General features: G+C 43.3%; 2 long non-coding RNA genes across 4 annotated transcripts; both read left to right on the forward strand.

Moving 5' to 3' along the window:
- Positions 1-16,150: 16,150 nt before the first annotated feature.
- Positions 16,151-16,797, forward strand: LOC121681932. 3 transcript variants are annotated; one of them, XR_006022359.1, is made up of 4 exons: positions 16,151-16,286; positions 16,368-16,487; positions 16,565-16,628; positions 16,712-16,790. It is a non-coding gene; the product is annotated as an uncharacterized LOC121681932 (long non-coding RNA). The 3 variants fall into 3 exon arrangements; XR_006022357.1 differs by having other exon boundaries at positions 16,565-16,797; XR_006022358.1 differs by having other exon boundaries at positions 16,368-16,628.
- Positions 16,798-36,228: 19,431 nt separating this feature from the next.
- On the forward strand, positions 36,229-56,175 carry LOC121682073. The gene is made up of 3 exons (XR_006022416.1): positions 36,229-36,243; positions 39,787-39,789; positions 55,980-56,175. It is a non-coding gene; the product is annotated as an uncharacterized LOC121682073 (long non-coding RNA).
- Positions 56,176-72,089: the final 15,914 nt, after the last annotated feature.

The following is a 72,089-nucleotide window of genomic DNA, read 5'->3' on the forward strand; positions in this document are numbered from 1 at the left end:
TGCAAGGCTCAGCTAGACTTTCTGAACATTATGCCAGTGCCTTAAGTACTTGTGATAGATAAACATGCACAACTCTGAAAAATAGTGTGCAACGACAGCTATAAATGGAGTTATTAAATGGAATTATTGCAATTCATAAACAAATAGTTGTGGTGTGTTTGGCAACAAGTTTGTCTGGCATGTGCGGACGAGATATGGGAAGTTAACAATAGTTGAGCTTTCATCATGTTGCCAAAGTAGTTTGCATCTTGGAAGGAACGTTTCCAGCTAAATATTGTAGGTTGTAAACAACACACATCTGAAACAATTAAGCTATCTGGCGTTACCTTCTGATACAGTACCTGTCACAAAATATTGTCTCAGTGGAAACTTAGTCTTTGGGTCTTGGGTCTTTGGGTCTTGTTTTCAGAAAGTTCTTGCATTGTCCAGTCCAAATATATATAATAACCAATTATAAAACTTTGCATGTCTTCTTGCCAGTGATTTTGTCTTGTACAGATGGAGTCCTATGAGCTCCTATTGCCTGGTGAAAGTTATGAAGAAATGTCAGAAGAAGACATTTCCAACATCTCTTATGCTCTTAGTTGCCTTGCTGAAATAACAAGGATGCGGAAACTGTAAAAGGAGTTAATGTAATGTTGTTGTTGAGTCATGAACAAGGTCTTGCAATATAGCAAATGAGATGAGGAAGGCCTAGATCCTCCTGTGTGGACTGTACACATACTCACACAAATAAGCACGCTGTCCTTTGTTCCTCTAAATTGCTCTGCAACCATTTGCGGCAAACAGTAATTTCTAAACTTCATGAATAAAACAATGGATTTGTAAAAAAAAAAATGTGCATGCTTTGATTCAGACAACCCTTTTTATTCTTTCTCTCCCTCTCACACACCCCCTCAATGACAATGAATTAACCATGAAATACTGGCTTCCAGCCCTTTCTACACTGTTTACTAGAAGCATACCAATGAAATATAACCTAAGCATTTCCATACGACTGTGGAGGAACCAGACAGTTGTTGCAGAGGGGCCACACACATCCAGAGCTTCAGACTGAATAGCCAGGACAAACACTTTCTTACAGTAATGCTCTGTGTAGTCTATATGTGTCCAACATGCATATTTGATTACTTCTAGTGCAATTTAAAGTTTCTGACGTTTCTGAATTCAGTATCCTCTTCTGCTTCACTATCTCTCTCTGTTCCAGTCTTAGCTCCAAGGCACTCTGAGCAGAGAATCCTTTCCTTATATTTATTCAATCTTCAGTCTCTTGCTCATGATGCTGGTGAAGGACTGTAGAAGGACTGTAAGGGACCTGTGCACTGTCAGGTAGCTTGAGGGCAGTTGGAACATTTGGTACGTGTTGTCAATTTGACCCGAACGCCACACAAGGGTTAGGATCAACATACTTACCAGTAACTGAGTAAACCTATGTCTCTGTTAAAGTGTATCTGTAATTTGCGTTGCTAATCTAAACTGGGAAGTTTAACATACAAAGGAATATATTTGTTCAGTGTTAGAAATGCTGTTCTTGCTTTCGGACCTCTTTTAAAGCAATGACCTGGCATGTAAATTATTTTCTGACAATAACTCTTTATACTGTAGCTCTATATAGTGCAGGGATTGAATCAAGACCTTATTATATGTGAGTTTTGAAGCAGGACATTATGTTCCATTTTCACAAAATGGAGAACAAAAAATAATCTACAGATAGTTCTTTAAACAGATATTCTTTCATGAGCTGGATACCAGTGTGATCCAAAATAGATTAGACTGGGACTGCTTCTTTACACTTTACACTCTGCACAAACAGAAGATTAAGTGTGAATCCACAGAGTCATGACACTTTCTGACTTTTGCTAATTTCAGGGAGCAGGGCTTTCTGCTTCTTTATTCTTAGTAACTTCTTAATAGATCACAATGTTCTGTGGAGTTTACTCAGAGGGGGCAAGATACTGAGGATGACCAATGATTGGAACACATTATAGACCAAAATATATACAGACCGAAACACATGGACACGTATGGACAAAACCCCTGGTAGGGGGAAAGGATCAGTGTTTATATACACACGTATGGGTCAGTGGCAGGACTAAGTAATATGCTTACAGATTGATAAAAAAAAAAGCTTACATGGATTTATGTGTGTGTATGTGAGAGAGAGAGAGAAAGAGAGAGTGAAAGAGAGAGACAGAGAGAGTAAGTATGTATGGGAGAGTATGTGTGTGTGTGCATGTGTGCGGGCATACAGTATGTGCGCTTGTGTGTGTGTGTGTGTGTGTGTGTGTGTGTGTGTGTGTGCCTGCGAGCGTGTGTGCATGTGTAATTTGCATATCTAAACTGGGAAGTTTAACATACAAAGGAACTCTTTAAAGCTGTATATAGCGCAGGGATTGAATCAAGACCTTGTGCTATTATGTAGAAGCAGGCTATGGTCTACTTTCACAAAATGGAGAACAAAAAATCACTTACAGATCTAGTTCATTCAACAGATATTCTTTCATGAGCTGGATTTCAGTTGTTACTGGGATCCAATACACATTAGTCTGAGACTACCCATATCAAACAATGTATTCTCTGCACAAACAGATTATGTGTGAATCCACAAAGTCATAAAACTTTTGGATTTTCGCTAGAATTTCCAACGAGCAGGACTTCCTGCTTCTTTATTCCCAGGAACTTTGTAATAGATCACGATGAGCTGTCAACGTTACAGCCGTGGCTTACTGGTTAGGTCTTCCGGCTTGAAACCGAAGGGTTGCTGGTTTGATCCCCAACCAGTAGGAAAAATGTGGGTGGGGGATGTCGTTAAGCACTGCTCTCCCATGCCCACATCCACGGCTGAAGTGCCCTTAAGCAAGGCACCTAACCTCTCACTGTTCCACAAGTGCCGCTGTACCAAGGCAGCTCACTGCTCCGGGTTAGTGTGTGCTTCACCTCACTGTGTGCTCATTGTGTGCTTCACCTCATTGTGTGTTTACTGTGTGCCTTGTGTGTTCACTAATTCATGGATGGGATAAATGCAGAGACCAAATTCCTTGTATATGCAAGTATACCTGGCCTATAATCCTGATTTACATATAAATTTACCCTACAGTCACATTAGCTACAAGACACAGCGACAAAGCGGCAGGCTACCATTCATTTTTAATGGGAGTGGCCGTTAGCCAGCAACAAGCGACAAGCTTGCAGCTGCTACGAGCAAGGCGGGGCCAAAATAGACAATAAGTCTATTTTATGCAAATGATGAGCGATGCAACAAAGCGACTGCCAATCGGAGTGAAGGTGACGTGACATTTGTTGCTTGAAAGTTAACTCGAAAACTTTATCCAAGTTGGCGGAGCTAACTCATAAAAGGAAAGTAGAGTTCAGGGTTTCTGGCCTTATATTTTGCAATCCCTAGCGAGAAATATTAACTTTTAAATCTAAAAAGTCAGGTTTTGTAACCAAAAAATACATCTGAAGTCATGTACGAGCTATCTGTCAGCCACCTAGCACGTAGAAATCAGCAGCAATCAATCACCTGCAAGGCACAGCCTTGTTTACAGCCCACTCAACAGCAAGTGGGTGGAGTTTTCTTTTCTGTCTTTTGTAGCTAATGGGACTGTAGGGTTACTCAGAAGGGGCAACATACTGAGGATGACAATGATTGACATGTGAAGAAACACATTATAGACTCAACATACTGTAACGTCGGTGCCTTCCGGACTGAGTGCTATCCTCCTAGAATGCAATGTGTGTAAATGCTGGATTGTGTAATGTCGGTTTTAGTGAGTGTAAATGTGTTTACCTTGTCATGTATGTGTTAGCTTGTGTAGTCTTTCTTTAGGTTGTACCTCATGTGTTTACCCCATGTATTGTATGTGACTACCCTGTTTGTGTATCGTGCTTGTTTTATTGACTTCTCTTGTGTTTCCTGTGTCCTGGTGTATTTGTGATTCCTGCTTCCGCTAATAAACCTTTGATTGGACATCTGTTTGTTGCATCAATCGATACAATACTCTATGTGTGGACAAATGCGCATGGACACGTATGGACAAAAGCCCTGGGGAAAAGATTCATGTTCACATACACACTTATGGGTCAGTGGCAGGACTAATATGTTTACAGACTGATAAAAAAACGCTTACATGGATTTATGTGTGTCTGTAAATGTACAGAGAGAGAGAGTACGTATGGGTGAGTGAGTACAGTATGTGTGTGTGGACGTGTGTGGGCATAAGTACACTTTTGTGTGTGTGTGTGTGTGTGTGTGTGTGTGTGTGTGTATTTGTGTATGTATGTGCGCGTGCGTGCGTACACGTGGGTGTGGGTATGTGTGGGTGTGTGTGCCATGTTTTTCCCAGGCACCCCTTGCTTGCATTTTTCATATCGTCCTTGCATCACTTCTGTTTCATCAGTCAGGCTTAAAATGCAGGAAGCACTATTGAAATAGCTGTCATGACTATTCATGTAGTACACAGAATACGTGTACTGTAGCTGCCATAGATCAGTAACAGTACAACAACACGAAGGACTGAAATTTAAAACGAAAATGGTTAGTTAACACACCTTATCATAAAGTGCTACCCAAATATTTCATAGCAATGATATCCAGAGAGGTTTATACAAATGACGACTGGAAAGTAATTTAAAACGTATTAGAGGTCCTATCATATTGTTATGCTATTTTTAATGTGATATTAAACAACATTCAGGTAACTGGTGACTTATAGACTCTGTCTTCACATAATGAATACATGAGACATTAGGAGGATAAGACCTTGGAGAGGGGGCATGCGGTGTTGCTTAATGCAGCAAACGGAGATAAATGGCTTGGGTGGGCTGGGCAGGACCCCAGGAAAGGCTGGGGCTGAAGTCTGTTTGTGTGTGTGTGTTTGTGTGTGTGTGTGTGTGTGTGTGTTTAGAGGTCTAGAGGTCTAGTGGAAGCCCCCTGTGGTGTCCAGCTGCTGGAGCTGGAGCTGGGTGGAGAAATATGGAGCTGGTGAGGGTGCTGGAGGCTTTAGCCTGGACTAAAAGGTATAATCACTGCGTGCACAGCACATCTGAACTTGCAGGTGGACACACACACACACACCCACACACATACACACCCACACACACAAACACACTCACATACACACTCACACACACACACACACACACACACACACACAAACACACACACACCATCCATGTCCAGAGGTCATATCTCCAACAAACAGCAGTAAGTAAAATAAAAACATTCAGGCAAGATGGCTTAGTTGGCGACATCATTTCCTGTTTTCACCTGTAAAAAAAGAAAGATTGGGTGACCACTCAGTGCGACAGCTTCTCAGCGTGCTGCTCACACTGTGAGTTCCCTTCACATGTAGATAGTGCAACAGCCTGCTCCCATTAGCCTGCTCCCTCAGCCTGGCACTTAGAAGGGCGCTCTATAAAAGACATTGAATCACAGTGTTGAAGTCAGCGTTCTGATGTCATCTCCATAGCTGCGGCCTCTAGACAGCGCTAACCAGGAAATGAGACACCAGTCTGTGCTTGCCAGTGTCCCATCTGTTTTCAAGTCTGCATCAAAATCTCCTTTTCTGTCTGTGGGAGAGAAAAGTTTAATTCATGTCCACAGAGCAGTTCAAACAAGCTCCACAGTGAACCTGTGCTCGGTCATGGTAAACGGAAACAGGGTGACAGAATGAGAGGCATTTCTTTTAAATGGAGATTTTGTGGAGCTGTGTGTGTGTGTGTGTGTGTGTGTGTGTGTGTGTGTGTGCGCGCGTGTGCGTTTGTTTGTGTGTTTGTGTGTGTGTGTGTGTATGTGTGAAGTTTCTTTAGTTTGTCATGGCAGTTTGTTTTCATTTGTCCCTGCCCTTGGTGGCACCCGTCACCCTGATTGGGTTAGCCACCTGAGAAACTGGTCTCCTAGCAACAGAGATGTGAACTTTATGCATGTGTATGTGTGTGTGTTAGAGAGAGTGAGTGAGTGAGTGTGTGAGTGAGTGAGTAAGTATATGTGTGTGGAGTGCACTGTGGAGGGTGGTATATTTTTTGTTCAACAGCAGGAAAAAGGAACACTAAGGCTGGGCATTCAAAAGTCTTAAAAAGCAATAACAAATAGTAAAACTTTCTTATTATGTATACATATACTGTGTGTGTGTGTGGGTGTGTGTGTGTGTGTATGTGTGTGTGGGTGTGGGTGCTTGGAGGATTGCACAAAAAAAAAATTAAAACACTATCTGGACTATGTAAACATGAACAATGTATCATTAAAACAAGTTTATATATAATGAGTTTTTTGTAAATTGGCAAAATATAATTGTTGCCATATGGCAACAGTATGCAAATACGGACCTTTTTGTGTCCATTCAAATGAATGGTATCATAGGATTACAATAGGATTGCATTGCACTAGGATACTCTGGGAATATATACAACTTTTGACAATATTTTGAAGTAAAAAAAAAACATTATTTACACTTTTATTTGTAATTTCAGACATTTTGGAGTCTTTTAGCATATTGTAAATGTTTACCAATTTGCATCTATGGAATGAGGTTCAGACAGTATAGTGACTGGAGCGGTAAAGATGTATTTTGTGTTATTGTTCACTTCACAGTTAACTAGACATGCTGTTTTCACCATTTTTGTTTGGGATTTTGGGAAAGATAAAAGCACATTGTTGGCTCTTCTACCAAAGAACTGTCAGGATTAGCTATAATCCAGCAATGAGGAGAAAAACATTGATATGTGTAGCAGATAGAGGCTGCAGTCACCCATCCTGTCTCTTTAGCTACAGCTTTAACACTTCAGAGGCCCAAAGTTCAAGGGCAAAGGGGGTGACCCTTCTCTCCTCTCACTATAAATGGTGTAAGAAGTGGGCTGGCTTGCTGTGGAGCCATCCAAGGCATGCCCAGTGTGAGCCTGTAGTATGACCCACACCGGAGACCCCTACGTTAGGTTGACCCTTGTGTGTGTGACCCCAAATATGGATGAGACATGGCTTTACAGGGTAGGGAAAGGCTGTCAGGGGGATATGTGAAGGATACCTATGTCTCTCTGTGTGTATGGCATGGATTGGCACACTTTCTGAGGGGCAGGGCTCTGTGACTATGTGGTCTCACTACGGTTGAATATGTCCTCTGACTGCAATATGACCCTATGAATTTGGAAAATGAAAGTCATCTAAATAAAATAAAGTAATCTAAATTATATTATTTAACATAAACATAGGTTTTGATCAAAACAATTACTTTATGTCCCTACAGGAAGGCTATTTATTTTCCAAGGCGGACTACACTATGACAATATTACCATGACATTATCACTTAATTGCCCAAAATACAGTTGAATTTGTATTATGTTAGGTGTATTAGATGTATTAGAGCATAACTAATGCAAGCTTAATTTAGTTAATTTCTAAAAGATTTGTAATGAAATAAAAAATGTTTTATTAAATTATTATATTAACGTTTTTAAAGAAAAATTGGATTTGACAGCATTTTCCACGATTGCGCATTGTTGCCATATGGCAACAAATTACCAACAACCCCTTTAATTTTTTTTTTTTTGTACTTTTTTTAAAAATTTCCTTTATTTGATCCATTTTTTGATCCAAGTAAGAAAAGTACTTTAAAACATTGTTTCAAAGTATAGGTGATAATTCATGCAATAGAGGGGGTACTGTTAGACTGACTGGAGAGGGAAACTTTGCTACCGGGGCTCTGTACTCTGTCAAGATTCTCTCTCTCTCTCTCTCTCTCTCTCTCTCTCTCTCTCTCTCTCTCTCTCTCTCTCTCTCACATACACACGCACACACGCACACACACACACACACACACACACACACACACACACACACACACACACACACAGACTCAAATGCATGCTTCTGGAAGTGGTTAAAGGTGTGACTTATTCAATTCTGCTGACATCCATGTATTAGGCCACCACTCTATCTGTCACTGCTCCCCTGCCTGCTCCATTACGGAGTGGCTCTCTCTCTTTAAACCTCCTGTCATCCACACACACTGTCAAGCCATGTGCAGCTGAATGTTTGCATGTAACCTCCGCCCTCTCAGAATCTCAAAGTGCCTTCCTTTCTGTCCTGCAGTCTGAGGAGCCTCTGTATTGTGCCTTTATGCTCACAAAGGTGCAGTATGTAACATGACAGCAAAAACCTTTTCCTCCTCTAACAAAGCAGGCAAGAGAGACAGAGAGAGTCTACGTGTGTGTGTCAGGATGTGTGTGTGTGTGTGTCTGTGTGTGTGTATTAGAGAGAGAGAGAGAGAGAGAGAGAGAGAGATAGAGAGAGAAAGAGAGAAAGGAGCACGTCCTCTGATACATGTTGGCTGCACATTCTATTTCGGTCTGCAGAGAAGTCTTTGGTAAAGTGAAATAATAATAAACAGTGTGAACGTGCAGTCTACAACTGCACCAGTATAGGCAAGCTGTCTGCAAGCTGTGGTTTTACTTTAGGCAAGTATGACCCAGCCGCACTTACAAGCACTAACCAGCCACACTCACAGGATGTAGAAAGAATGAATCCTCAGCAGCTGACGCCATTGGCTTTCAACCGTGACAAGAACCAGGCAATCTCACAGAGGAAAATACTGTATGTAATGTCCCCCATATGTACAGAGGAGGGAGAACAGTCAGCTAGTCAACTGCCCCCCACTGAGCTTTAATATAGGAGGGGTGTTAAACCTCAACATTGATGATCAATTCATAAAAATCAAAGATGCACAACCCTGGTATTGATTAAAAAGTGCATCTGCATCATAAAGCTGATCATAAAGCTGAGTCTGCATCATAAACTGTTTACAGTATAGACTTAACTCTCTCCTTAGAGGCTCTCCCACATGCAACAGCAGCCACCAAACAAGCATTTGTCTGCTCTGATAGTTACCACAGATCCATCTAAAACCTGCAGAGGGTAGACTGCTACTGTGTAGCATGTATGTTATGTTAAAACCAGGCAATACATCATATCATTATTATGCATTTTTCCAATATGTTGGGTCAGTATGTCACTGTGCATACATTTTCTTGAGGGTCTGTGTGTGTGTGTGTGTGTGTGTGTGTGCGTGCGTGTGTGTGTGTGTGTGTGTGGGGGTATGTGTGTGTGTGTGTGTGTGTGGGGGGGTATGTGTGTGTGTGTGTGTGTTTGTGTGTGTGTGTGTGTGTGTTGTGTGTGTGTGTGTGTGTGTGTGTGTGTGTGTGTGTGTTGTGTGTGTGTGCTCCTCTGTGTGTATTCTCATGTGAGATTTTAGATTGATACCATCTACGGAGATGACAGCAAACAGGCACTTCTGAGCAGTGTAACCAATTGCAACCTCTCTCCTTGCACATCTAATTTCTCTATGCGTCCCATAGTTTGTCCCCGTAATTGAAAGTGCATTGAGGAATTTGATTTCTGATAAAGTTAATCTCCACGGTGATTAAGGCCCGATAATCCTCACCGATAGAGGGAATCATATGTGATATGCAGCTGATAATAGCTTGGTCTACTTAAATAAAGGTAAGTCCCTTCGCTCTCTCTCTCTCTCTCTCTCTCTCTCTCTCACACACACACACACACACACACACACACACACACACACACACACATACATTTTTAAACTCTCTCTTTGTCTCTCTCCTGTGCACACACACATAGCAGTGTGAGTCCTACTTAAAATGGATTGCAGTGTGCCTCATCTGCTAACATCTGTTCTTGTTAAATTGCAAAGGGGCTTTATTGATCTGGTGGGGGGCTCACATTCCTCCACAATTTACTACTGCAGGGAGAGAAGTCAGAGAGGCGTGCGATGAAAAAAGAAAGAAAAAGAAAAAAAGAAAGAAAGAAGACGAAGCAAGACCGTTCAGGTGGTTAATGCCCAGAGTCGTTTTCCTCAGGCTCGGGTTTAAACCCACTGGAGACACATGTGTGGGGGGAATTCAAATGAAAGCAAATGCTCGGCTCACATAAAAATGGGCTCCGTCTGTTGCTGAAGGGGCCTCACTCCTCCTGATTTAGGGAAGATACTGTAGCACCTTAATTGGCCACAGGTGAGTGTATGTGTGAGAGAGAGAAAGAGAGAGAGAAAGAGAGAAGGAGCATATACCCATGCATGTGTGTGCATATGGCATACTTGTGCAGATTAGTAAACAGTGGAAAAGTCATGTGAATGCTGTGTGTGTGGTGCCGTGCCGTATGACCACTGCTGCACGTGATACCCTGAGATTCCAATATGATCTAACTTGACCACCTCTTAGGCAACAGTTCAGCTTATTACTTCTGTTTGCAATTAAGCTGAGTGGCACCCTGGAGGACAGCATATGGCAGTAAAAAAGAGAAGAAAAAGATTCCTGCTCCACTATAGCAATGCACGTCTTCTATAAGCACATCAACTCACCACAAGCCTCTCTCTGTTTCTCCGTCTCTCACGGAGGCCTTTGTGAATAATCAGACCATCTGAATTTCATTTTGTATTTCAAACCCATATGAGAGGCTTGGTCTGTGGAGCAGGAGCGTTCCATTCTCTCGGATTCTGCAGCCAGTGTAAATACTATAGAGGGTTTGGAGGGGTTTTATCTTGTTTCCAGAGTTTCCCAACAATGTGTTTCCTCCCTTATAACAGTGAACTGAGGAGATAAGTGCTAGTGCTACACTCTTCAGAGTTACCCTAACAGAATGGTACGGCATTCAGTCTGCCAGCGTGAGTGAGTGACTCGCTGGAGTTAATCTGTCGCTAATGTGCGCAAAGTGGTGAAAACCTATTTTAGGATTGTTCATTTAATGTTTTCCCAACATTTAGTCTCTCTCACTGTCAGGGGATGATGTATGTCAGGGTTGTTAACACCCTCCCTTCAGACAGGCATTCTCCGCTCATTTACTGTGTGCTTTTCAAGTTGTCTGGGATTTTCATATTGCATTTTTCTCACACAGTTTTCTGCAGTTAAACCTATAGAAGAGGATGCAGAGATGTGGTATAAATTGCTGACCCAAACACTGACATCCACGTATTGTGAGTCCTAGACTTTCACTCACAAGTACCTCAGGAAAGGATGGGGACCTCATTTGTTCCCATATAATCCATATCTATCAATCTCTGTGACTGTGCCAACTGTAGTCCGTCCGGAAAACTCAACATCCTTCCATAATGCCTAGTGGAAACTCATGCCCACCCTGCTGATCGACCTTTTCAAACAGGAAACACTTGCTTCCTGTCATTCTACAATTGTGGAAATTTTTGGGGAGGAAATCTCCTCGTTATTGAGATGAATCTCTGAACAGCCCTGACGTGCAATAACAACCTTGTGGACGCTCGCGTGGCGCCCAGAGTTCGAGGTGTCTGACAACATCCGAGAGGAACGCTGGCGCCCAGTGTTCGGTAGTCTGACGGCATCCGAGAGGAACGCTGCCATGGTTCATTACAGACATCAGGGTAGATTAGCTTGATATAAGCATACGAACAGACTCGTTAATTAGCGTAGCTGGCAGAACCTAATTCAATGTGACTGGAGGCTAGCAAAGGCTACACTCAGATTTACAAATAGACAACCCTGTGTTCCTAACATGATTATTTTTACGGGGCTATCCTTCCAATGGAGCAGGTATTCATCTTAAAAGATATATTTGAGTACTTTTGAGCACTCAAAAGCCTCTTTGAGTGCTGATGGCGAGGTTTGCAGGAAATGTCTACCACTCCTTGGGTATGAGTGTCCGAGGGAGAATTCTCAGCCCATGCATGTTTCAGCAGGACGCAGGGATTCATCTGGGGAGGATTCACATACAGTAGAGAGGAACTGAGGATAGAGGCAATAACAGTGGAATTTTAGGTTGCCCAGACAAATGTGCAGTCTGAGTGAAGAGCTCTGACATAAGTTATTTCTAGTCACCTCACAGAATCTCACAGTGCACGTTTGACTAAAGAGTAAATTCAGTTATTCAGTAGGCCTATTGCTCTTCTCCTGCCATACTTCTCCCATTTTGTAATTCAATAATATGCTGCTGCTCTGACACCCTGATATTCAATGCAGTATTATTTCCAGTTAGGAGCTCACCCACCAGACCCACTGCTATGTGGGGAATGCTTGATCACTGTGGCAGAAAAACTACCCATGATGCACTGGGGTTGGGGATTCAGCCAAAAGCTACCGTTGCCAGATATTTAAAAAACTCCTCACAATCCCCACAGCTAGATATCACCAATGCAGGGTAGTCAGCTGCTTTACTGTTATTACCCGACAAATCCCTGAGTCTCTTTGTCTGGCTTCAAGCTTCATCATAACTTGGCACAGTAGGACTGTGACAAACATCCTCATGTCTTATTTTGATTTTTTTTTTCAATTCCAGCAAGCTCTCAATAGACTAATTTACGAAGTGTTTGTCTAATTTTCTCATTTCCAAAAACAACTTGTTCATTACCTATTGCTATCGCCAACTGGGTTATATATTTTGCCAAAGGCAGAACACGCTATCAGTGATTATGCCTGAATGAAAATGCTAATGATAGCCTTTGATATAATGCCACCAAATCATAAATGTAACATGCACTTCAGAACATAGTGATATTGCCTGAAAACCCCTGTGATATATTTTCAAAACTGTAAAAAAAAGACGTGTCAATGCCGCAAATATGATGTTTTCCTCTACTATGCTGCAGGTGCTGCATGGCTGGGTTTGAAATTACTTTGTGAGGGTTTCTGCCCCACAATTAATTGTGTGTAAGCCTATAATATTTCCTTTTTTAATCAAATATTGATCTGCTTCATTACATGCTATTCCCCAGGACAGCCATAGCTTTTCTTTAACCTGTATTCTGACGCATGTTGGACGTTTAATCTTAGGCATACAGGCCCATGGTGAGAGCAATTACTGTGGCTTTCACAGAAAATGTCTGAGCAAGACATGACAGCCTAAGTGGAAAAATTGCAAATTCGACTGTGATGAGAATTGACTGGACTGACGGTTATTACTGTAGTCTGAGGAAGCCAATAGGAAATAAGAGAGCAATGGCGGGCACTCAGAGAAGGGGAGACCAGGCCAGGAGCTAAAATGAAAGTGTAATATTCTCTCAGAGACACACACGCACACACACACACACACACACACACATGAATGTGCGCACTCACACAGAGACACATACACACACACACACACACACACACACACACACACACACACACTCTCTCTCTCTCACACACACACACACACACACACACACACACACACACACACACACACACACATAATGTGATGCCTTTCTCCTTCTAGTGGGTTGAGAAATTCATATGAACTGTGCAGGCCCTTAACCATACATGCCAGAGGTGTGATAATTAGGAAAGGTTATTAAAAGGTTTTTAATAGTTATTAAAAAGATTAGTTATTAAAAGGTTACTGTCTGTCCTTGGAGAGGCGGTATATTTAAGTGTCCGAAAAAAGAAAAAAAAAGAAAATAAGATTCTCAAGTGAGAAGAGTTGGCGAGCCAGCCTGGTAAATCTATTTGACATGACAGCCAATCACCATCAATGTTGCTGGCGTAATCAGTGTCTGATTAAACAATAGGCTCTGACCATCGATCTGACGTTCCCTGAGGTTTGACCGTGCTGCAGTGGGCAGACAGGAGACATTCGATCTGTCAGAGCTGAGAGAGAAATCGTCTGAAATGTCTGAGGGGCGGGTGGCCCAGGGCAGCAGAGCTGGATAAGAGCAACCACGCAGGAGTAAGAGCTCTGAGTGACGGCTCTTGGGGTTGGTAGAGAAGGAATTGCAACACCTGGTTATCGTTAGACTCGAGTTTTGTGGGGGAGTTCTTTAATTTCATCAACGGAGCAGAACTAAAGGCAAATAGTAACAAGTAAGAGAAAAGTCTGCTACAACCAGATTTTTCTCCAATAGTTCAATTTAATTCTGTGACGTTTCGGGCCTTTCAACCCTTCCTCAGATGTGCCATACTGTGTGAAAAAGACACCCATATATACATATCCAAGGTGGTCACATGACCACACTTGATTGAAGGTTGAAGTAGTAATTGAAGGCTCACAGCCATGCCGTCGCATGCAAACAGTACATGCACATGATGGATATAGTACAATACAAAGATATATAGAAATAATAAATAGACTATTTACTAGCATACTGTCAGTCACTTAGTGACACTCAGTTCAGGATTTTCAGAGACATTAGAAAAGACATTTTGAAAAAAAAATGAACAAATATTCTGGAAAAGAATTTGAACAGACACATCTAGTCCACACGACGGATCCCACATTATTAGTTTTACATGTTATTACACCTTTAATGTAAAAGAGTTTTACTGTGAGGGGGTGATGAGAAAGGTCTTTAGTTTTAGTGATGAAGTTGCACTGGGTACAATGGCCACATCAATGTCCCAGTAGCTCAAGACATCACACACAACATACACTACAACATAAACAGGATGATAAAAAAAATAACAAATTCACTAATAAGGACAGTAAAAGACACTAAATCAAATTCCTCAAATTCTTCTATAATGCGACTGAATTGTAAGATCGGTAAACTTTTTTCAGAGGCACTGGATGATGAATTCCTTTGTAAAATTGAGTTCCTGTCTGTTTTTTTACGATAAAGTGTGTTTTCCAGTTTGTTGCCATCCCTATAGATGAGAATGTCAAGGAAGCTCATTTGTTGTTTGCTAAATTCCATAGTGAATCTGAGGTTAAAGCTGCTCGTTCATGTACTCGTGGAATGCTTTAAGTTGACTTTCAAATAAAGAACATGTCGTCTATGTACCTATTCCAGCTGGTGATGTATTGTAGGTAGGGGTTGCATTCATTCCAGATGTGTTCCTGTTCAAAATATCCACAGAATAGAGAGGCGAAGATAGGGGCCATCTTCGACCCCATCTGGTGCCAGAGATCTGCAGGATAAAAGTCCGACCCAAAGAGGAAATAGTTAAACTTGAGTGCAGTCTCAATCAAATCCACAATGCATTGTGCGCTGGGAATACAGCTAGGGTGTAGGTTGAAGAAATATGCTGGTTGCCGGTTCGAACCCTGACCAGTAGAAAGCGGCTGAAGTGCCCTTGAGCAAGGCATCTAACCCCTCACTGCTCCCCGAGCGCCGCTGTTGTTGCAGGCAGCTCACTGCGCCGGGATTAGTGTGTGCTTCACCTCACTGTGTGCTGAGTGTGTTTCACTAATTCACGGATTGGGATAAATGCAGAGACCAAATTTCCCTCAAGGGATCAAAAGAATATATATACTTATACTTATGGGTGTCTTTTTCACATAGTATGGCACGTCTGAGGAAAGGCCCGTAACGTCACAGAATTAAACTGAACTATTGGGAGCAAAATCTGGTTGTAGCAGACTTTTCTCTTACATTTACCTCATTCTCAGTTAACACTCTTACATCTCCCTGTGGCACTCTGCCAGTATACCATGTTTGGATAACTGCATTCTTACACTAAAGGAAAGCAACTTTGTTCCTGAAGAGTGACATAACAGTGTGTTGAGTCCTCCAAGGCCCTTCCTATCTCTGTCTTTGGAGACGCATGCACTAACCATTCCAGAGATTTTGATCAGTGCCCTCGGTGCAAACACTTCTGGCCAAGTCTATCAACTACAGAGACAAAGCCCGGAAGCCGACTGCTCCCTCATGCAAGTAAATTGTTCCTGACTTGACAAGTCTGAGGACCAATACTAGTGCCAGCTATTGCCAGACTATAGTGCCAATCTGTCGGCCCTCCACCCATGGGCAGCAAAAAGGAGAGATCAAAAGGAAAGAAAAAAAAATCACTTTTAATTTGTTTCTGGATTGCAGCCATTTTGGGTCAAGTCCCTTGAAAGTTAGCGCTGTGTGGTTGCTTTCACTATGGCGCATGTGATGCCAAAATCGTTGGGGCTCTCTGGAAGAATCCGAATTGAATGCTGTGAGATAAGGGACCATGCGGGCGCTGTCATGGAACAGAAGAGCAGACTGGCTGCAGCCCTGCGGGATTCTGGGAGACGTAGTCCAAAGTGGGGTCAGGTTGGTCAGCGGACTCAGTTTTGCTGGCTTTTAACTGGACACAAGGGCATAAGGCTAACTTCTTGTAGTGGATGGGAGTTGAGGCGTCTGTGCCTTTAAGACACAGTGGCCGTATTGTCACACCTGACTGACGTCACTAGATGCGACACTCAGTGTACCAATTAAGGGCTCCGGTGTTTCTTTAAAAAGTATGGCGCTGGTACTGCCACTGCAGCGGCGGAGTTTTGTTGGATTGTTTACCGTGTGTCGGTGTTCAATGCGGGTTTCTTCGGCGAGCTGGAGCCTGTGGATATTCGTCTCTTGACTGCAAAGGTATGTTTATTGTTGTTGCTTGTTTTGCTCCGGTTTAGTCAGATCACATGATTAGATGGTCTAAAGTTTGCCTCACCCTAGGGTGCAGTTGTTGGCGTTGTGCTTAATAGCATCATTGGCGGTGCTTTTGCTGTCCTTCCCCTTGAGAGCAACCGGAGTGTTGCAGGCCGGAGGCTAGGAGGTTTCTGCCTTCTCATATTGGTACGTAGCAGTCTTTTATATTGATTGTATCGCCCGTAGCATGATCACATTTGACCCGCTGTAACTGCCCTCATTAGGCTGCTTAGGTTGACTGTACGCCCCTCCCCGTTGCGAGGAAGTCCCTGTGAATCCCCGGTTGCGGTATGTTGCTGTCTCAACTTTTAATGATTCTATTTTACTATTACATATGTGCTTATATGTCTTCATTAACCTCTGTTGCACAGGTGGCCTGCGCACTGCAAGTAACTGAGGCTTCCTTCTCCCACTGACTGCTGTTTTGTTTACAGTGAGCTACAATACAACTACCTTTTTATCTGCGTCCTTCCTGCGTGCCCAGATCCTCAGCGTGGTAAAGGGTCTGCATGCGTGATTGTGTGGTGCCATTGGTTGACTGGGTGTGTGTGTGTGCATGCGTAATTGTGGGGTGCATGTGTATGTGTATGTGGTCGTGTGTGCATGTGGTTATTTGGTTAGTTTTGTTTGGGTTTGTGTAGTTTCCTCATCTTGTGTGTGTCATATAGTTAGCTTTGTTTTGTCTCTGTATTTTCTTTGTCCTTTTTGTGAAACCCCATTGGTGGCATGTTCCTCCCCATGTCGTGGCGCCTAACACCGTTTCGTCTGCCTGGGTAATTGTAGTGCTTTCTTTCTAAACGTGCCTTGCTGTGCCTGTTTGAGGGTGTATTGGCTTGCTGTGCTGAGTATATCTGTCTGTGTAAATCCCACTTTTGTTTTATAACCGCCTAATCAGACAGAAGGGGACATCTATCGGCCATAGAGGCCTGGGCCATATGCTGTACAACCGGTGTGGGTTTTGCTGTGTCTTACCCCTTTTCTTTTGTTTCAGGAGTGGAGGCTCGCGGCAGGGAGGCTGGGCCCCTGGTGGTGGGGAATCTGTGTGTCTCACCGTCAGTGCAGTGTAGTGTCACCTTGGTGTGCCGTGTTCACGTGTGGTCTCTTTGACCCCTCTTCCAGATCGCCTCCCTGCGGTAAGCTCTCCCTCCTAGTTTATGTGTTTTTCTATATCCAAAGAACCAGTAGGCCTTCTCTAACCAAACCAGTTCTGAGTGTGTGTGGCTGCCCCATTTCCATCTGAGTGCTTTGCACGCTTTTACTGTATTGTAACTTGCCTTTGAGAGGAAAAATAAAGAAAATATTTATTATTGTCCTAGAATCCGGTCTCTGCTTCATCCTTGCACGAACCTGTGTGCTTTATGTTCTGGTATCCTTAGTTTAGGCTATCCAGTTCATTTATCCATCTTTTCCTAAGGGTGACCTATGTCCCCTGGGTGGCGTAGTCGACACTTCAAATTCTAATTGGTAACCTGGTCCCGCTACATTCTCTTCCCTTGTTTTTGTATGACATTCTGGCTTTCGGCTCATATGCATATTAGATTATTAGATATTACTGACAAATACAACACAGTGTAGACAAGGTGACAAAAATATAACTGCCAGTGATTATTGGGGTCCAAGAAGAAATTCTCCAAATCGGAGAAAAAAACTAGATGTACCGCAGAGCGGTATAAAAAAATATGACCGCCGCCCAGTCCAGCATATTTTTTCCACAAAAAGAAATCACGCTGAAAGGCCTATATGATTCTAACTGTCTCACTAAATTGCATTATCCACACTCAATTCTCACTGGTATCTGCTAGACAACAAGTACCAAAACATGATTAGTTCATAGATTTCACATGTAAAATTAATTTTATACAACCCCACCTCCATCTTGCCTGTTCATAATTCTGAGAAATTCTTGATTGTTTGTGTTATGTTTATGTTATGTGTGTGGGTGTGTGTGTGTGTGAGTGTGTGTGTGTGCGTGTTTGTGTGTGTGCCTGCGTATGTGCCTGTGCATGCAAGCGTACATATGTCTACTGTGTGAGTATGTGTCATACGTATGATTACTGTGAATGTATGTGTGTGCGTGTGTGTATCTGTTAGTGCACATGTGTGCACATGAAATGGGTTAACATGACCCCTGGAGGCAAACATACGGAAAAAAATGGTCATCCTAGGCCCTACAGTTCTCAAGATATTCACAGAGAACTGTGTCTGCCCTACCCTCCTTTCGGGGGGTCCAGTCCAGCGGGGGGGCTACAGATCAAAACGAAAAATGACGGTTCCATGCTATCCATGTGGGGGTACATGCCCACCAAGTTTTGTGTACCCCGGTCTTTCAGTGTCCCGGGAATCCTTGTTGGTGTACGTCACTAAATGTACACATAAATTATTTTATTGTAAGGCCCCCCATGAACGAAAGTACACAAAACGTGGCATGCATTCGAAGGGTGTCATAATGATCCTACACTTTTAATTTCGTGCAGTTTTGACCTTGTCAGCCAGAGATATTGTGATGAAAACACCTAATTTTTTGCTTTTGAATTTTTAACTAGGTGGCACTATACATGAAATAAGTGGTAATGGGATGGGTTGACATGCCCCCTTAAGACCAACATACATAAAAAAGGTGGAACTCCTAGGCCCTACGGTTCTCGAGATATTCACAGAAAACTGTCTCCGGCCACCTACAGGCCAGTTGGTGTATAGTAACATAAATTAATTTATTGTGTGGCCTCCCATGAACGGAATTCCACAAAACTTGGTGTGCATACAGAGGGTGTCATAATAATCCTACACTTCCAATTTCGTGCAGTTTTGACTATGTTAGGTCACAGATACCTTCAATTACAACACCTCATTTTTACTTTTTTGTATTTAACTAGGTGGTGTCCTCCTAAACCCTATGGTTTTCGAGATATTCACAGAAAACTGTGTCTGTCCTACCCTCCTTTCGGGGGGTCCAGTCCAGCGGGGGGGCTACAGATCAAAACGAAAAACGATGGTTCCATGCTATCCATGTGGGGTTACATGCCCACCAAGTTTCGTGTACCCCGGTCTTTCAGTGTCCCGGGAATCATTGACGGAAATTTGGGCATGCGAAAAAAATCAAAATAAATAAATAAAAATCTGACTAAACCTATATGACCGCCGGAGGATGAAAATGTGCAGTGGTCTCTTAATTTTTTCCAGAGCTGTATACAGTATATAGTTTCACAAATGTGCTGTGGTGTTGTGTGTACCAAGTTAGGATATGACTGAACCTTTGGTTATTATTGGCTACGAAAAGAATCAGTATGGGCCACACCCCTGAAATTTGAATGATGTGTCACATCCTTTTAGCAAAGGAGCAACAACTAAAAAATCTGAAAAAGTAATTTATACTGACATGGTGCGTATAGTAATTGCCGTGGCATTTGGATGAATAACCTCTGAGGAGTTTCAATTTTGAGGTTTTTGAAAATGGCAGCAAAATTTTTGTGGTGGAAATGATAGCATTAGTCATACTTTGACGTCGGCTGTCTTTAGAGGTTTAGCACTGCATTTATCAGAGTATCAGAATCACAGAAGGTCCAGAAAGAGAGATATAATTCTGCAACAACTGTAATTAGCCTACCTTTCATTACCACACGCACACACACACACACACACACACACACACACACACACACACACAAACACAAACACAAACACACGCACAAAGGCATGCAAACACACACACACACACACACACATCCTCTTCTGAAATAACACATGTTGTGTAGTCCCACTTGAGTTCCTGTACTTTTGCTTTTAAATAAATTGATGTATTGATCTAGTTTTAATCGGGCTCACTGTAGTTCATTTTTACTGCTTCTGTATGGGTTTAATAATCTTAGGAACACTTTGGACTCCTCACAGCACAGACAGACTCTATTAAAAAAAACGTAGCTCTCATTATTATTACCCTCTTGTAACTCATAAAAGAAGAACTGATCACCTAATCGCTGCGCTGACTAACACTAGTGATTAAAGCACAACATAACCCTTCGTAAGGACAGAAGAGGATCCACGATACTGTTGAGTGTGCGGCGGCGAGAAAGTCCCCAGGCGTTAACCAGGTGTGACACAACAGGTGGAGACCTAAAGAAGATAGAGGAGTAATGCCAGGTCAGGTCCTCTTGTGTGTCTGCGTGGACATTATCGGCTGTTTTGACGTGTGCGACTGCAGAGGAGTGATAGATCATGTGTAATGACGATGAGCAGATGTGCTGGTGCCGTTTGACTCATCCAGGGGGAGATCGTCTTTATTCATTAGGACAGAGGTATCGTTTGGGAGGACCAGCTGGATCTGTCGCCCTCAGGGGCCGGCGGTGTCTTCATTCGGTTTGATTTCTCCGGGCCTCGTCGTTTTTCTCATTTATGACGCTCCTGTCTGGAGGGTGGGTGGGGAGGTGGGAGCTTAAATCAAGCTTTTATAAATGATCAGCTTGTGCAGCCATGTGCTAAAGCCATCACAGGCAGGTTTCCCACCTGGAGTTTCATAGGGGCCTCTGTGTGTGTGTGTGTGTGTGTGTGTGTGTGTGTGTGTGTGTGTGTGTGTGCACAACATGTTTACGATCCTCCTTGTTATTCTTGGTGATTAAGTCACTATGGGCCCATAAATGTTAATGGCTCTAAAATAATTGCACACTGTTATCACATTATATCACCTTTCCAAAAACCTCCTGCATTTGATGTGGCCTACTGATTTTCTTTTTTTCTTTTTGATATTTCACGATGAGCTATTTTAGGCACCAAACACAGCGGAAAGTGATCCTAAACTCAAGTATTTGCAGTTTATACTAAATCGTTGATGATGTAATCAATGATACAATCGACATATTCCTTCTTTTTTGAAGCATCACAAATTAATTAAGCCTAATTAATATAAGTACAGTAGTTGTGCATTCAATCACTAGAAATTCCTCAACCAGAACATTTACGCCTATAGTTACTGATTATTAAATGTAATGTATGCTGTGGGAGTCCTGGGTGGACTAGGCACTGTTCTTGTTTCTCACAGGAGCACACATGTGAGACATTTTAGGTTCTGTGATGTTGCCAAGGTAGCCAAGAATCAGGCTAAAGATCTCCTAATCCGCATCAGATCAAATGCTGGACTGGATCAAACACTTAAGTGACTGTAATGCTATGTCTTGTTCTACCATAAAGCTGTGGCTAACTGCCATTGATGAGTCTGCAGACATCGCTTAGCTTTTATAAGGGAATTCATGCAGTGATATAGGTGGGTGTCAACATTTTCTGCAGAGTTCGAATTACACTACTACAATCTGGGGGGTCGACTGTGCGTATTAAACGTTTTTTTTCTTTTAATACACTTGTGTGTGTTAAATGTAGCGAACACCATCTAGTTTAGTAACTAAGGTAGGCTGCAAATTTTTTAATTCTGGCTGCTAAACACACAATTTTAACGCAGTTTGGGAGTACAATTTACATTACATAAGAATAGTGCAATACCCCCAGACTGTTGTTGACTGCTGCCCCCCCCCATGATTTGAACTATGATTGTCTACATGGACTTGTTCACCTTTCAAAACCTCAAATCAAATTTGTCCTCAGAAAGTAACATCATGGCTGTGATCTGGTTGCATGTGAGGAAGAGTAATCCTGTAGGTCATCACAGTTCTGAGGCTGTTCCTGATAAGTTAGTAACTGAGGGATTAACAGATATTATTTTGTTCAGCTGAAAATAATTGGTCCACCCGTTGGCAACAAATATTACTGTAACAGTGAACAAATACGTACAAAGGAAACACTGTGCTGTTATGGGCAAATCATCATGATCAGACACAATGCGGACGTTTAGTTGCACAATCCTTTGTTTTTGCTCAGAAAAATATATAATATTGCATGAGCAGATAATTAATGCCAGAGACAATAACAGCTGGGCGTGTGTGTGTGTGTGTGTGTGTGTGCTTTGTGTCCAGTGACAGTTGTCTACTTTCCCTCCGGGCAGTTTGCGTGTTTGTTTTCGGCCCTGACCTCACACACCCACATGGGTGGCACATGGTCATCCCGAGCGTGTCATGCCACGTAAGGGCACTGGTGAGGAAAAAAGCCACATGTTTTGGGGCGTTGGTGGCCCCTGTCAGGCTCAGCGTCCGTGTTAACTGACCCCTTTTGCCCCCCCCCCCCCCCCCCCCCACACACACACACCACACACACACACACACACACACACGTGCTTCCTGCTGTAATGGCCCCAAGGACTTGCCCGACCTAAACAAGAGCATAAAAACAGAAACAGTGAAACCATCTGTTGCCTTTCTCTGTAAAAACGAGCTGAAGAGCTCCCAAAAAGAATAAAAGCATCAATAATTAAATAGTTCTCTGCCGGGAAGCCTGCAAGAGGCATATTATTTATTTTTGAAATGTATATTCCACAGTATATACAAGAAAGTACAAAAGAAAATATATTAAAGTGAGTAGCAGCCTATCTCCCTCCTGTTCAAAGAAGACAAATTAAAAATCCCTCCTTGGCTCAGTGACTACCATCTGCCATTATTCACAGTGAAACTCTGATGTGGGGCCCTCAACAGCAATGCCAGACACCAAAAAAGTATGTAGCACAAGTCATTGGCACAACACATGACCACTCACATGAACAACACATGACCACTCAAATAAACAGATAAAGCAGAAAGAAGTCAATCATTTATTTCCATGAAACTTGGCGGAGGGATGGGACATTGGCCAAGGTGCCAGACTTTTTGATTTGAGCATTACTCTCTGGGAAATCGCTTTAAAATGACAAAATCCCAATATAATGCTAAACAAAATAAAAAAAATCCTGGATTTGCCCATTTAGCCAGATCCGCACCAAAATGTAACTGGGATATTCGGCCAATGTTCTATTCCTGCACCAAGTTTAGTGGAAATTACCCTGGAAATCCAGAGTTCTTGCGAGAGCACAATGGAATTGTCTCTGCGACACTCTGGCAATGAGCAATGATGCACGTTACTTTTACCCCTTGCATCCCGGGGAACCAGCTAAACTGATGAAGACAGCGCTGCAACGTTGGAGGACAGTAAATATTGGTCGTAGTGTTATCCGATTGCGTCAAAGTCCGAAATCATTCAGAGTAAACATGGTCTAGTGTTATTCAATTGTGTGCAGTGAGATTTTTAAATGCAAGCTTGTTGCCGCCCCTCGAGTTGGGCCATTACATTGTTCGTGGCCAGACCCTTAATCTTTCTAGATTACCAGGGTCTGGATTTTCCAGGCTAAGTGGAAATCCTTACAGATGTTTGTGCAACAATCACGGGTGTGGGTGAAAACACACCCTTTTTGGTGGAGCTAATCAATACACAGCCGCCTCATCAGTGAACAGAATTGTGTCTGACTAACTGTTACAAGTCACCTCTTCATTTCCTGTGATTCATCCAAAGGAATTCTGAAGATGGTGAAGTTTCAACACCTATTGTAATTTATTGCAATTGGTCTCCTGTGACAGTGTGTGAATAAGTGCTCTGGGTGTATACATGATTACCTTTTGTTTGAGACCTCTAACAGAACACTTTTCACAATACCGTTTTGAAGTCGATTAATGAATGATAACTGAAGAGTAGGCTACTTTTTCTCTTAAAACTCTGTTCTCATCAAAGGCAATTCAAGGTAATTTGCTATCTTTGAATACTTTAACAATCCAATAACTGCAGTCTGTTGGTGTCAACCCTCACCTGAACTGAGAATAAAGAAATTATATTTGCACATCAGATTTAAAAATGCATTAGAACAATCAATGCTTGGATGGAGCCCTCCAGAATTCCAAATGAATGCTTCCTCTTCCATCTATTCATGCAGTCACTGTGGGATCTATTGTCTGTGTACAGTTTGGCCAACAGTTTGTCACAACATAGACCTTCAACAAGGAATAGGGAACTATAATGCAGCTTCCTTCCTGACACAAACTCCCAAGTGGCATCAGCATTGTTTTGTTCACTTACATTCATGGTGACAAGAGCAAGAACAATAGCCTTCCTAGGCATTTACTTAAATCAAGGTATCAGGGAAGTGACCAGGGGTTTACCTAAAATAAGGTATCAGGGAAGTTGATGACTGTACGCTTCTAAGTAGCGATGAGTGATAGTTCCAGGATCTATGTTGTATTTACAGCCACTTAGATTATTTTTAACGCTACCAATAGAATGTGTATCATTTCATACAGACAAAACTAATGATTCAGAGAACTCTGTTACCTCAGCCTCTATCTGAGTCCAGCCTGGTAAATCTATCACTGCAGTGGATGTCAGACACCCCAGGAGGGGCTCTCACGCATTCCCAACACAGCGTCACATAACCTCCATTCCCTGCCTTCCCCAAACTGTAACGGCTTCTAACCACCCTAACTCAATCTTCATTTCTTTATCTCAGTGCGCCGGCCTGGCCTGTTATTACAGGCCCTGTCTACATCCAGGCGTTCTCTATTAGCAGGCCTCCCACTAGTCCTCTCCACACAACTATTGGCTTTTCTGCAGACACCATGGTGCCATTTATCAGCACGCCACTACGAGGCCAGCCCTCAATTTCATTACCAGCCTCCTCCTCATCCACCATTTTTATCAACTAGCCGACGTCTGCTACCTCTGTCTCCTCAGGGCTCTGTCTTGGACTAACACCCATAAACCCTTCTCCCTCTCTTTGTCTGTGTCTCTCTCTCTCTCTTTCTCTCGTTCCGTCTCTCTCCCTCTCTCTCCCTCTGTCTGTTCCTCTCTCTCTCTCTCTATTTCCTTCTTCATCATTCTACATTCCCACCAACCATGAACCGATGTCTCTCTTACTCTGTCTCTTTTATGGGTGTTAGAGCTGATGACTGTATACTCTTCTACTAATGCACACACACACACACACACACACACACACAGACACAGAGAGACAGAGAGAGAAAGAGAGAGAGATAGTGAGAGAGATACACACACATGGGCGGACTGGCTGGCCATCTGGCATACCGGGCATTTTCCCGGTGGGCCGACGCACCTTTTGGGCCGATAGAATAGGCTATATATATATAATTTAATCCTTTTGGCCAACGATCGGCCCAAAGGAAGGACAATCAGCGGCCACTGGTTACATTTCCATATTGACACTCGACTGATCCAATAACAGCTCACGTCAGGCCCCACCCCTCGCATTTTGGCCCACAGCCAGGATTTTGTGAGCCATCAGAAGTTAATCGAAGTTGCCTACACGAAATTGCGGTGGGTGCCGGTAGTAACAATATACTGCAAAAGTAACACCAATGCAGAAGCTTCAAAAATACAAGTTCGTTGAGTTTGAACGAGGATATAAGCAAGCATACAGAGGGACAGTGAGCAGGTGGTGGAGCCTAGTTGAGGCTACATGATAAGAACTCAGTGGTGGAGCAGGTATAGGCTATATGTGATATGCCATGCTGACGATGATGATTATAATGACTTATTAATTGCGATAATGTAATGATGTGGTTATGATAACGTAAGGCCGTGCTGTGATTATAATAACAAATAGTGCAACTTAAATGTTCTAAATGAATGAATTGCCACCCCGGACAGCAAAAGAGTGTCAAATCGATGGTAATTGTTGGTCAGATTGATCAGTTTCCATCAGATGCCCAAAATTCAACATCGATGGCACGAGTGGTTAGCCTGACGAGCCAGACCCACATTAAAATGTAGGGTCTGGGCACTCACCGTTAGCAGTGCTCAGTCCGAGGGGCGGGATAATCGGTTGTCTTTCAAATTCCCTCTGCACGCAATAGGACAGCGCTGAGTCCCATGCGTTTTCCCACTAGCGGAGCTAGTTGGCTAGTTCAAACTTTTGCCAACTTAAAACAAGCTTAACTAGTGTCACACTGTTGGCCAACAGCAACATCCATCTTCTTTGTTTTCAAGTAGCAGGGAATTCAAGCCAAACCGTTGCAACTCTGCCATCAATCATTATGTTAAGCCCGCCTAACGATACACGATTTGATTGGCCTGATAGAAGTTTAATTTTTCGAGCTCACAAGCCAACGGAGAGTTGCTAGACTAGCCCTGGAAGCAAATGTAATTTGCTGCAGCTAGGGTGTGTCTAGATTTCTAGGCTAATGAGTGGTGGTTGGTCTCTCAAAGTAGAGCGTCGAAAGTGTTCTATCTTGGAAGGGTTAATTATCATGGTAAAGATGGGCTAAAAGACGGAAATGTAGGCTACAAAACATCAAGTCATATTCATGCACAAGCCAACTAATATACAGTAACCTATACGATAGGCTACTGAAAGACATTAAAGATAATTAGTTAATGTAGCTATAATGTTCCAAAATGTACCAGCAATGTAGTATAGCCTACAGGAATAAAATATTTCCAGCAACAGCCCTGTTTATTTTGTGTTGTTTCAGTTGTCCTACAGTGATTAACGTCTACGACAATCTAGGTAATTTAGCTCTTTACACATAGGCTTCAGTAACTGTTTGGTGCTGCTGTCAGTTGAGCATTGTATAGTTTAAATGTAGCCTATTGAATAATTTGAAATGATACTTTGAATTCAAGCAGAAACTCTTCTTTAACTAGATGTACCGCAGAGCGGTACAAAATATGACCGCCGCCCAGTCCAGCACATGTTTTCCACAAAAATAAGTCACGCTGAAAGGCATCTGGTATCTGCTAGACAACAAGTACCAAAACATAATTAGTTCATAGATTTCACATGTAATATACATTTTATACAACCCCACCCCCATCTTGCCTGTTCATAATTCTGAGAAATTCTTGAATTGTGTGCATGTGTGCGTGTACATGTTTATGTTTATGTGTGTGTTGGTGGGTGTGTGTGCGTGCATGTGCATGTGCTTGTGTGTTTGCCTGTTTATGTGCCTGTGTGTGTGCATGTGCATGCATGCGTATATATGTCTACTGTGTGAGTATGTATCATACATAGGATTACTGTGAATGTATGTGTGTGCGTGTGTATCTGTTTATGCACATGTGTGCATATGCAATGGGTTTACATGACCCCTGGAGGCAAACATACACAAAAGATTGGTCATCCTAGGCCCTACGGTTCTCAAGATTCGCAGAAAACTGTGTCTGCCCTACCCTCCTTTCGGGGGGTCCAGTCCAGCAGGGGGGGCTACAGATCAAAACGAAAAGCGATGGTTCCATGCTATCCATGTGGGGTTACATGCCCACAAGTTTCGTGTACACCGGTCTTTCAGTGTCCCAGGAATCCTTGTTGGTGTACGGTCACTAAATGTACACATACATTATTTTATTGTAAGGCCCCCCATGAACGAAAGTCCACGAAACTTGGCATGCATTCGGAGGGTGTCATAATGATCCTACACTTTCAATTTCGTGCAGTTTTGACCATGTCAGCCAGAGATATTGTGATGAAAACAATGATGTTTTGCTTTTTAATTTTTAACTAGGTGGCGCTATACATGAAATAAGTGGTAATGGGATAGGTTGACATGCCCCCTTAAGACCAACATACAAAAAAAAGGTGGTCCTCCTAGGCCCTATGGTTCTCGAGATATTCACAGAAAACTGTCTCCGGCCACCTACAGGCCAGTTGGTGTATAGTAACATAAATTAATTTATTGTGTGGCCCCCCATGAACGGAATTCCACGAAACTTAGCGTGCATTCAGAGGGTGTCATAATGATCCTACACTTCCAATTTCGTGCAGTTTTGACTATGTTAGGTCACAGATACCTGCGATTACAACACCTCATTTTTACTTTTTTGTGTTTAACTAGGTGGCGCTATACATGAAATGAGTGGTTATGGAATGGGTTGACATGGCCCTTTGAGATCAACATACAAAAAAAATGGTCCTCCTAAACCCTACGGTTCTCGAGATATTCACAGAAAACTGTGTCTGCCCTACCCTCCTTTCCAGGGGACCAGTCCAGCGGGGGATCTACAGATCAAAACGAAAACAGGAGGTTCCATGCTATCCATGTGGGGTTACATGGCCACCAAGTTTCGTGTACCCCGGTCTTACAGTGTCCCGGGAATCCTTGACAGAAATTTGGACATGCGAAAAAGAAAAAAAAGAAAAAGAAAAAAAAAAGAAAATCTGACTAAACCAGCTTCGCTGCGCGGCGGTCATAATAATTGCTTGTATATTCTGGGCTAATATGGAGATCATGTACTCCATGGCTACCTCTGATCAGAGTAATAGCCAATGAGGCCTAGGCCTATCACTTTCAGTGCTCCATGACAGTTGAAAATATATGCATATTTAAGGGTAATGCAAAGATTTTGTATTTAATTAGGTGCGCCCGACCGATTTGAGGGCCGCTTGGGCCAAATATGCCAGGGCCGATTTATGGTCCCAGTCCGCTCCTGCACACACACACACACATTTTAACCATTTATTTATGTGCACATGAAGAAAATGGTACAGCGACACAGATATTAAGAACGCAGTACACTATATATGCAAACCCATGGACCAGTTGCATGCACCAGGTCTTCACAATATCACTTAGCTTAAGTGATATATAACTTAACAAACACAATACTCAGTAGTTCTTAAGGGTATAAGTAGCAACGTCTCCACCATATGTGGCGGCTGCCAATAATAGCAGAGATGGCACACACACACACGCATGCATGTGCACATGCATTTGCACACACATGCATGCACGCCAAACACACACACACACAATTGGTCATGTGCCGACCATTGTCATTGTCTTTGTCACCCTAACGTCTGCATCTGTGAAGGGTCAAACTGGAGGCATTTAATGAGAGCCTAGGCTAGATGGGCTTAGCATGTCGCCTGAGCTCTACCCCCTTCTGTTAATTAGTAGCCCACGGTTAAGTCAAGGTGGGTGTAAATGGAGGAAAGAGTGGCCTGGTTTAAAATAGCGCACTAACAAGCCTCCTCCGCTCTGTTCTGTTTCCTCCTAATGACTGGCATCCAAGGGCCACGGGCTAGGGGGAGGGGGAGTCAATGATCTAATGAGATTCTTAAAAGGCCATTTTAATGAAGTTGTTCACGCTCTTGAAACAAATACCTTTTTTTCTGTGATGATTTTTCATGAGCCGCGGTGCTTTGATCCGAACGAAAAGAGGATAGGGGACAGAGCGCTTCTTTTCACGGAGGAGGAAGGGAATTCAGCGTGGCATTTAGTCACCAGCCAGCAGCGAGCCTCCCCTTGCAGGGCGTTAATTGCCCATGCTACTTGACTGCAGGTCAACTGAAACGATATGATGATACACAAATAGCCTCCATATTATGCTGGTGTGGTGTGCAAGATTTCAGTGTCCTCCAGCACACTATAGAGATGGATAGCATGCACACAAAATGTGGATCTGAAAGTAAAGATTTTTTGTTTGAAGCCTGTCCTCCAGCACACTATAGAGATGGATAGCATGCACACAAAATGTGGATCTGAAAGTAAAGATTTTTTGTTTGAAGCCTGCATAATAACACTGACATCACAATATCATGGCAGATGTCCTGTCCTGTGACAGATGATTCTGACAGTGCCCTTTTTACATCATAAGTAATTGTCATGACTACCATGACAAGATTTGAGAATTTAAGATGTAGTTGTTCATAGCGTCATACATTTATAGACCCTTTCAACAAGGTAAACAAAAACAGTGCTTGAACATTCTATTTGGGCCCCAATCTACTTCCTCTGCATTAAGATAACATATGGAATGTTAAAAAGGAAGTCTTGTGGGGCCAACTATGATGCTGATAATGGAACTCTCTTGAAAGGGTCCATAATGAGATTGATTATGGTGATACTGTCACATCACTGGATAGTGACTCCTTATGACAGTGTTACCAGATCCTCTGGGTGCCAGAAGCTTTGCATCCTCTGTGGGAACAACTGGACTGGCATGCTGTAGTTTTAAAACTAATGTTTTATACCGCAGAACCTATATATTTATATACACAGCACATTGTCATTTTTCACAAGGTTATGTAATGTGGACACCAATACATTATCATGACAAGTGTGTCTGTGACTTATTCATCATAAAGCCATACAGACTTTATGACAGGTGGTGTCAAATAAAACTGGACTGAAATTAATCGAGGAAGATGAAAAAGTCCCCAAAAACTGCTTACATCTGGAAATGTTGTGGAGCAGACTCAGGGATCTGGAAAGTTTACAGTGTGCCAACAGCTTCTCTCCTTCTCTCTCTCTCTCTCTCTCTCTCTCTCTCTTCCTCTCCCTCTCTTTCTTTCTCTGTCTCTCTCTCACTCCCTCTCTTTCTCCTCTCTCTTGCTTTCTCTCTCTGTCCCTTCTCCCTCTGTCTCCATATCTCTCTCTCTCTTTGCTTTGGAGAAGTTGGCACCTCGTCTTAGAATGTTCTTCGACAGAGTGACAGTTCCATCTGGCTCCTCTCCACCCGAGGATGTGCTCAATGTGAACACCTACAGTATACTGCTTAGCTTCCTTGTATTAATAACAATTTTGTTGCAGTGCTGTATATGCAGGAACACACACACACACACACACCCACACCCACACACACACACACACACACACAGTACACACACACTCTCTCTCTCACACAACACACACACACACACACACACACACACACACACACACACACACAAACACACACACACACACACACACACACACACACACAAACACACACACACACACACACACACACACACACACACACACACTATTAAACATTGTAAAACATTACATCTTAATTCATCTAATGAATTCCTAACTATCTAAATAGTCTAGTCTAAAATATCTAAATAGTCTAGTCTAAAAGATTGTACCTATGATTGTATATGGTTTGTTAACAGTCTGTTAACATTTATAATTATGCCCCCATTACGGTGTTCATTTTAGGACATCCTCAGACTCAGGTGTCAGACTCAGAAAAACATCGGTCATCTTCAGACAAAACAGCCTCAGCGTCAGAAAAACCTCTGTCATCTTCAGACAAAACTGCATCAGCGTCAGAAAAACTTCTGTCATCTTCAGACAAAACTGCCTCAGCGTCAGAAAAACCAGACTCAGGTGTCAGACTCAGAAAAACATCTGTCATTTTCAGACAAAACTCCCTCAGCTTCAGAAAAACTTCTGTCATCTTCAGACAAAACTGCCTCAGCGTAAGAAAAACCTCTGTCATCCTCAGATAAAACTGCTTCAAACCAAACTGCCTCAGAAAAAGTGGAGTCAGGTCTCAGAAAAAACGCTGTCAGAAAAAGTGGAGTCAGGTCTCAGAAAATCAGGTCTCAGAAAAAACGCTGTCAGAAAAAACAGAGTCAGACGAAAAAGTCTCAAATGAAAAGTTATTGTGGGGACAGAAGAAGACGACGGATACAGAACAGTGAGTTTAATATTATGCTTAATACGTTATTCTGTCACTGGCAGGGTAGGAATTTCACGGCGGCCACGACGGCCGTGGTAGCCCCTTGCGTTGGCCGTGAAGCCCCTTTGAAAATCATAGGTTTACAGGCCACGGTGGCCTTGGTGCCCCCTTCTTTCAATATTCTGCTTTGTGTCCTACTAATAGCGATTTTTATTTAGCCTGCGGCCTGTCAAAATAATCTTAGCATTCACAGCGCAAATTAATGTAGTCTTTTACGCAGTGGAGAAAGTGACATCGCAAGAAAGTGCGTCCAAATTCACCCATTCTTCTCAGTTGAACTACAGTAGCCTATTCATCACACAGACATCACAAGTGATGTCACATGAAAGAGCTTTTTCTCAGCTTTTAAACGATGTTAGCCGATAATTGCTGTGTTGAACGGTTCGCGAGAAAAGTAAATAATATAATTCAATTTAATCATACATTCTACTGAAGGTTTTGCGTCCATGATCTCCCTACCCATTCATCTCGGTGGAATACTTTACGAACCCTTCTTTTAACACATGACAAACCACATATCAGAATAAACAGTAGACCTTACCGAACATAAAGGTGTAAAGCAGTCCCCTGTACAGTTAGCCGTTCCAGAGTAATCCAGTTTTGAATTTGCAGTAAATTTAGACATGCATTGATGTCTCCAAATTTGGGCTTTAAGTTTTACAATGTGTTTAAATTGTTCCACACGATTTCATAATGGGCCAAATACAAAATAAATGTTACAAATATCGCCTAGATATTGGTAAATCAGAGGACAGCTGACTAAGAGTTTATGAAAGTAGCCTGATCACAAAATGCTAAGCATGCATCTAGGCTATTTGAATTTCTTAAAGATGAGCTGTGCTTAAATTTAAATTGTTCAACACATGATTTCATAGCAGGCCAAATATAAAATAAATGTTATTAGATGATCAGATGATTTACAGTTATATGTAATATGTCATGTTTCATGTTTTTGTTATGTTTCATACAATGATGCAGGTCTACTGCAGTGAATAGGCTAAATACAACTTTGATCATTTTTATAGCCTACTACTGTATAGTTAACTTTGGCCTTGGTGCCCATGTGGCCTTTGTGCCCCCCACCAAATATGCCCAACTGAAGGCCAAGTGGCCTTGCCCCCAGAATGGTGAAATTCCAAGCCTGGTCACTGGCATGTTATATTTGGTGCTTGGTTAGATGTAGAAATTAGGTAGAAAGTGATCCAATGGTAAAGGTAGAAAGTGATCCAATGGTATACACATTGTAGGAAATCCATGGATGTAACTTAGCTAACCTCACTTCGCTAGTAACATTAGCAGCTGCTGTAAGGCACATTCCGGAGTAAGCTACAGTACGTACTACATACAGCAAAATAATTTGTTTTTCGTAGGATTACGGTACATTCAATGAGCTAGGGAAAAGTGGGTTAAACATTTTTCCACCACGAAAGTCCAGAACGACACCTGGACCATTATTTCTTACTTTTGCTAACCGTTTCCCAGTTGTACACTACCTACCAGTAAGAAATCTGCATCATTATCATCACATCATTATTCCCAAACCCCCATAAAGACAAATGTGCTATGTCATGATGTAATACCATATAATACCATTATGATAATACATGAAATAGCAGGTACCAACAACAAGGCACATTTCTCTAAATAAGTTAAGATAACATCTCATATCAAATGAATTCAACAACGCTGCAGTTATTGTCCCCTGGGGATTACATTTCAAGTACCTGTCTATCTTTATGTCTGTCTATTATTGTTGTGCAATGACAATGACAACTGCTAACGTTTTATAATAGTATTATATGGTATTACATCATGGCATAGCACATTTGTCTTTATTTAATACTTAATACTTTTCTGAGACCTGATTTTCTGAGACCTGACTCCACTTTTTCTGACAGCGTTTTTTCTGAGACCTGACTCCACTTTTTCTGACAGCGTTTTTTCTGAGACCTGACTCCTTAGAGATGTTTTTCTGAGGCAGTTTGGTTTGAAGCAGTTTTATCTGAGGATGACAGAGGTTTTTCTTACGCTGAGGCAGTTTTGTCTGAAGATGACAGAAGTTTTTCTGAAGCTGAGGCAGTTTTGTCTGAAAATGACAGATGTTTTTCTGAGTCTGACACCTGAGTCTGGTTTTTCTGACGCTGAGGCAGTTTTGTCTGAAGATGACAGGTTTTTCTGACGCTGATGCAGTTTTGTCTGAAGATGACAGAGGTTTTTCTGATGCTGAGGCAGTTTTGTCTGAAGATGACCGATGTTTTTCTGAGTCTGACACCTGAGTCTGAGGATGTCCTAAAATGAACACCGTACCCCTTTCATATAGTAACATAAACAGATACCATAGATGTATCATGCAAATGTTGTACATGCCAAGTTTGATTCCTGTTTTTTCCAGACATTTTTCATATGGGATTGCATAACATAACTCTTAAAAACAACCTAAAAAACCTCCCAACAAAACAGGAAGGGCATACATCCTGAAAGTCAGCCAATCACTTGAGAATTAACTGTTGAGGGTTACTGCACATATTTCCTGTAGGGCCAGATCATATCCACATCCACATCCGTCAATCATTCATCCATCTTCTCTCTGCATCCGTTATCCATGTCAATAGAATGTGTAATAGACTCAATAGGACAGCAGAGAGGGGGATAACGACTGTGCTTTGATCGGGTCAGGCTGGTTTGCCGTCGCTTCAGTCTTGCAGCCAGCCATAGTGTGGTTTCAGCAGGTTCAGCTGAAGGCAATTTGTGTTTCTATCAGTCTTCACAGACATTGGCTGGGACAGGGAGTGGAGTGTTCAATCTGTGTTCTGCTTCTCTCAAGGAAAGAGCCAATCAAACAGGCTGCAGTACACATATGCTCGGCAAAATAATCTCAAACAAGTCCAACTGTCATTCACAAGTTCATGACGTTTTCTTTGTCTGTTTTGTCTCACATAAGAGTAAGACTAGACCCACAGATGTTCATCACTGTTGATGTTGACAACAATGAGGCCCTCAGCAAGGGCTACAATTTACAACATTAGAGTGAATTACGGCATGGACATCAAGCGCTTTCTAATGGAAATGTAGGATCCAGTTGCATTTATGACCCACGGTTGGCAAACAAAGGCCTCTCGTGGCCCCATGTCTTAAAATGTGCTCTGCCGCCACACAAAGGGTTCATTGTATGGTTAAGTTTCAACGGATGTCTCTTGTCTAGTCTATAAACACTATCTCTCTCCACTGAGGTGACTGACCGGAAGGATGACATGAGGCTCTGAGGCAGTCTAGGTCATTAAACAAAACACACACACACACACACACACACACACACACACACACACACACATGTAACTGAACTTACTCATATAAACATACAATCTATACATAAACATATGTAAGTTACACAAGTATAAACACAAACAAATCATTCGGACATGCTACCTTATCTCTTTGTCTGGAAAGAAATGGCCATTCCATCATTCCCCTCTCTGATTAAGTCAGTTTAAAATCTCCAAAGCAGCTGTAGGGATTTGTTTCATGGCTGCCACAATTTATAGTCTAGATGTTAAATATCACATTCATTTGCATTTGGCAACTATTCCGGTAATCAGTTTGAGTATCTTTTGAGGAAAGAAAAACTCTGATTTCAGTTTTAAAACTTCAATATGTTCTGGTTTACTTACTTCCCTATGACAGTAAACTGAATATCTTTGGCATGTGGACCACATCGCTAACTGAAGAAATGATACACATGGTAATATATTGGGTGGTGCTGTACTAAAGGCTGTTCTTAGATTTTTATAAGATCTCAGACCTGGATCTCATAACCAAACATTAAATTGCTTTAGTGGCTAGTGATCACCAGGTAAAGGTGAATGATACTGTAGCGTCGGTGTGTCTTGGACTGAGTGTGCTTTTACCCACAATGCTACTCAGGGGGGTTTCAGGGAAACTGTGCGGGTTAAATGTTTGTGTTTTAGCTCTTAGTTTGGGATTATGTATGTGGTATAGTGTTTTGTGTGTAACACTCCTTAGTTCTTCCTTTCGTGTAACCCTCGTGTCGGTGTGTGAGTGTTAGTGGCAACTCTTGTGTGTTCATTGTAATGGTGTCTAAGTCTTGGTCTGTGTTCCTCGCTTCTGCTCTAATAAAGACAAATGACTGGACCACGTGTGTCATCAGTCGTCACAGAACCTAGCAGACAAAGCAACATGGACTCACAACAGTAGGTACAGCAATAATACCCAGGCCAGTTGATTACCAGTACTTGGCGGTAAGACTGACTGCTCTACCATGCCTGCACATAACAACATGTCATGCCAATGATTGGTTTGCATAATATAAATACTTACAAAAGTTAGAACCCAATATTCTTTTGTCTCACTTGCTAGCCCCATGGACGTTTGAAACACTATCAAAGAGTAGGCAAACTTGTCCATTACAATCTCATTAGAAGTTGGCCCTGTTGCACTGCAAGGTCGACACTGGTTATTAATGTGAGTCATCTGCGAGAGCAATTTGCCAATGCTCCCTGACATCCAAGAGGATGTGCTTTTTGTGTTTGGCCACCAGATCAAAACTGCAGTATTTTATTTTTAGGTTTGTGCTGCTTCCTTTGCAGAGAGATAAGGGTTCTTTTGCGGCAGCCAGTCTTTCAAATAATTTAAACACAAGCCTTTGTCATCAGTTTCGAATAAGTGCTGATGCATAGAGGGACTCAGTGCAGCTCAAAAGATCAAGACAGAGGTGGTGGTGGGGCACAGAGAAGTTGCCATTTTTCAACACAAAATCAGCTCCCAGCAAACTTTGTACCACAAAGCTCTATGCAGGAGCTCTAAGCTTGCCGTTTATCCAACACGTGAGAAGGAGGAGGACCCGTTTAGATATTCAAATCATATTCCCAGGGATTTAGGAAGCAGCCATGTCATTCAGATATTACAAGAACAGCTTTCATGAAGCAAAAGAGTCTCACCCTTTTGTAATACACTTCCCATTTTAGACTTTTCTTAATCCACCTTAGAGGGTGCAGACCTGTAACCTGGTAGGACCAGGCTCAAATTCACTTTGGCCATGCTCCATTGGGTATTGTTTTCTGTGCAATAAACCTTGTTTTTTTACCAGTCACTTTACCCTCTTCCAACAAAATCCACTCCAGGCATTCTCTGCAAGCTTGCAGCTTGGGTTTGTTCGATAGAGTTAGGAAAGACGAAAATGTAATTTCTGTTTATTGAAGGAGAGCAGACCAGACAATAAACCGCAACATTATTATGGTCTTTGTTGGAGATTAAACTATGAAAGGGCAGGATCTCTCGCGCAGGAGGAGAGGATTGGTGATGGTCACGGTGTCAGTAGGATAGCAGTTTTACTTAGACGCGGGGAGACCACCTAGACATAATCCCAGTTTTATGGGTAAAATGATCTTAGTGGGGAATATACAGGGCACAAAATGACGCAGGGAAACTTTCCACAGAGCCTATGGGTGTGTATGCTGTGCGAGGGACATGGGGCCCTCTTATCTCCCTCAGCAGACACACTCTGCTCTCCCAGTCCCAGGCTCATCTCCCTTCTCCTCGCCTGCTATTCTGGGCGTAGTGCTGGGCCGACTAGGTGAACGGAAGAGGAAGCACCCGGCCCGACGGCGAACAGCGATTAAAAATGAAACCGACACTGCAGCCATTGGTCAGCCGCAGTCTTCAAGGGGACCGATTCAACAAAATGGTGGATCAGAGACTCCGATAAGAACACATTTCCTATATTAAACATTTATTAAAACTTCTAGATTGGGATCTTTATGAAAGTGGAGCCATTTGAAGTGTAGCGATCCCACACTGAGTGTTGGCCACAGGGGGTCTGCAGGCTCCATACACAGCGCTCATGTTTCTGATGGCACTAAGATTACTTTTCTATCAGCACGGCTTTGATGTAGGATCATGCAGCTCTGTGATACTTTCTCCCTTTCATGTGAAGACATGTCTTCCCATCAGTGACAGGACATGGCCTTCAAACATATGCTGTGCATCGTCTCTCAATGCACTGCCACACTGTTGAATCTAAAGTGCAACATTCAATCCCACAGTCAAATTATATCACACATAATGGAGTGATGGTTTTATAATGTATATCTGCACTAGGTTATCTGAGTGGTGAATCACTGTCTAATGCTGCCGGTATTCAGATCCTTACAGGCTGTTGCATACTGTTGGTGCACAACCTCAATAAAACTGAGCTCTGTCAGGAAATCTTGTTTATATACACCAGTTTGGAAGCTCATACGTCTACTTTGTAACCAGCTTATTTATTTATTTATTTATTTATTTATTTATTTATTTATTTATTTATTTATTTTCTGTAGGCCTACAGAACATCAGTTTTTTTTTTTTCTGACCGAATTATTCAATTGTCTTTAAGCATTTGATAGCCACAAGCAAACATTGACAACTAACAAGACACAAAGTCAGTTTCCACAGAATAATAAGAGTCTGTAGAGTAGTGGGGTTATTTTGTTCTGTCATACTTTTCACTATGTCCTGTTTTTCTAATGTCCTTGAGTTCCCTGAACTTAAACTCAACTCAAAATTGGCACAATCTTTTGTGGGAGATTTGAGTCACCGGAACCCAATTTGAAAGCACAGCAAGCACCACAAACATGCTCCACACATCAGCAACCACTCAGTGAGAATAGAGAGGGATACCTTTATCTGCTCATTTCATTGACTCAAAGTGGAGCACAGTCCAGCAAAAATGGGTTTAGGAATTAGACTCATTCTTTAGCCAATCACAATAATTCGACAATACAGTACCCCAACTGTACACGGAGAGATTAGAAATTGTTGTTTAATGGGGTTAAAATGTTCTTGACGTCACTAGCATGTCGTGTCAGCCATGATATATGAAATAATTTAGAAGTTACATGGGAACGATGTTGCTTTAAAGCCACTTATTTATATTATTTATAACTCCCACATGTGTGCATGGACACACCCCAGCATTGCGTTGCCACTGACCCACCCATGTTTGTGTCTTAAAATCTTCCACATGTTATGAAAGTAGCTCAATATTTTGCTAAGCTACAGTATGTGTTGTGGGCTTTGTGTGTTGGAAGCCGTATTGCCCATTAGTGAAATCAGGACCTGCTCCATCACAGAATCAAATAGAACCCGCCAGATATGCCAAAGTACATATACCACGATAACAGACTCCGCTGGAAATCTCTGAACACAATGAATCATCATCATAATCCTCACATTCCGACGCTTGATCTCCTATTTCCATTCAGATGTTAACACTTAGAATGGGTATGTGTGATCTAACTTAACCTCCACCAGCCATAAAGGAACATCTAATGTTCACACTGCTGGTCTGAGAAAAAAAAATGCATTTTCCACATTTTTATGTCTTTTTAGTATTCACATCAGTTGCTCACATCTCTGCAGGAGGTTTACAAAACACTGTGAGAGTCTGTCTTCCCTGGTGGAGGAGCATATCGAACATTAACAAGAACAGGAGGGAGGCTTTAACCATGTTTATGCAAGCTCCAGATTCATATTGCATGTCTCCTCAAGAATCAGGTGATTTGCTTTCCCTTGATGGTGTTATTTTAAAGTTTATGTGCTGTCTCCGTCTGTCCCCTGGCTTACTTTCTGGTGGGATCTATTTTGAGTGAGATATTAAATTGTGTTTTTTTTTTTGCGCACACACTCATAAATATATTTGGAACACAAAGCAGCTCACGCAGTCATAAATTACGCAGAGACTATGCGCCCCGCGCTTAGTCAAACCTGTAAAAGAGTGGTTTCATAAAACGGGTGATAATCGCTGCGGATCCATCTGCCAGCTGCCGTGCGTTCACGCTTGCTGTGTAAGATTCATGGCTGCTCTTACAAACTAAGCAGGGTGCTTAAAAAGTTTCCGGCGGTGGCAAAAGTTCGGTTCACACTTTTAAATGTGTCTCCCGGTAGCAGACGGGTAGCCCTGGAGTGTGTCTGGACTGTGGCAGCCTTTTTGTACCATGGCCATCATTAAATGGTAGAGATACATCCTGAACACTGTCTCTCTCTCTCTCTCTGAATTACAATGGGACAACAACATTTGTTTGGGTAGGAAGTGTAGCTCTTATGCGGTGTGGCTTGTGCTTGCGATGGCCCCTCACAAAGATAGTTGTACCGTAGTTGTTTCAAAGAGAACAATGTTTAATGCAGTGCAGGATGATAAAATATTTATTGTTTGACATCAATCATACAACTTGCAACATTTATATTCTATGCTTCACAACTTAAGAAACAAAAAGAAAATGTATTATTTCCCAAACAAAGTGGAACAGTAAAATCTAAGAATTATGGATTATTCCCTTGTGGTTCAACAACAGATGGCATGATGCTCCTTACATTATATTAATAAAACACAAATTGCTAAAGGTGTATGCTCATATTGCAAAATAACTGTAAAAAAAAAAAACAGAATACCCCCTGTGTCCAACTTGATTAGGCTTGGGTTTTGGGCAAAAGTTAATTTAGATAAGGAATGAAATATTAAGAGTTGGAATGGAATTCAGCCTCACTTCCTCTCTCTTCTGTTCTTTTCTCACCCTTCTCTTCTCTTCTCTTCTCTTCTCTTCTCTTCTCTTCTCTTCTCCTCTCCCTGTGCTGTGACAGGCGGGCGTGTGTTCTCACGGGTGCCGAGTGTTTACAAGAGTAGCATAAATCACAAGGTAGGCCGCTTTGACTCAAGGGGGGAAACAGACACGCAGGAAAGGAATGGTGGCACAGCCCACTAATCACACCCACTCCTGTGTGTCTGCATCTTAAAAAACAACTCCCTGAATGTGTCATTATGGTTTCCATCTATCAAATTATGGGAGGAATCTCTCATGATTAACAAGCTCATCATTGAGTGTTATGTTTTCATAAATCTAGCTATGTGTTTTTGTAGCGTGTTATGGTATAATTATCTAGCAATTAGTAGGTAAATATGTAGTGATTAGGACTTTCCTTTAACTACAATTAAAATGTGTAAGGTTCCCATTTAATGGGGAAAAGTAAGTTGGTAGTGGTTGGTAACTGGTTGGTAAAAAATGACCCTATGAAGGTGCAAGCCGAAACGTTGGTCTGATAAATAATTGCATATTGAGGTTCTGAGTGTGTGAAATTCTTCTAATTTCTAAGTCTCATTTACCATCCTGAGCACCTCACAAGGTGTGCGTTTACCATCATCAAACAAATAGTGGCTGGTAACTCACAGACTACTAGAGGGTGGTGTCCTCCCATCACTCCTAATCCTCTTTATTATTGAAGAAATATTAGCAGTTTCCAATTTCTTTGGAATTTAATGAATGACATATTTACCAGTAATTACATACTTGCCTATTAACTACTACATAATTACCAGTCCCTTGCCAGACCAAATAAGCAACTTCACCCCTTGAGTAAAATGAAAGGTTTGCATGAAGAATTACAAAATGCTCATCTATCAACTTTTTCATACGGTGTTACTGAATGTTACCTGACCATATGGAGCAATTAATGAACCTTTATGTAAATTAACTTATGAAACAGGAACATCACAAGGTTGTGTGTGAGGAACTTTTTACAGTATAAATATTATTACTCAGTTCTACTGGAAGCTGTATATTAGTTAAAATGTTCCTCTGCAAAAACAACTAGACAAGGTGTTACGTAAGATGGTATTAACCTTTGACCTCTAGGGGTCACATGGAGGAGAACTGGATATCAGGTGGATATCTCTGCTGTTTTTGCAGCCCGTAGCAACAGCTGAGACAGGGCAAGGCTACATCATGGGAATTTTGATTTGTTGTTGTCTGGGATCATTCCAACTTGATAATCAAGATACCCAAGGGATTTAGCCACGCCATGTCATATCGGCTTTTTGGGCTTGGCCGGTTCATTCCCTAGGGGGCGGTTGCCATGGGAATACCGTCTTTGTCATTCTTCAGGAATGATATCTTAATTGGTGTAGTTGAGGGCTAATATCCCCGGAATGCCTGGGCTTTGGGCTTCTGCCAGCATTGGCTGGATTTCCTACTCCAGTGAAGAGCGCAGGGTACGCGAGCCTGCATCTCTGACATGTTTTCACCACCAAAGTTACTTGGAAAAGTCCTGCAGCGTTGCTGGTGTTGTTATTGGACGCCATGCTGTGTTGCCCTTATCTTGGCTCCAATTCTAATTGGTGATTCATTGTTATGCACTGCACCCTTTATTTTGGTTTATTTTGCTGTGTGCCTCAGAGCGGCTCAGCTGAGGAACCGTACCACCTTTTTTTTCAGAGCGGCTCAGTTGAGGAACCGTACCACCTTTTCTTTCAGAGCGGCTCAGTTGAGGAACCGTACCACCTTTTCTTTCAGAGCGGCTCAGCTGAGGAACCGTACCACCTTTTTTTTCAGAGCGGCTCAGAGCGGCTCAGCTGAGGAACCGTACCACCTTTTCTTTCAGAGCGGCTCAGTTGAGGAACCGTACCACCTTTTCTTTCAGAGCGGCTCAGCTGAGGAACCGTACCACCTTTGCTCTGGTCATGGAACTCAGTTGCACTCTGTGTGCCAAAAATCAGGTGAGGGAAACGCCAGTGTCATTGTCATGATAGGATGAGACATGTAGACAGTTTCGGTCTTCATATCCCATACTGCCTAACGAGGATAGATTAGGGCTGAAATCTCACTGTCCCAACACACACCCAAGGATATTCCGTCTCTCCCTCCATACACAAGCACACACACACCGAAAGGTGTCCCGGCACTCCCTCCACACATCTGCTTGGACAAAGGAAGCTGTTGCCATGTAATGGATGACAGACATTTCCAAAGTCATCTCAAAGTCAGCAGCTCTCTTCCGATGGCCAGACGGCCTTCTTAACGAGGCTCGGAGGAGGCTGCAGGAGTAAAAGAGTGTATGTGTGTGTATGTGTGTGTGTGTGTGTGAGGAATATGAAATCTTATCTCATCACTGGGACCAAGACAGCATAAAAAACACTCTTATCACAGACACTGATGGCTCTATAAAAAGCACGCCAGGAGACTGATTTGGGACAGAGGCACCCGGTATCTGTTGGCAAACAGCTCATAGAATCAATTCGACGGCAGGCGTCACGCCAGTCTGAGTGGGTCGAGTTGTTCCATCAGGACCACGTGGCGCCAGTCTGAAGCGCTGAGTCGGCAAGTCCATTTCAGAGCAAAACAGGACTTCCAGTCCGATCAGTATTTTGGATCGCACACATACAAGCGGGCTATTTATGCTAGAGGCACCTCTCACCTCCCACACAACAACACATCTCAACATCAAATCTTTACTGTGCTCGGACGACACAACTTTGACTCCATGAATACATTTCAGGTGTGGGTGTTTGTCAGGTTCATACATAAACAAATAAGCCAGGCTTTGGCAATACCATTAACGGTCCACTTTAAAATGACAATGCTAAATGGCAATGCTAAATCAAAAAGGCTAAATGACAATACTAAATGGAATTTGAATGAGAAAAATGTGAAAATGGAAATAAAGCCCTGCAGGATTTTTTTTTTTCAAACCAGGGTGTCACCTTGACAGGCTAGGAATTTTCACAAGAAAAAGTCAAGCAGAAATAACACCTGCAGGCTCCCCTTCGTGGTAAAGAGAAACTTTAATTGCCCTCAGTAGCATGTACTGCAGTGTCACCAAGGACTGGGGAGAGATGGAGAGATGAATTTTAACTCGAGATGCTCATTAGAATCTCAGACAGGAAGGGGCAGGCTGCGGTGTGCTGATAAGATAGGAGAGGGTTTCATGATGGGGGCGGTCAAAGGGGGTTAACATGGTAAGAAGCCAGGGACATACTAAGTGTCTTCAATTATTCACGAGTGGGGTGAAGCAGGGGCGCAGAGGTGTGGAGTCTTGGCCTGTGCTCCTGAGGGTGTCTTGGAGTAGATGGCGGGCCCTCTGGACAGGGAGAGCTAAGGGAACGGAGCTCAAGTTACACGTCGATGTGTCTTGACAAATCGAGGCTGACAGAAATCCTCACGGTTTTGCACGCAAACAGCGACAATAACAGTTTACAAGAGGACTCCTTCTGAGCCCCACGACTACGGGAGCTAGACAAATCACAGGAATGGTCAAGACACACTGCTATGAGTGCCTCTGAGCAGTAGTGAGCTACATGGTAGCGGGCGTCTATGTGATCTATTATTTGGGAGGTGTGCGTATATGTGTGTGGTGACAGTGAAATACACCCTGGAAAGGCTGGGTATTTCCTCAGCCAGGGAGCTGATGCCGTAATGTGTCCCTGGGGTGATAGGAATCACTGAAGCCTGATGTGAGCTGTAATGAGATGGGAGTCTTTTTTATATGGGGGAAATGATAAAAGCAACGACAGGATAAAACTGGTTGTGTGACTTTCCCCACAGGACATACAGTTTTACAGCACATTGATAGCGCAAAGAGATCTGGGCCTCAATTCATGGTCTTTAATTCATTAGGCCCGCATCGGTGCTGGCTTATGCCAAAAACGCTCCATTTTGAAATGATTTTGATGTCTTGCCACTGACAAATTCCACAGATACGCTTCCTATCTTGGAGTGTGATTGCACTGTTGTGTAAGTCTTCCCCACTGTCTACCCAGCGGATCATTGATTAGTGCCGAGCAATTAATTGATCCGATACGCACACAAACAGTGATTAGTAGTCATCAGAGTGCTAATGATCGGCTCGAGCTCTATCGGGCTAATTATAGAATGTATTCAAATGTTTGCTGTAATCAGACCAGGAGGCAATTTGAAACCTGTATGCACTAAAGACATCTGAATAACTTCTAGCCTACGTCTCTGATAAGCCTGACATATAATCACTCATGTCATGTTTGCCTCATTTAGATTTCTGTAAATTTGTGTAAATTCCTGCTTTTTTTTTCAGAAACAGTGTGAACTTCTGAAACACCTTACAGCATTCAAATATATATGGGTATCATTAGGGCTAGGCCTATTGGTATGCAACAACAAGCCCCGATGAGAATCAATGTATTAAAGAGATCTGTGAGAAGAAATATGGATTGAAGTTCATTGGAATTTTGTTTACTTTGCTTCAGCGCTGAAGACAGATATGACTTAATTACAGTACAGCAAGTCATAAAGAACAAGAAGCAGAAACCCATTTTATTGGAGCAGTCAATGCTGGAATGCAGCAACTTTTTTATGATAGCCTAGCTATCTTTTAATTTGACAAGCTTCGGGCTTGCCGGTTTGATCCCCGACCAGTAGAAAAAATTTGGGCGGGGGAAGTGGTTGAGCACTGCTCTCCCATGCTCACATCCACGGCTGAAGTGCCCTTGAGTAAGGCACCTAACCCCTCACTGATCCCCGAGCGCCGCTGTAGCAGACAGCTCACTGCTCCGGGTTGGTGTGTGCTTCACCTCACTGTGTGTTCACTGTGTGCTCTGTGTGCTTCACTAATTTACGGATTGGGAGACCAAATTTCCCTCACGGGATATATAGGTTTAGTCAGATTTTTTTCTTTTTTCTTTTTCGCATGTCCAAATTTCCGTCAAGGATTCCCGGGACACTGAAAGACCGGGGTAGACGAAACTTGGTGGGCATGTAACCCCATATGGATAGCATGGAACCATCGTTTTTCGTTTTGGTTTGTAGCCACCCCGCTGGACTGCACCCCCCGAAAGGAGGGTAGGGCAGACACAGTTTTCTGTGAATATCTCGAGAACCGTAAGGTTTAGGAGGACCATTTTTTTTTTTATATGTTGATCTCAAGGGGCCATGTCAACCCATTCCATAACCACTCATTTCATGTATAGCGCCACCTAGTTAAACACAAAAAAGTAAAAATGAGGTGTTGTAATCGCAGGTATCTGTGACCTAACATAGTCAAAACTGCACGAAATTGGAAGTGTAGGATCATTATGACACCCTCTGAATGCACACCAAGTTTCGTGGAATTCCGTTCATGGGGGGCCACACAATAAATTAATTTATGTTACTATACACCAACTGGCCTGTAGGTGGCCGGAGACAGTTTTCTGTGAATATCTCGAGAACCGTAGGGCCTAGGAGGTCCACCTTTATTTTGTATGTTGGTCTTAAGGGGGCATGTCAACCCATCCCATTACCACTTATTTCATGTATAGCGGCACCTAGTTAAAAATTAAAAAGCAAAAAATTAGGTGTTTTCACCACAATATCTCTGGCTGACATGGTCAAAACTGCACGAAATTGAAAGTGTAGGATCATTATGACACCCTCCGAAAGCATGCCAAGTTTTGTGAACTTTCGTTCATAGGGGGCCTTACAATAAAATAATTTATGTGTACATTTAGTGACCGTACACCAACAAGGATTCCCGGGACACCCGGGGTACACGAAACTTGGTGGGCATGTATGTTCCGTATGTTTGCCTCCAGGGGTCGTGTTAACCCATTCCATGTGCACACATGTGCATAAACAGATACACACGCACACACATACATTTACAGTAATCATACGTATGACATACTCACACTGCAATTTAGTGAGACAGTTAGAATCATATAGGCCTTTCAGCGTGATTTATTTTTGTGGAAAAAATGTGGTGGACTGGGCGGCGGTCATATTTTGTACCGCTCTGCGGTACATCTAGTTTACTATTGGGGCAGGTCTCTCGGCACACTGCCTGATATTTTCCACCTAATCTTAATGTAGCCTCTTGTTTTACTGTTTACTTTGAGAAAATCAGCAGGTCCCCCTGGTTGAAAAACATCCCAAAGGAATAATTTTCTCACCCCCACAATTGAAATGGACATGGTGTCATTCAATCTTAGGCCATGTCCCTGGGTCAAAAAAATCCAGCGAAAGCTAAATTCATTGTCCAGGTGTGCCCTTATAAAGGTTAAGATGAGTTGTGCATGTTTGGAGAATAGTGATCCATGATCACATCCATGATGACTAAGTGATAAATTTTGGGATGGGTTGAAAATTTCAACCACCAAAACACCACCCCCAAAGTGGAGAATAGCTATAGAAATGTATTAGTTTTGGGTGTTTTTCAGACAATGGGACCTGGTGACCTCAAAGTAAATTGTAACACTAAAACAAGGGGCTACATTAAGATTTTTGGAGGAAAAGATCAGTTAATTCACACAGGAATGCTTTACTCAGAGCAAAGAGATTTCGTAGATGCAATGAAATAATAAAGAGAAAAATAGAATGAGAATTTTTTCATCAATTCAGTGGTGGTGTCTTTTACTTAAGGGACATATTTATTGAAGTAATCTAAAAGTAATCCTAAAGTAATCAGATTATGTTACATGTTTTTGGTAATCCAACTGATTACGTTACTGATTACAAAAATTGCCATGTAATTTGTAGTCAGTAATGGATTACATTTCAAAGTAATCTGACCCAACCCTGACTACAGCTGACCCAGTGGGATGACAGCACTAACTTTAAGACCAGGCAAGACTCATGACCAGGCCAATCAGATCTGCCAGTCAGTCTAACGTTGTCAGGCTAACAGTGTGTAGAAAACCAGGTTACATGGAGGAAATCAACAGTCCCTTGCAAACTACAAGTAGTATTGTCCTATGCGCTGTATGCATTTCTATCTACTCTTATAGTGCTGTATGTTTGTAATGTTTGAATGAAGCTTGGACTGTGTGAATGGACTTTAAGCAATAAGCCCAGAAAGGCCGTAGGTTACACTGATTTTAGAACAGCTAAAGGGTGTTGTTACTCCCCTTACCTGTACTACACTATATCTAGCTAGATTTAATACAATAAAGGCACAGCAATGAGGAATGTAAAGATTTATTCATGTATAATCATTCTTCCTCCAAGAAATATATTTCTTCTATCAGAATGGTTGCCAAGCAACTTCAAGACGCAGCTACTCAGCCCAGCTAACTTATCAAGTTGTGGTAGTGCAGTAACGAAATGCATTGGTAACACTTTACTGTAAGGGTAAGTATCATGAATTCATGGTATAACAGGCTTTATTGTGTTTATCCTTTTTACAAATACTGTACAGAGACATTTTATTTATTCATTTATTGATTTTGTTTTTATGACAAATGCCTGTTGTACACTACTGTCATTAAAGAATTTCAATCAATCAATCAATCAATCAATCAATCAATTAACTGACATATTTCCCCTTATGTCTTGCATTAGCTATACTGTATGCAACACTGACTTGGCTTGATAAGCACGTACATTGATTATGAAAAAACATATATGATATTAGAACTCCTCAGTCTCAGGCCTGTATTTGCCTGGCAGGGTTATACAACACTTATAGATATGTTATATAGATAGCCATGCTGGTCCATTTGAGAAGTAACTTTTCAGGTAACTAATCTTCAAAAGTGCCTTACTGCCTGTCTCCTCTTCTCCTGGTATTCTGATTCCTGGTTTCTTTTAAGTCTCTCTGTGATGTTTTTAAACATCTCCCATCAGATTTATTCTCCATTGACACCCCCCCCCCCCCCCCCCCCCCCCACCCACAAACACACACGCCGCTCCCCCATACACACACACACACACACACACACACACACACACACACACAACTCTCTTCCTTTGTCTTATTTTCTCCTGTGTCATTCTCTCTCTCTCTGCTGTGCGTATGAGGTGTGTGTAAGCAGCCGTGCGTCAGCGCCTTGGTCTCAGCTGCACCCAGAGGAGGAGGAGTTGAGCTGAGAGAGATCCGCTCTGCTGCTGCCTCAGGTGGAGGAGAGGAGGAGACAGAGAGACAGGAGAGATGAAAAGATGAAGAGAACAGAGGAGGAGGAGGAAGAGGAGGACAGGTAAAAAAGGATAAAAGAGGAGGAAAAAAGGATGGAGAGGAGGAAGAGAAGAGTGGATGATAAGAGTATGAGAGGAAATAAGATGAGGAGAGGAGAGAGAGAAGTGAACAGATGAAAGGAGTGGAAATGAAGGACAGAAGAGAAGAGAAGAGAGAGGAGTAAAGGACAGAAGAGGAAGGAGAGAAAGTGCTGCATCTGTATGAGCCAATCACAAGACACAATCAAAAGGAGGAGGGGAGCCCTTCATTCACTGCTGCATTCATGTAGTAATGACACATCCTCTTGGGAAATTATTCCCCATTTAATATAAAAAGGTTGAAGCACGTTCACATCTCACATCATTAGAAACTGCACAGGAATTCTGATAGGGGACTTTAATCAGAGCTGGGGATTGTGTGGTGTCAGCAGTCAGCCATGTTCAGAAGGCAAGCTATCAAAGTTACCAGTTTCCAGCTCACTTTTCATTACCCACACTCAGAAAGGTAAGAGACTGCACACTATGCCAGACAGCCTAGCCATGCAGATAAGACATGGAGAGCTGTGTCCAATACTATGGGTAGATTCGGTACATCAACCCACAGCATAGACATTTTATCACTGTCAGAGTCAAACACTTAAAAGAAAACATTGCCTTTAATTCTTTGTCAGAAGGTCATGTGCTATTTACCTATATTCAGTAATGTAACAATTGCTGGCATTTATTTACCATTCTTATAGTAATCAACATATTCTAACATTAATAATACCCTGTGATGTTTGATGTCCTACACGTTTGATGTCCTACAGTTCCCTGTGTAAAGAAACACATTTCTAAAAATAGTGCTATTGAAAGCACTATCTTGTGAGTCAGATTCTGTTCAACTACTGTCAAAGTAGCCGTTTTTATGTTTGAACATGCATAAATTCAATGCATTAGTTCATCATTGGCTAAGAATAGCAACTGTAATCTCAACAACAGATGCAAGCAGAGTGTCCTTGCTTCCATGTGTGTCCCTTCTCCAGTCGCGTGCATCATCGCTGCCAGAATCGACTCAGCTTGGGAGCAGCATTATGCTGTCTCTCACCTCCTGCTCTGTGCTTCCACTGAATGCTCTCCTGCCTTCTCATTCAAAGTCTGGTCAAGGCTCACAGCACTTGTTCTCTCTCTCTCTCTCTCTCTCTCTCTCTTTCTCTCTCTCTCTCTTTCTCTCTCTTGCTCCGGCTTCATTACCTTTGAGCTGGCGCTAACCCGTTGAATTTCAATCAGATCTGTAATGGATCCTGGGTTCTAAAATATACTTGCGGTGGAAACCAGGATGTTTTCCAGGAGGTTCCTCTGAATTAAGGCAATGTTTCACCAGAACTCGCCCCGATTGCAGCGCCTGCTAAAAGTAATTCAGGCAGCAACTTTGTGTTCAGGTGTGGATGACAAATGAAGGAGCAGAAACTAAAGAAAGCCACAGATCGGCATAAAAAGGGTTGGTGGGGGGGGGGCAATTAGTGTGATAAATAGTGAAAAGCAGATTGCTTGTGCACAATGTCCCAAAACATTTCAGCTGGTGTTTCCATTTCATAAATCAAAGGAGGAGGGAGAATGAGAGGGCGAGGGGAGGAAAGAAAAAGCTCAGGGCGCAATGCGATGCGGTGGGCGAGAGGGGGACTTAACAAGCCTTTCGGACACAAAGCCACCATCTTGAGGCCTCCGAGGCCCTGGCAGCGGCGTGATGAATCGTTTTTTTTTTGTTTTTTTTGTCTCTTTATCCACGACGCCCCGCGTCTCCTCTGAGGAGGTGGGTTGGAGGCGAACGCCGGTCTATCCATTAAGAGGCACCGCTGCTCAAAACGGCAATATTATCCTCAAAGATGCATCTGCTCTGGAGCCCTGGCGGCAGCCGCGATAATGAGGCGAGAGGGAGGCTCGTCTTGGAAGCCTTCAGCGTGATGGCGGCGGCGGTGGTGGAGGAGCAGGATGAGGCAAGCGGGAGTGAGGAGGAGGCGCACTGGAGCAGGGGAGGGAGGGACCCTGGCCTCCATCAGCCCAGCCTGTCTGTGGGCTTGTTACCGCCTCCCTGCTCTTTCACACGCCAGAGATGAGCTATGCAAATCTGCTGCTCTGATGAGGCTGAGAAGAAGCGCAAACACTGGCGCCCATGAGTCCGGCGCGAGCACAAACTTCACAAACGAGGCCTCAGTTTGATCTGCACGCAGCACATTTAAAAAACGCCGCAGGCGCCTGACCCGTCTTTGTGGCGGCGGCCGATAGGATAAAAAATGACAGTCATGCTGTTGTGGTATTAAGGGGGAAAATAAAGAAGGCTGACCAACATGTTACTTTGGCTCTTTGATGTTGCAGTGTTTTGGTGACCACTGGGCACTTGTTGCAAGCTTGTCTTTCATGTTCCTAATCTGAGGCTGGATTAGTGCGGCAGACTAGATGAAAGTGGGTGACACCACCAGAGATGGATTAGGGGAATAATTCAATGGCACACTGAGAGGCCCGGCCTCGGCTATCTGCCATCGTTTAAGTCAGCCTTGAGATGCATCCATCAGCGGCGTTTAAGTAGCCTGGCTAATGGAGTGAGGAAAGCTAAGCAACCCACTCCGCTCTGCATTGTAAACAGGCTGTCTGACCCAGGAAAACTACAACTACTCTGACAAGAAGCTCAAACGTCTCCCAGTTCAGCATTGCCCTTAGCTTTTCTAATCAAGCCGAACCAACACAAGTGAGATCCCGATGGAAAATTGGGTTAAAAGACAAACAAACAAACGTAATCCAATATCATGGCTGCAGTTGCCAAAGATTAGAAAAAACACACAACCCTGACTAATGTTATGTTTTTTTGTCAGCTTCTTGTCAGTTGTCTGCCAGTACTACACAGGGAAACTCATTGTTTTGTGCTCCTGGCTGCCATGCCAGCTCCTCTGTATTTTGTGAGCTCATTACAATCCCAGGCAGTGGGCCGCTCAGACAGACACAGAGGAACAGGAGGGTCCACAGAGGGACGTAAGTAGACCTCGACATCTGGCTCACGCAGCGCCTGTTGAACGCGCTCCAGAAGCTCCATCACTCAAAACGGAGTGAGGGCCAACAGAATTTCAGGCATCTCCTTCCTGCCTTTGATTCCCGATCTGAGAATAATAAAAGGGCCTTGGGAGGTAAGAGTGCAGGACACAGGGCGTCTGACCTCTCCATTTGGAACGCCCGTGCATGTGTGTGTGTGTGTGTCCTTCAGATGACCTCTGTGAGGCTGCACCTCACGGTGCGCTATCTGCGTGGGGATCATTTATCACGGCTGACCTCTGTCATCTACCTGCCCGGGGAAGAGCAGGGAGAATAAACAATGACAGATCCAGGGAGGGCATAACCTTTATCCGTGACTGTCCACAGTACGGGATGAGCTTTTGGTGCTCATTTCTTTAACGAATACAGACCTTTTACGAGGTTCTATGGAGAATGTGTGTAAATGAAATAAGTTTACTAGAACATATTTACACAAATGAAATGTGTATGCGTCGGTATGAGTTTGTGTTAGTGTGTGTTTGTTTGCGCGTGTCTGATTATACATATGGCGCCCGATGTACAAGCAGCCATTGTGAGTGTGTGTGTGTGTGCATGTATGTGTGTGTGCATGTGTGTGTGTGCATGTACTGTATGTGTGTGCTTCTGTGTGTGTTCACTTTGTTTGCCAAGATGCATAAGTCTAAGTGACAGATTCAAAAATGTGTGTGTGTGTGTGTGTGTGTGTGTGTGTGTGTGTGTGTGTGTGTGTGTGTGTGTGTGTGTGTGTGTTTTTGTGCGTGTGTGTGTGTGTGTTCGGGTAAGGCTGATGCCAAACCCCGGATAATCCAGGACATTCTGGACGGGACTGGTCCTAACAGGTGGCCGTCCGGCTGGGCAGCAAATTACAATAACAGAGCAGAATGCCAAAGCACTGTGAAGCTCCAGACCACGCATCTCCTCCCTCCCCCAGACAACTTGCAAAGTGGACTCCAAGACACTGGTGAAGCGTAAACATGACAGCAGTTACAATTCTTATGGGCCGACAGGCAGGAGTTTCCTCTAGCCCAGTTCTGCCGCGATCAAATGTCCGCAGTCGCCAGGAGTTGAGCTAATACATTGTGCTTTGTGGGCCTGCATGTGTTATAAAACATTTTATTGTCACAGATTTATGTTTCATAAACTAATGATCTGAGGATATTGCCTGAAAATAAAACAGTGTGTTTTGTCTAACTGTTTGTAATGGTCACAGTGAGAGCGGTCTACCACATGAGCAGGTACAAAGATGTCCGCCTCTTTGACCCCTGGGCAGAAATGGCTGCCGTGACCCCAGTAATCTCACACCCAGCAGGGCCCGCCTTCACCACACACAACAGTGAGTAATGCTGGACACCATATGCCCAGGCACGCGCAAAAACACACACACACACACACACACACACACACACACACACACACACACACACACACACACACACACAACCAGACACATACATGCAGGGCCCAGTAAGAGCCATCGAGACAAGCTGTTATTTTCAGCTGCCATTGACCTTGTTCCCTGTGATTTCCTTGCAATATTTTAAATTATCTACCACTCCTCTATTTGTACAACAGTCGCTGGTTTTTAAAGTACCCACAATCATTCAATGCAGGATAACATGTCCTGTATAACAGGAGATCATGTGATGATATAGCAGGATAGCATGTGATGATATGGCAGGATAGCAGGTGATAGCAGGAGAGCATGTGATGATATAGCAGGAGAGCATGTGATGATATAGCAGGATAGCATGTGATGATATGGCAGGATAGCATGTGATAGCAGGAGAGCATGTGATGATATAGCAGGAGAGCATGTGATGATATAGCAGGAGAGCATGTGATGATATGGCAGGATAGCATGTGATAGCAGGAGAGCATGTGATGATATAGCAGGAGAGCATGTGATTGTATGTTACATATCGCCATCTGTATAGCAAATGTGCTGGACATGGAATTAAAAAAAAAACAGGGACACAGTTGGTCAGCACTGATGTACAGTAGGACAGAGTGTTGCAGCAGAAAGTGAAAAAGAGAGAAAGAGAATTTGAAACTGAGCATGGGGGAGGAAGTATTATAATGGCCATCTATCAAAACATGCCACTAGAGGTGAGGACTGGACATTTTTTTGTCTGGCGTGCTTGCTGTGGGACGGGCTCTCACACTGAGACCATTTCATCTCAGCGGTCGCTTCTGGGCAGAGACGCACCGTGAGTCATTAAGCCTCCTTCAGGAACAAAAGCTCTACTCTGCTCCAGTCGCTCTCTGAGACAAGGTAGAGGCAACAAACGTGTGTGTGTGTGTGTGTGTGTGTGTGTGTGTGTGTGTGTTTGTGTGTGTGTGTGTGTGTGTGTGAGAGAGAGAGAATGAGACAGCTGAGAACCAGCTGAGCCCAGCATGGCCATAACCCAACTGTGTCCCATTTCAAGGTTATAAACATCACAGGCATTTACGCACACCCTTCACTGCAAGCCCAACCCCTAACTTTCACAACACAGACAGACACACACACACCTGCACACATTAAAGCTACACACACACACACACACACACACACATACCCACATAAACACACACACAAAACAAAGTATTTGAGCTGAAAGCAGACATAGAGGAGCAGTGTGAGTAGTGCGATTGCGTGAGTGCACCTTTTCATTTTCCGCTGTTTGGCCCGCATTTTTCCAGCCAAAGAGGCGGCGTAAATCACGGTGCTGAGCTGACACGACCCTGTGTAACTGTGGCATCCACTGCAGGAATGCCAGGAAACAGCTGGGGCCGGGGCAGGGCCGCGGGGGGGGGGGGGGGATGTGGGTGTCGCTGTCCGTGCGTAAGGCACATGAGTTATCACACTTCTGGTGCATGGTTTATGTACACTTCACTTACACAGACACTCATTAGTCAGGGGATAGTGAGATGCACAGACACACACTCAAACACACACACACACACACACACACACAGAAAAAACCCCACAAACACACACACACACACACACGCACGCAGATGCACTCATACACAGATATGCACTTGCTCACACACATAAAGGTGCAGACACACACACACACACACCCACAAACACATGTGCTTTCCCATATAACTGGGCCAGGCCAGAATTCCTCTGTTAAACACAATACGCATTGGTGTTTATGGGCCAGTGGTGCATAGAGCCCAGGCTAGTCAACAGCAAATAAACTGTGCTGTTACAGTAACTTCCTCCTCAGCCCTCGCTGCTTGGCCCTGACATGTCAGCTACACACTTTAAGTGTTTCTTTGTTTTAGCCTGCTCACCGCCGGGCCCTGCCGTGGAGCTCTGGAGCTTTCCTTTGGGGCCGCGAGGTCTGGGAGCTCACATCACAATCACATCACAACAAATGCGCTTTTTTTCTCCCCCTTCTGGTCTATTACCCCGGCACGTCGGGCCCGTTCCCCCGGCTCCAGCGCCGGTGCACTTACACCAGCCCGCCTTTCAGCCGGCAAATCCCCCAACACCACGCAGCTCTTTTGGAGTCAAGCGCTCTTGTCTGGTTGGTTGGAGGAAGCGCACTCACGGCTTTCATCGACTCTGTCTCCATCTTCAGCTTCACGCCTCTCATCCCGAGCTGTGCTTTAGCCTCTCTCTCTCTCTCTCTCTTTCTCTCTCTCTCTCTCTCTCTCTCTCTCTCTCTCTCTCTCTCTCTCTGCTCTCCCTCTTTCTCACTCTCTCTCACTCTCTCTCTCCCTGTTGCCTCTCACGAACGCTCTTCTTCTAATATTCTTAGTCTTTTCCCCCCTGCTGACTACTCTTCACTGACGTGTTTCCTCTCCATTCTGCCTCCATTACGGCCTCTCCAATTGATGATGTGTGAAATGAGTGGTGCGTAGCCTGAAGACACGATGATGAAAGCAAATCAATAAGGAAACAGAGACATTGAGGAGCTCCTCTGTCTTTTTCACAGATACAATGACAATGAAGAAGAGCAATTAAAACAGGCATGAAAACTCCTCACCTTTCGGCGAAATTCGCCGTTTTGAATCCAAAATAGGGGACTTATGTGGTTCGCGCAGATCCGATGAGAAAATATTGTGGGGGGGGGGGGGGGGGGGGGGGGGGGTATGGGGTTACAACTGAGTTTACAAATCACGCGCAGACGCGAATGCGTTGTAAGACAAGAGCCCAATTAAAAACTTGTCTGATCCAGCAACGATTATGTGAATGCGGCCCCTATGCATTTAGCCTATTAAACAGATAAATTTTGCCGCGGATGCAACGCGAACAGAACGCTTGCGCTGGAATAGCCTCCCTGTCTGTGTGACTACAGATATATGCGTCTGAAATGGGAGCCTGGCGAGGAGAGATCATGGGAGAGATGCTTATTGATGTCACAGGTGGGCTAGTTGAAACGTTCAACTTCTGTCAGAAAAAGACGTTGAGATTGGTGTAGCAACGTAGCATAGGCTGTTGTTAAAGTTAGCGATATTGGACAGAAATATAGACATAACGAGTTCATTTGATGAAGAATACGTGCAGTTTTAGCCATCTAGATCGACAAAAGGTGAAGCAAATAGGCATACTTTATCAGTATAGCAAAGGCTAATGTGAATAACTAAATAGTTTAATTAAATGCTCCTAAACTGGGCTGGTGCGTTTTGTCGAGTTCAGAGACAAAAACAGTGTTTGACATGGCAATGCTGTCTTTTAAGAAACGCTCAGTGACCTGACACACTAGCACAATGCCACAATCTGTAAGTAGCCTAGCTGCAGGTTAAAACATTTCAAACCAATTTTACAAATTAAAGCCTAGTCTACCCTACCCAAGTTTATTTATTACCTGGTTTGGTCCAACAAATATTCAGACTTATCTTATTCAGACTTATTCTAATAGTCTACTATGAAGTGTCCCGTAGGCCTATGAAATCTTCAGAAATATCTGATAACTTCAGGCACAAAGAAAGAAAACTCATGTAGATTACTGAGGAGGAGAGGAGGGCCAGGGTGAAGCATGTTGCCAAACAGCGCAAGTGGGCCCCTTCACACTTAGGCCCAAGCCAAAAAGAAGAAATAATAAGTATTTTTTTTTTTTAAAAAATAGTCATTTTGTAGGCTAGTTTGTTTTCTTTATAAATCTCTGGTTTTAGGCAACTTCATACTCCATGGAAGCTATGCACTATTGGCAACAATGTCACTCGCGCTTGTTTTGCTATGAAATGGCCATTTCCCACTTTGCGCGCCCTTCTCACCTTTTTCACCCCTGACCTGTTTTCATGCCTGTTAAAAACAACCTATGGTACTTCAATATGATGAAAGCCATTGAATCCTATTTTCATCATATTTTACTTAGAGCATGAATCGATCTGATAAACATTAGGGATGCTATTATCTCTATTTACCTCAACATACCAAAGGGCATCGTCAGCTATTAAACTTCAATTGAAAAAAAAAAATTGGCTTTCACCTTGAATCATTTCATAAGTCAGCAGTAAGCCATAAGACACCGATGTTATCAGATATTTTAAAAGCATTTTCACAAGCCAGGATAACACATGGCTTAAGTGGCGGGGTGGACACTGTAATTCTATCTCTCTCACCTCTTGCAGTGGACAGTCCACCAACATTAAGGGGGCACTTCTACCGGCAGGCAGCTCTAATGGAGAATTCCAGTCTTTTCACTTTTCAGCAAACCTTTTTACACCCCGCCCCCTCTCTCTCTCCCATTCCCGCCTCCACTGTCACATTTCATGGCGGTAAACGAAGCCAAGCATTCTCCCTCTCTGGAGGCCAAACAACTCCACTCTTGTGTAAAAAAAACAATGCCACTTCTATTTTAACACACTGAAAATCCTCCACTCCAATCAAATGTGACTTGGCTCCCAAGTCTGAGAAGACTCGAATAGGATAAAATTCCCAGTATATTTTTAACAATGATGGATGTTTGTTATTTATGAATTTATTTTTAATAATGATAATATGGAGATAGCAGTGCAGTCGTCTCCAAAAGTAGAGGCACAAATGATTATTATAAATAATTGAGGAAAAACAGCATCACAAGGTGAGAACCCAGATATGAAATGTTCATTTTCATCATTTTGGCCATCTTGGAAATATCCTAGTTGATGAGGATAAACAGGACTGTGTTGATGTTGACACCAGATAATGATGATGATGTGATGAAGAGGCTGGCGGTGGTGCAGCATGTAGCATGGACTCCAGGACATAATGATGATGATGATGATGATGTGATGAAGAGGCTGGCGGTGGTGCAGCACGTAGCATGGACTCCAGGACGTAATGATGATGATGATGATGATGTGATGAAGAGGCTGGCGGTGATGTAGCGCGTATCATGGACTCCAGGACGTAATGATGATGATGATGATGATGATGATGATGATGATGATGATGAAGAAGAGGTTGGCAGTGGTGCAGCACGTAGCATGGACTCCAGGACGTAAACGAGAGTTGGCACAGATCAGAGGCTGAGCAGCGGTACACTCTATCTTGCCTCCGGCCAGACATCTCTGATTATCCTACCCCACCACTCTCTCTCTCTCTCTCTCTCTCTCTCTCTCTCTCTCTCTCTCTCTCTCTCTCTCTCTCTCTCTCCCTCACTCTCTCCATCTCTCTCTCATGAGTAAACTCATGTGTCTGTGGAGAGATGAAGGAGACACTCTTGTCTATTTCTGTCTTTGTGTCTGCGTTTCTCTCGCACTCCTCCTGTTGTTTTCTTTTCTCATTCTCTCTTGGTTCACATTCTGCATATATTTCACTCTTGATCCATTTAATTACTCATTACATATCCCCTCTCTTGTTCTATGTGTTTATTTGTCTCAATACCCATAGCCTCTCTCTTTATCTGCCCTTAATTCCCCTCTCTCTCACTCTATTTTTCTCCATCTCCACTCCATCCCTCTTTCCTCAAGCCTTGCCCTTCATTTGCTTGATTGAATGAAAACAAAATGATGAAGTGCAGGTACTGTAGCTGCTCTCTTGTTCAGGTCTCAGAGTAGAATAATGGGATCTTACAGCAAGCAAAGACCCTATCAGCGGAGGCCCTGGCCAAGTCCTGCAGTAGGTAGAGAGATGGAAAAAAGACAAAACAAAATATGATATGATACCACTGCCCTTGTCCTTGGACTTCTGTGCTTAAGAAAAGTGATCTGATTATTGCTCAACTTCAAGGAAACTCGATCTGTGTGCATTTCCTTTGGCAAGTGTCCTTAAATTCCATTTTCTTTTCCTCAGTTTGACTTGTAATGCAGTGTGTGTTCTACACAAGCAGGTTTTTATCACACACCTTTCCATGACACTTGGACATGTCATCAGTGATGCTACCACGGGTCTTAGGGTGTTTAGGGTCTTTCAGCCTCAGACATCCTTGGAAAGGTGACCTGACCAGGGGTGATCAGACTCCGACTTGTGTGCAAGTAATCTTTGTTGTCCACATGATCACTTGGCTTGATCCACAGCCACCTTGATGAGAATTAAGCTAAATGTAAACTGTAAACTGCATCATATTTTAAACATCCCTCTTAATCTCACACAACGCATTCTCAGAACATCTGAGCACACTGTTGGCTACTAGTATACACACACTGGGCAGCAGATAACTCTGTTTTTTTACATTACATTTGGCTGACGCATTTTTAACCAAAGCGACTAACAACATGGTAACAGTTAAGTTTTAAAGTAATTCTCTCAACAATTTTAGGACAATTTAAAAACGGTACAGTACAGTAAGAATAAGTGCATCAGTGAGTGCTGTTTTTAAACAGTTAAGTGTCAGTTCAAGACGGGTGGTAAGTGCTAGGATCAACAAGACTTGTGAGTGGTGCTATGAGAGGAGATGGTAGATGGGAGATGGTAGATAACTACCAGCACAGCACCACCAGAGCACATCCCAATTGCTGAAACCTGGTGAGCAGAGTATTGTTGACTAGTTTCACATAAAGCCAGCCATGAATCCACTTTCTTCCATCATACCACCTCTTGTTCAAAGTGAAGTTGAAAAAAGGTAGATTGCTGGCATATAACAAAGGAGTGATAGCAAAGGAGTGATATTAATAACAATGGATAACAAGAAAGAACCCTGGTTAGACAAAGAATATCGTCCTGGCCTTGCACTAAGACATAGGCCTTGCACTGCACATTGAATTCAATTATTGTCCATTGATCATATACACAAAAGATGCCACGAAAGGACGATCAAAGTGACCTTCGCAGCGAGTTCAACAAGAGTTCAACTGCCCGACAGTTTCAATCAATACACAGGACAGTTGAAAACATTCAGGGCTTAGCCCATAGAGTCTAAACGGTTCTCATAATCCCCATTTTGCCTGACTTGTTGCCCACTTTTCATAAATTAATCCACCGAATCAAGCTTCATTTGTGCCACATTGATTGAATATTATGGACAATAAAATTTTGACAATTAGAGATCAAGCATCACAATATCAACAAAGTTTGCTGCATTGCAAAAATTGCAAGTATTTCAGAAGCAATTATTAAGCCATAGAGATGTGCTAGGTGTTAGATCTTAGCTCTCCTTCATCTCCTGGTTGCAGCGATACAACGAGACCGTTCGTGCACGTTTAAGGTACCTAAACAATGACTGTTGCAACACTGTCCTTTACTGGAAATTATTTTCACACTTTCAGATCACTTGAAGCTAGCCTAGCAAACCGACAAGCTACATCCGACCCAGAACCTCACGTATCTGACACTGTCTGCTGAACTTGCGCAGAAACATCAACATAGACATGACCAGCTTTTTAAATAGCTGGTCATGAGATTATTTGCCGCTTTTTAATAATTATTGACTAAATTCAAGTTTTGGGTGGGCCTGTTGAAAAGTGGGCGGGTCTAGGCCCACCCGTAGCGCCGTGCCTGCATTAATGCTGTTCTAAAAGACATAGAGAAGTGTCAATAAGATGTATATGTTGAGCCATGAATCCATCTTTAACAGAAGGCTTTATATATTTATACTTAGGAAAAGGAAAGGAAGCAAGTTGAAAGCTGGTTATAAGGACTCTGACCTCAGATTGAAACATTGCTTTGCGTATTGACATAGGCCTATGGCTTTGCATTCCATTCCATTCTATTTGTGGTCCTTGGTGAATAGTATAATATCTACAATGAAAAGCAGAACATGAGTGCGGCTCCAGCCCCGACAGATCTTACAGTCTTATTCAGCTTCATTTACACAGCGCAGATTTTCCCCATCGTTTTCATTTGTGTGACGGCAGCATCATTTTGTTACTTTTGCAAACAGCCACGACACCCTCCCTCTAGTCCTGTCTCACCCCCTCCCTCCCTCCCTCCCTTCCTCCCTCACTCACTCCCAGGTCTCAGCAGTGTGTTGTATGAGACACCGGCGCACAATTATCCACCCGGAGCTCCTGTTGGCTTGTCGTCCCACTGCAATCAATATTGTTTTGGACAGCGTCTCCACACATGGTGGAGCCTGGCATGATGAATCTCCGTACCCACTCTTGAGAGTCGAGCACGCTCCCTATCGCCAGATAAATTAAGCCACGGCAAATCAAATGAAGCGAAAATAGACAAAGTATCAAACAGCAAATAAGGCCAAATAAAATAAATATATGTGTTGTGAGTGGAAATGGCATTTTCTTTGACAACTAATTTGAAAGAGAGAGGAACTGTGGATAAATGTTCAAGACAGTGAGAAATGTTTTTTGTTCATTAGATATTTCATCAGGTGTATATAATTTTTTTTTGGAGGGGTGATTGATTTCTTTATACTATTCTGTGTGCCATACCGTATTACGATTGGTTATTGAGTATATTCTCAAATTGAGTCATGAATCCAAGTACCCGAGGTTTTCCCTTCAGTGAATATTTCAATAGCATTTTCCACCAATAGCTCAATCTTCCAGATATTTGTATTCCACTGGCAAGGACAGAGAGGAAAAACACTTACATTTGGACTTGTTTGTTTCCAAAGTTAATCTTGTTGTGAGAACAATTCCTCAACATGATATGGTTGCTATGTAAATACCGCTGCTTCACTTAGAGATGCAGCAGGGTAATCCTTTCTATCCTTACCATCTGTAAAGGAGTACAGGAAAAAAAGACACTTTGATTTACACTACAGCTACTTGTGTAAGTGAATGTCACAACACTCTTGTTTACTTGGGGTAATTGTATCCCGCAGACCAGTAATGGGCCATAGCACTCATACACAACCCAAACCTTCCACTATCCAGTGAGATATTTTAGAGGATTGTTTTTGGGACCAAGCGCCAGCAGGCACTTACAGAGAGCTCACGACAGACTGCGATGGAGGAAAACAGTCTTGAGGTCATTAGTTCCATATGGTCACTCCTGTGTGATGATTGGCCCCTAGCCTGGAGTGGGGAATTATGGGGTACCACCCCAGTGATCGGCTCTCAAGATCTATGTGTCCAAAGAGTAAAAACAAACCAAACCCTTTGAGGGAGGGTACAATTGTTGTGTGTGTGTGTGTGTGTGTGTGTGTGTGTGTGTGTGTGTGTGTGTGTGTGTGTGTGTGTGTGTGTTTGTGTGTGTGCGTGTGTGTGTGTGTGTGTGTGTGTGTGTGTGTGTGTGTGTGTGGTGTCCTTGTATGTGTGTGTGTTTGTTTCTGTGGTGTCCATGTGTGTGTGTGCTTGTTTGTGTGGTGTCCTTTTATGTGTGTGTGTGTGTGTGTGTGTTTGTGTGTGTGTGTTTGTTTGTACTGTATGGTGTCTTTGTATGTGTGTGTGTGTATGTGTATGTGTGTGTGTGTGCGTGCGTGTGTGTGTGTTTGTTTGTGTGGTGTCCTTGTATGTGTGTTTGTTTGTGTGGTGTCCTTGTATGTGTGTGTGTTTGTGTGGTGTCCTTGTATATATGTGTGTGTGTATACAGTATATGTGTGTGTATGTGTGTGTGTGTGTGTGTGTGTGTGTGTGTACACCGGTGAGTAGGAATGCAATCATACCACAGATTATAGTATGGGCACGCTGGTCAGCCTTGGATCAAACCACCCAGACAAAATGACAGTGACCTTTCAGGATTACAAGGTAGTTACACACAAATTGATTTTGTACCAACTGCAGCTATGTGAAGGGGCCCTGAAATCTCAACATAGAGATTTGCTTGAAGCACAAACAATTTGGTAACAAAAGATGAGACTTTTTTTTTATTTTGACCTTAATATCCAGAATTCAAGCCATGGTATTGTGACAGTATCTTCCACCATGCATGACTGCACACAGCCCACCACTCTAGCATCCACATAGTCCTCTAAACGCTCTGTATGGCCATCTGGAAGGGCAGATTTAGGCTACACCTGCATCTAAATGAACTTGGGGAATAGAGTGGACTAATGCTGGCCGCAGTAGAACGGTGCGGTGCGTCCGCGAGGGCATGAGTCACGCCGAGCTAGTCTTTTCACCAAAATCATGCCCACACAGACACCCCATGAGTCACTTCTCAGGGAATCTCCCATACCCACACAGACTCACAATGCGTCTTTTCACAGGGACCTGGGGCTTATAGGCCTCCCAACTTCAGTTAGCTCTCGGTGTAAATCTGAGCCAGCACTTCCACTGCTGATTCACGGTTTTACCGGTGTGGGCATGATGAGAGATTCCCAGTAAAAGACTCACAGCGTGATGGTTTGCACCACAGAGAAAACCATCAGACAGGCTGCCCCAGTCTGCAGAGGTCACTAGTAAAAAGACTCACAGTGTGTTGGTTGTGGGCAGTAGAGGCTCTGAGTGCCGGCAGGCTGTCTACACACAGCCTCATGTCCCATTCAGGGATGATTAGCATTAGCATTTGCTTCCACACACATTCATTCAACAGAGACGTTTAATCCTGGGCATTAGGCTGCAATCACACAACACGTATTATGATCATAAGCCTTACATGATAATGTGATAATAGCTTCAGTGAAAAGGCCAAGGCTTAGCTGGGAGAGTAAAGCATGTTCAATCATGTGTTACAGGACTTGAATAATTTTTGCATGAGTTTAGTGATACTTTAGTGATACATGAGTTTAGTGAAAATACAGACAATCCTTGTCCTATTTATGAGATATCAAAAGTGTACATTACTGTACGTTCACACTGCCGCCGACTTGAGCTGCAAAAGATACAGGAAGTCATTCATTTCATTTTCTCTCAGCTGCAAGAAGCGGCAAATCTGCAAGTCAGCGTCGCGTTTTGGGCGTCCTGAGCGACTTGAGCGTCAAGCAAAAAGTTGAAATTTGGTCAACTTTAAGCTAATGCGCTATGACGCGGTTCAGCGTCAAATGGCAAGCAACATAGAATGCTACAACGTCAGAGCAGCCAAAGCGTAATGCCATTCAAAAAATGTAATTTAGTTCATCCGTTCTTCTATATTCATCCATTTGGATATCTATCTATTCATCCGTCCCTCCCTCCCTCCATCCATCCATCCATTGACCTTTTAGTCCATCAGCCGTTGACGCACCCATCCACCCACCAAGATTGAGAGTGACAGGGACTGGAGATTTGGCACAGAGAGAGAGAGAGGATGGCAACGTGAGAGCATGGCGTGACCTCCAGAAGAGGTGGCACAGGGACACTCTTCACTCCAAAGGCCTGGCATTTGGGCACTCCGCTGAGAGATCAACGCTCTGTCACTCTTTTTTAGCCAGCCAAGTGAGTTCAAAGAGCACATTTTCATCCAGATGATACTTTTGCGGATGAAAGACTTGAAAGGAGAACTCGGGATGGGAAGGGCCCAAATCATGGTGAACACGCCAGAGAGGCACGCGGTCCTGTCCCACAGTGGACACATTACAATCCACACAACCTACTTTCACCACCATACAACTTTGTTACCCTTACAAAGTAGAAAGTAGTTTGGCAGTGGGGAGTGTGTGTGTGTGTGTGTGTGTGTGTTTGCTAGCCAATCTCATAAATATGGCGCAGTGGTATGAAATCCACTACATACCACAGCATATCCACATACATACCACGCTACATACACACACACACACACACACAGATAAGTCAAGTCAAGTCAAGTCAGTTTTATTTGTATAGCGCATTTAACATGCACAGAGTGCAACCCAAAGCGCTCCACATATAAGATATTGTCATTGACACATAGACTAACAACAAAGACAATAGATGCCGGACGGAGCGGCGTAGTCACCAGCGTATCCACACACACACACACACACACACACACACACACACACACACACACACACACATGTCTACGTCCTACCAGCCCTGCACGCCTCCCCACTGGCATCCCTGTGTTTGCGAACAGCTCTAATATTATCTGAGATACCACCATCCCATTTCTCTGTCTGCTCTTTTCTTCAGATGCAGCTGCATTGTTTTCATTGGGGGGTTGGGGGGTGGGGGGGCAGTGTGGGGGGCCAGTGTGCACTCTTCCCGGGATAACCTGCTAGGGTGCTGTTATTTCCCACACCGCTCATGACACATTTGCATGGGAAATTAACGCAGGGTCTAATTGCTGCTACTCCCAAGCATGGAAATGCTAATGGTAGAACACTGTGCACCCAGCCAATTTGTCCCCCCTTCCCTCCACGCCCTGGTTTAAAGTTCTTTTGGTTCCCTCTCCCCATGGTTCCTGGTGTGACACGGTTCCTCAGTACCACTGGCACTGGGGCTTTCATATTTTTTTTTGCTCTTTTGCTGTGTGTGCAGCGTCCCAGGTTTAGCAGGGGTCTTTTTAGCCTGTGCCACTGCTGAGAGGGAAGCCAGTAAACCAGGTCAGGCAAGGCTTTAATGGCCCACACACTGCGCCTCCGAGTCTAAAAAGGATACCTTCCACTGCTCTCAGTCTATTCTAAATCATAGGCTCCTGAACCTGGCGCTGTATTATTTAAAACAGAGGTATTTTGTACGTTTTTTTTTCAATGCACAGTATACAATGGATCATCTTTTACCAGTTATTAATGTTAATTTGGGCCATGACGCTTTTTACACATTTGCTTTGAATCACTGAAATATTTAGGCAAGACTGCCAGGGCAACGTGTGTGCGTGTGTGTGTGTGTTTGGAGGGGGGGATGTTCTTTCTGGTTCTCATAAGATATTAACGTGCATGAAGGTGCTTATCAATTGAAATCCTCTCTGGATCCGGCATCCATTAATATCCTAGTGTGGTGGGAACCATCGCACACGTCTGCAGGTAGATGTCATGTGATCCAACCCCTTCTTTCCTCTTTATTCTTTTCGGAGGTGTTGCCACTGCAGCCTGTGTTTTCCTCCTCCTTTTCAAAAACACAGGAGATCTATACTCTAATTCCCCCGGGCTGGGGATCAGGGAAATGTGCCACCAGCAGGTATCTGTGCAATCACAGGTATCACTTCAACATGCAAAGGGATTAGACTAATCCTATTTGGAAAAATCGCTCGACCACAACACTAAAGGAAGAGACTTGTGCGAGAGATAGAAAGTGTAGGGCAGCAGTTCTGAAAATTGGGCTGGAGCATTTCCTCTGAATTCCAATTTAGATATGTGGGCGACATGCTGAGATGCCGGCAAATAATGTGCTTAGGGATTACGGCAAGTAAAGGAGAAGAACTACTCTCGCCTTCCTCTTGAAGGTGGTCCAGTCCACACACACACACACACACACACACACATACACACACACACACACACACACACACACACACACACATACACAATTTTATCAATTGCATCCTGAATTCGTGCTGGTTTGTTGATTGAGTACTCACCAAGGATTTATGGTTGCTTACAGTAATACCCCCCCTATATGGGTTACATATGCACTTTTGAACACAGTAACTTCAGGAAAGTATATCTTACAGCCAAAAACCAAATGGGAAAAGTGTTTTCATTCCTGTGCTTGCTTGATTGCCAGGATTTTGAAATAAGCACAAATGATGATTAATTGAAATGAAAATGGTTCCTTTGCTTTGTCCTTTGGTGTTTCCTAATTTCCAAGCAATTATGGCCAGATATTATGGCCAGTTATGATGGCTTTGATTCCCTTGTTCCTGGCACCTTGTGAGTCATTTCTGTGATGATATCCACAGCAACTGACAAGCAAATATGTGCATGTATGTAATTACACGGCATTCGTTCAAATTTCTTGGGACATCATGTCAAATCCACTCGGCACAACGGAGACAGTTCCCTGAATAATATGCAGCCCATCAGTTTGAGAGTTATCACATGAGAGGCCATTTTCAAACCCTGAAGGACCTTTCTTGGAGGAAGTCTGAGGAGAATTATTCATCAGTTCCAGCCACATTGTTTGCTACAAAAGTTGTGTGACTGGGAGTTCTTAGGAATAGTTCAAGTATACTTTATGTAGTTTATTTTGTTTATGTTTATGTTCCATTAAAAATGCTTTCTGTAAAGAGATCAAGTATATTCTGGAAACTATGCAACACCCAACATAACATTTCATAGCCTAATGCATTTCATATAACCAAAAGCACTGCATTTTGATCTGTATCTACAGAATGCGTTAGATTAGTGAAACAACTCCACAGCCTTGTGTGTTTGCAGGGTGTGGGCAGAGTTACAGTAGTGGCAAGAGGGTTGACATCATGTATGGAACAGAAAGGAGAGAGTTAGGTCCAGTCCAGTGGTGATTAGTTTGCCTCTCTGAGGGAGTGCATTTGTTTTCAATGCTTTTCTATGGGAACCCCTTCTGCTCATCCCTCCCTGCCTCCTTCGACCACGATAGTACCTCTCACCTTGGTCACAAAGATGAAGGCCTTAGGACTGAACACCACCCTGTGTCACTGGATATTTGACTTTCTCACCAACCGTTCACAAGTGGTTAGAGTGGGGGGACTGACATCTGACACATTAACCATCAGCACTGGTGCTCCCCAAGGCTGTGTTTTGAGTGCTGTACAACATCTACACACATGACTGCAAAGCCAACAGTAGTCATACCTCCATCATCAAGTTTGCAGATGACACAGTGATCTTGGGCCTGATTAGTAACAACAATGAACAGCTCTACTTGGATCAGGTTGATGAGGTGGCACAGTGGTGTCAATCTAACAGCTTGACACTGAATGTCAATAAAACCAAGGAAATGGTAGTGGATTACAGAAGGCAGCAGCAGAACTACAGTTATACCCCACTAATGATCAGTGGGCAACCTGTAGAGAGAGTCACAAGTTTTAAATACCTTGGTGTCCACATTACTGAAGACCTGTTAACACTCAATATGTTCTGAAGAAGTCCAGACAACGACTCTACTTCCTTCGTCAGCTAAGGAAATTCAAAGTTTCTACATCCATCATGAAGGCCTTCTACACTTCAGTGGTTGAGAGTGTTCTAACTGGTAGCATCATCATCTGGTATGGGAACTCCACAGTTAGAGATTGTAGTACTCTGCAGAGAGTAGTGCGCTCAGCTGAACGTACTATAAGAACTCAACTCCCTGCTCTACAAGATATCTATTCCAGAAGAGTACTCCTAAGGGCCCAAAAGATTCTGAAGAACTCTTCTCATCCTAACAATGGATTATTCCTACCGCTGAAATCAAGAAGACGCCTATGTAGTCACAAAGCCAGAACTGAGAGACTCAGGAGAAGTTTTTATCCCCAGGCCATCCGAACTCTGAACTCACACTATACTGACTTTGCACATATTCACTCATCAGCACTCTCAAACATTTCCCAACTCTGAACTCACGCTATACTGACTTTTCACTCATTCACTCCTCAGCACTATACATGACTTTTAGCACTTTTACATCCCTCTCCCTATGCTACAGACCTTTTATTCATTTTCTTATTTCATCACACGTCAAAACACACACACACACACACACACACACACACACACACACACACACACATCTGACTTTCTCCAACTTTTGCACATCTCCATAGAACTTTTTATTTATTATTTTTTATTTCTCCTCCATCTATCTACCCATGTCCTTGATTGCCTAGCCTTTCTGTAGATGAGGACAGAGAGTGGGGACCAGTCCAGTGGTGATTAGTGTGCCTGTGAGATTGGGGACCAGTCCAGTGGCAATAAGTTGCTCTCTCTGAGAGTATGTGATGCCTCTGCTTCATATGTGCCCCCTGCAAGAACAAAGCTATTTCCAGAGAATTAGCATATATGTGTCACATCTATCATACTGGCTGTCTCTCTCTCTCTCTCTTTCTCTCTCTCTCTCTCTCTCTTCCATTATTCTATTGTTCAGTTTTTTTATCTCTTCCTATTTATATACCCTTTTACCCATCTTTGTCTCTCTATGACTATCTCTCAATTTTTTTTCAAAATCTATTTACCTATCTATCTATCTCTCTCAGCATCTCTCTCTCTCTCTCTCTCAGAAAGTGATATGTTACAAAAGTTCATGGGGTAATTGGCTTGGGAAATTGCCCCCAGACGTTATAGGGTGATATAAAGGGAAAGTTGCTACTACGCCTCTGTTGCCTGTGTCTGTCTAAGTAATGGCTTAACAGGCTGGCACCCTGCAGAGGTTCCACCATCAGCTCTTACTGCCTCAATGATGCATAGAAGCATTCCAGTCAATTAAGCCAATGTACATAACATAGCCAATGCTACCTCTATGCTCACTGTGTCACTGTTACCACTGTATGCATGATAATTCATCACTTTTCATCAACAATAAATCATTTCAATGAATGATCACCGCAGTTTGGTCGTAGTGCATGTTTGCAGTTTTGCACTAAAAGATTCACCATCTAAAAGGATAACCCTGTGGAGAGTATGCTCAGAGTCCATAGTTTTTTTTATTCCCTCTGTTGTCCTTAATATGCAGACAAAGGACTCAGCAGTATCACCTACCAACCTCCCACAAGCAGCCTCCAACATATGTTCATCTCTCTGTGGGAGTTCAATCACCATATTTTAGAAGAATATGAAACACAAAAACTACACTAAAATGACCAAAATGAAAGCAGATTGAACCATGGCACAAAGCGTCTCTAGAGGTAACAGCATCTGGAAAGGGGGGGGGGGGGGGGTGGCTAGGGTATGGATAGGGCGCTAATGTCTGTCACCACCCCCTGCTAGCTGTCCCCTGAGGTTGCCTTTGACGGATAGACTGTTTGGCCGTCGGACAGGGGGCTTCTGAGCGGGTTGGATTTATGGGAGATTCATGTCTGGCCAGGGGGGGAAGCCGCTCGAGCAGAGGCACACACACACACACGCACACACACACACACACACACACACACACACACACACACACACACACACTCAAACACACACACACACACACACACACACACACACACACACACACACACACACACACACACCACTGGCCAGGAGGAAGCAGAGCAGAGATGGAAAGCGGTGTGGAGAATGGGGATATCAGCATCACAGGGGGCATACTTCTGCTACCAGCACCCCAGTAAAACACACACACACACACACACACAAGACAGGGTGTGTGTGTGTGTGTGTGTGTGTGCGTGTGTGTGTGTGTGTGTGTGAGAGAGAGAGAGAGAGAGATAGGAGGGCAAATAGGAGAGGAATGGAAGATGATAAGAAGAAGGCAGCCTGAAGAGGATGAGTAGAAGCAGTGGCAGGATTTAGGCACTTCACCTCCTTCATGATGACAGCCATCATCAGCTGACAAGGCCTCAGTGGCTACAGTAGGGATGACAGGAGATGCCATCTGTCACACACACACACACACACACACACACACACACACACACACACACACACACACACACACACCATAATCCACTTCCTCTTCATCTTGTCTCTTGACTCTATTATCACTCAGATATGACTCTAAAAACAATCATGCAACGGTGTGTCTCAATACACTGCGAAATGGATTTCACTCTGCCTCCTGCTACACTTGTTTTCTATGTGGAGTGCCACTCTTGCTAATACAACCATCTGGAGGAGGATTCGCTGTCTCTCCTCTCCAATCATCCTTCCCCCCAGACTGAGACACACTTCTCTCCAGACAATGAAATCTACTCCTTCCCTCATTTCCCCCGCGCCACCAAAAGGAGATTAAATTTAGGCTTATTTCTACGACGCTTCGTGCGGAGAAGAGGAAGAAAGGCAAAACTCTATCATTTGTAGGTTTTTTGGATGGCACAGCATGAGCTCCTTGGGACAAAGCTCCCTTCCCTCTCGCCTTTGTCCTTTTGAAAAGGAGAGCCTTAGCAGAGCTGCTGATAGGAGAGCAGAGGAGGGATGAGATAAAGAAAGAAAGAAAGAAAGAAGGAGAGAAAGAAAGAGGGGAATGGGGTTGGGGAAAACACAGCCTTGCACTGGCCTCGCCACCTGCCGCATAACTAATATGATTTCAACTTTGTCAAAAACCAACACACCCATCTAAACACATACACATACACACACACACACACACACACACACACACACACATACACACACACGCACACACAAACACGCACACACAAACACGCACACACACACACACACACACACACACACACACACACGCGTACAATCTCATACATATGCATGTCTAAACTCACACTCATATATGCACACACACATAAACAAACACAGACACACACACACAGACACACACACAGAGACACACACACACACAAACACACACACACACATACGCACACACACGCACGTACACACATGCATGCACACACACACACACACACACACACACACACACACACACACAGACGCACAGGGGAGAAACTGCTGGGAGAAATGTCTAATGCAGGGATAATTCTCATCCCATTTTATCATCAGACGCTGAGACATCTGGAGACATGGCAGTGTGACATGCCAATGTGTGTGTAATGGGCCAGAAACATTGCATAGGGTGTCAAGAGTTAACTTCATGACTTCATTCGTGATGAGATACAGGTATGTTCACCCTCACCTGACTCACACAAGTACATACACATCTCTGGAATGGGCGTGCATGTGTGGTCTGGGACCATTGGATTGTTGGTATGCATGTGAGTCGCATTGTCTGTTCCACACCAGATATTCTCCCACCAGTCTTGTAGCTCCCAACCTCTTGGCTCTTTTTTCACACATTTAAATATTTAGCATTTTCTGTCTGAAGACTCGACGCAAGACATGAGGGGGTGGGGGCAGTATTCTTTAATACCTAAACAGAAACAGAAACACTCGGGGACGGGGATATCAGTATTCATAGTCCTAGGTGCTGACAGCGCTCCCTGGGTCTCTTTGGTAGGGTTAGAGCCATAGTGCCACCATTTCCCACCTTGCCTTAAGTCTGTCCGCATTTTGCTTTACGTAAATGTTTCGTGCCAGCCACTGAGCTGTGGCAGACATCGCCACTCAGTAAATCTTTGTGTATGCCCCAGAGGTCCTGTGTGCTGCCCATAAATAGGTGAGGGGGAGAGGGAATCGAATCAGCTTAACTCGCATGTCACCCAGGCTAGCAAGTCGGGGGGACTGGCGGCCCTGTGACAGAGATGGCGCTGAGAGACAACCCAGCGCTTTCAATCATCCCCGTCAGGCTGCGGTCGCAGCGGCGCGGAGGAGGAGCTGGAGGAGGGATAGGGGGAAACACAAGCAGACGCTCCGCCAGACAGACAGTGGCCGTGCCGCCACACGCTGCCCACCACAGACCGTTTCATCTGTAATGAAACCCTTCCCTGTGTGGCACGGATGAAAGAGGATAAACATTTGCCATAAAATGTGTCGAGTCTTAGCACTTT

This window comes from Alosa sapidissima, chromosome 14 (genome assembly GCF_018492685.1).
Source record: "Alosa sapidissima isolate fAloSap1 chromosome 14, fAloSap1.pri, whole genome shotgun sequence".
Classification (NCBI taxonomy): domain Eukaryota; kingdom Metazoa; phylum Chordata; class Actinopteri; order Clupeiformes; family Clupeidae; genus Alosa; species Alosa sapidissima.